Here is a 72089-nt window from a genome sequence, read left to right as displayed (position 1 = left end):
ATATGCACTAAATAAATGCTAGTTGGTGTTGCTTATCCTTTGTTTTTAAGAAGACTATTGATATCAAGAAAGAGGTGTCATGACTTGCAAATGAATTGGATTTAGGTGAGATAACACTGTGCAAAGTGAGCAGCCTCAAGTTCTCCTCCTGAGCTATCTGGGTCCAGTAGCCAGATTATAGATCAGCATACCTGGAAACAATCCTCCATAGAGTGGGAGACCCTGACCTTTTGTAGCTAAGGTTATTGACAAGTCTCAGTTTGACTGAGGCCATGCCCATGCAATGATTAGGGTAGCTAACAAAAAAAGGAAGCAAAGAATGACCTCTTTTATCTAGTCAAAAAAAATCAATATGTGAGGGGCCCTGAGGGTTTCTAGTAGACACCTGTTTATTGATTGAGCCATAGGATTTCATGTTAGAGAGGTTTCATTACACCGTAGTAAATGACATATTCTTTGGCTGCCAGCACATCATTAAGGTCTTCCATATTTGGAATTAAAGTTAACCTCTTGACTGATTTTCTCACTTTGAACCCCTCACTTTCTTAATCTATCTGTATATCTCTGCAGAATTAGTTTACTTAAAGTAAGACTGATCTATTTGCTTGCCTGCCCAAAAACCCTTGAATTAAATTCATTGTCCTCCATAATTTGACCCCCAGCATACCTTAATTTTATTTCATCCTGCACAACTGCAGATAGCCTACTCTTCAGACAAACTGTTCCATATGCTTGGAGAATGCCCACATTCCTTTCTTTTTCTGTTTTTAAATTTATTTATTTATTTTTCCAACATCATGCAAAAATAGTTTTAAATATTTTTGTAAGGTTTTGAGTTCTACATTTATTCTTCCCTCCCATCCCCCCCCCGACAGCAAGTAATATAGGTTATACATGTATAATGATGTTAAACATATTTCTATATTAACCATCATAACTTTCTAGATCCCATTTTTTCCTTTAAAGGTATGTCTAAAATTCTACTTCTTTAATGAAATCTTCTGCCTCTATCATAAAATTTTGTTTATACTTTTGAAGGCAATGACCATACTTTCCTTTATTTTATACTTGCATAATTCTTATCCCTACACTATTTGAATATTGTTGGCATTTTCTAAATTGATATTTTATTTTTACAAATACATGTTATAAAATTTTTTCAACATTCATCCATATGCATCTATTTTTAAGTTACAAAATTTCCTTTGACTCCTCTCCCCTCAGCAGCAAGCAGTCAAGTTAACATTGCACATTACTAGTTGTGATAAACAGGTTAGTCATTTCTGGTATGAGGAATTAGGATTAAGGGAAAGAAATACATAAGAGATATTTCTTATAAATTGTCCATCATATTCTCAAGGTTTTTTAAAACATTTTGTTTTACTTGGTTTGTTTTTCTTCCTCTGGTTGGGAATAGCACTGTGTATAGCTAGTATAATACAGTTGTCTAGCTCTCTGAAATGCTGGGAGGACCTGATTCCATCTAGGTTAATCATCTCACAATGTTGTTGATGTGTGCACTGTTCTCATGGTTCAGCTCCCTTCACTCAGCATCAGATCCTGTAATTCCTTCCATGCTTCTCTAGAGTCTCACCCTTTATAGTTTCCATAGAACAATAATATTCCATAGTATTTGTGTACCATAACTTGTTTAGCCATTCCCCGATTGACAGGTATCCCCTCAGTTTCTAATTCTTTGTCACTACAAAAAGAGCTGCTATGAAAATTTTGGAACATGTGGGACTTTTCCCATTTTTATTATTTCTTCCGGATATAGGCCTAGAAATGGAATTGCTGGGTCAAAGAGTATGAACAGTTTTATTGCTCTTTGGGCATAGTTCTGTATTGCTCTCCAGAAATGGTTGGATCCATTCACAACTCCACCAGCAATGCATCAATATCCCAATCCTCTCACAACCTTTTCAACATTGATCATTCCTCCTTTTTCCTCATCTTAGCCAGTCTGAAAGGTGTGAGATGATACTTCAGAATTGTTTTAATTTGCATTTCTCAAATTAAGATTTGGAGCATTTCTTCATATGATTGTAGATAGTATTTATTTCTTCATTTGAAAATTGTCTATTCATATCCTTTGACCATTTATCAAATGGGGAATGACTTATAACCTTATAAATTTGATGCAGTTCTCTATATACTTTAGAAATGAGACTTTTATCAGAACTCCTAGTTGTGAAGATTGTTTCCCAGCTTTCTGCTTTCCTTCTGATTTTGGCAGCATTAATTTTATTAATGCAAAGCCTTTTTTGTACTTAAAGATTTTATTTATTTGTTTGTTTGTTTATTTGTTTATTTGCCATTTCCCCCCTAATCTTACTTCCTTCCCCCCGCATGCCACAGAAGGAAATTTGCCAGTCTTTACATTGTTTCCATGGTATACATTGATCCAAACTGAATGTGATGAGAGAGAAATTATATCCTTAAGGAAGAAACATAAAGCATAAGAGATAGCAAGATCAGACAATAAGATATCAGGTTTTTTCCCTAAATTAAAGGTAATAAGTCCTTGGTCTTTGTTCGATCTCCACAGTTCGTTCTCTGGATACAGATGGTATTCTCCATAATGCAAAGCCTTTTTAATTTAATACAGTCAAAATCACTGATTTTCCCTTTCCACAGATCTGATAGAGTATTTCTTGGTCTATTAATTTATCTATAGTGTCACCCTTTGTGTCTAAATCCTGTACCCATTTTGACCTTATTTTGGTATAGGGTATGAGATATGGAACTATGTCTAGTTTTTGCCATGCTATTTTCCAGTTTCCCCAACAATTTTTGTCAAATGCTGAGTTCTTATCCCAGAAGCTGATGACTGAGTTTATTAAACAGTAGGTTACTGCAGTCATTTAGTACTGTTTCTTTTGAACCTATCCTAATCTACTAATCCATTACTCTATTTCTTAACCAGTACCGGGCAGTTTTGATGATTGCCATTTGATAGTATACTTTTAGATCTGGTAGAGCTAGGCTACCTTCTTTTACATTTTTTTTCAGTTCCCTTGTTATTCTTGATTTTTTGTTGCTCCAGATGAATCTTGTTACCACTTTTTCTAGCTCAGTAAAATAGTTATTTGGTAGTTTTATTCATGTGGCACTGAATAAGTAATTTTATTTAGGTGGAATTGTCATTTTTATTGTATTAGCTCAACCTAACCATGTGCAATTGTCATTTTTCCAATTATTTAGATCTGACATTATTTAGATGAGAAGTTCTTTATAATTGTGTTCATACAGTTTGTGGGTTTGTCTTGGGAGGTAGATTCCCAAGTATTTAATGTTGTCTGCAGTTACTTTAAATGGAATTTCTCTTTCTACCTCTTGCTCTTGGGCTTTGTTGTTCATATATAGAAATGCTGATGATTTATGTGAGTTCATTTTATATCCTGCTGCTTTGCTTTCAATGAGTCCTTTTGGGTGATTTTCTCTAAGTATACCATCATATCAACTTCAAAGAGTGACAAGTTTGTTTCCTCATTGCCAGTTCTGATTCCTTAAATTTAGTTTTCTTCTCTTATTGCTATAGTTAGCATTTCTAATACAATATTGAATAGTAATATTGATAATGGGCATCCTTGTTTCATCTCTGATTTTATTGGAAATGCTCCTAGTTTATTCCTATTACATATAATATTGATGGTTTTAGATAGATACTATTTATTATTTTAAGGAAAACTCCATTTGTTCCTAAACTTTCTAATGTTTTTAATGGGAATGGATGTTGTATTTTATCAAAGGCTTTTTCAGCATCTATTGAAATAATCATATGACTTCTCTTGATTTTGCTATTGATATGTTCATTTATGTTTAGTGTTTTTCTAATATTGAATCATGCCTGTCTACTTGGTATAGACCCTACTTGATCATGATGTATTATCCTAATAATAACTTGTGATAGTCTCATTGCTAAAATTTTATTTAAGATTTTTGCATCAATATTCATTAGGGAAATTGATCTATAATTTTCTTTGCCTGTTTTGGTTCCTCCTGGTTTAGGTATCAGCACTATGTTGGTGTCATTAAAAGAATTTTGTAGAACTCCTTCTATTTTTTAAATGATTTATATAGAATAGGAATTAATTGTTCCTTAAATGTTTGGCAGAATTCACTTATAAATCCATTTGAACCTGAAGACACTTTCTTAGGGAGTTTATTGATGGTTTCTTCAATTTCTTTTTCAGAAATGGAGTTATTTAAGTGTTTTATTTCCTCTTCTCTTTATCTGGGCAGTTTATATTTTTATGAATATTCATCCATTTCACTCAAGTTATCCAATTTATTGGCATACATTTCAGCAAAGTAGGTCCACATTATCTCTTTAATTTCCTCCTCATTGATGCTTAGTTCACCCTTTTCATTTTTGATATTGATAAGTTTGTTATCTTCTTTCATTTTTTAAATCAGATTAACCAAAGGTTTATCTATTTTATTGTCTTTTTCATAAAATCTACTCTTAGTTTTATTTATTAGATTGATGGTTTATTTGCTTTTGATTTTATTAATCTCTTTTGATTTTCAGAATTTCTAATTTGATATTTAACTGGGGATCTTTAATTTGTTCTTTTTCTAGCTTTTTAAATATCATATCTAATTCATTGATCTCCTTTTTCTATGTTTTATTCATATAGGTGTTTAGGAATATAAAGTTTCCCCTCAAAAGTGTCTTGGCTGCTTCCCATAAATTTTGGTATGATGTCTCACTAATATTATTTTCTTAGATATAATTATTGACTATTTCTCTTATTTGCTGTTTGACCCACAAATTATTTTAAATTAAGTTATTTAGTTCCCAATTAGTTTTTGGTTTATCTTTCCATGACCCTTTATTACATGTAATTTTTATTGCATCATGATCCAAAAAATGTGCATTTATTATTTCTGCTTTTCCACATTTGATTATATGCTTTTTATGCCCTACTATATGGTCAGTTTTGGTATAGGTGTTATGTATTGCTGAGAAAAAGGTATATTCTTTTCTAGCTCCATTAAGTTTTCTCCAGAGGTCTATCATATCTAAGTTTTCTAAGATTTCATTTACCTTCTTAACTTTCTTCTTGTTTCTTTTGTTCATAGATTTATCTAGTTCTGAGAGAGGGAGGTTGAGGTCCCCCATTATTAAAAATTTTCTGTCTATGTCTCCTTGTAATTCATCAGCTTTTCCTCCAGAAATCTGGATATTATGCTACTAGATATGTTTAGTAATGATATAGCTTCATTACCAATAATGCCTTTTAAGAAGATGTAGTTTCCTTTCTTATCCCTTTTAAGGAGATTGATTTTTGCATATCTGAAATCTTTATCTGAGATCAGGATCACTACCCCTGATTTTTTTTTTACTTCAGTTGAAGCATAATTTATTTTGCTCCATCCTTTTTACCTTTACCCCATGTGTATCTCTCTACTTCAAATATGTTTCTTGTAAACAACATATTGTAAGATTCTGATTTTTAATTCATTCTGTTAGCCACTTTCATTTTATGGAACAATTCATCCCATTCACATTTACAGTTAAGATTACTAATTCTGTATTTCAATCCATGCTTTCTCAATTTATATTTTTCTCTTTCCTTTCCTCTTATTCCTCCTCACCAAAGTTTTACTCCTTCCCCTTTAATTTTTCTTTTAAAATTTAGCTTTCAGTTCATTTTCACTTCTGCCTTTGCCTTCCCCTTTTATCAGTCCCTTCTTCCCTTAGCTTTCCCTTCCCCCATCCTTAACCTCCCTGTAGTATAGAATAGATTTTTAAACTTAAGTGGGAAAGTATTCTATTCCCTCTCTGGGCTAAATCTATTGAGAAGAATTTACGCAGTAGTCACACCCTCCTTTTTTTCCCCCTCTAAAATTATAAATCTTTGTGCCTCTATACCTAGTGTTATTTATCTCTCAAGTACTATTAACCTGGTATCATCAATCATGGTTTGATTAATTGATAACTTGATTAGCTCTAAGTGTTATCAAAATACCATCACAGATTGATTGCTTGATTGTTTGATAAGCAGCATTGTCTCAAAGTCACTAAGTACCCTCTCCATTTATGTCTCATTAGAAGTATGACTTTTCATAAGTATTGAATTACATCAAATTATAATTATTTTTTTACCTTATCCCCTTTACAAGTACCCTCCAAAGACCCACAACCATCATAAACCAAAATAATCCAAAGCCAAATAATTTCATGAACTATTTGTACCCCTCCCCTAAATCTATTCTCTCCCACACTTTACTCCTCACCACTTAATCCTTTGTTTAATAAAGTAAGGATTAATTCAATCCTGATTTAATTAACTATAAAAATCTCAAAGGGCTCTAAGTACTTAGAGGCACTGAAAGTCTCACCTGAGAACTTTACAAATGATTATGAGGGAGGCATTGCCTTAGGACCACCCAGTTGTTGATGCCCTCATCAGCAAAAGTGCTAATCTTTGTTAGCACAGCAGAATTAAAGTCTGTCAAAGGATACTAAAACACTTAAATTTAGAGTTTATACCCCTGCTTTTCATCAGGGCTTTTTGTCTCAAACAGTGATGTCATCCTGGGTCTCTTCAATGGAGATACAAGACTTTATGTGTGTGTGTGTGTGTGTGTGTGTGTGTGTGTGTGTGTGCGCGCGCGCGTGCGCGCGCATGTATTTACCTACACACAAGTGTCTAATTTCTTCAATTATATTTGACTCTTTAATTATCCTAATAGAAGTAAAACTCTCAAGAGTTGGAAGTGTTAAATCTTTCCTTTTAGGGTCATATGCAATTTGATGGTCTTGACTAGCATTTGATTTTTTATTTTGTTCTGTTTTGTTTTCCTTCCCCTTTTCATTTATCTTTTTATCCATTTCTTGAGTTATGTATTTGTCATTTGAATTCTCTGTTCAGTTCTGGTCTTTGTGTCAGGAAATTCTGGAAGTCCTCTATTTTGTTGAATATTCATCTTTTCCCCTGACAGTATATGCTGAATTTTGCAGGGTAGTAAATTCTTGGTTGTAATCTCAAGTCCTTTGGCCTCTGATATATGGTATTCCAGGTCCTCTGGTCCTTCAGTGTTGAGACTGATTGGTTTTGTGTGAATCTGATTGTATTTCCTTTGCAATTAAATTGTTTCCTTTTTGCTGCTTGCAGTATTTTCTCTTTTATTTGAAAGTTCTGGAATTTGACAATAACAGACCTTAGAGTTTTTATCCTGGTGGGGGTCTCTTTCTGGAGGGATTCTGTGCATTCTTTCAATGTTTATATTGTCTTCTTGTTCTAGCAGATTTGGACAGTTTTCCCTGTTAATTTCCTACAAGATGTTTTCTAGGTTCCTTTGTCGATCTGGGTTTTTCCTGGTAGTCTGAAGAGTAGATTATTTCTCCTGGATCTATTTTCCAGGTCATTCATTTTTCCTAAAAGGTACTTTATGCTTTCTTCAATTTTTTTCCACCTTTGTATTTTGTTTGATGGATTCATTGTTTTCTATTCATTCAATTCTAATTTTTAGGGTTTTATTTTCTTCAATTCCTTTGTTTCCTTTTAAAGGTGTTAAATTCTTTGGACAATTTTTCATAATTTTCCTGCATGACTCTTTTTCCCCATTTTTTTCTTCCTCTCTCTTTTTTGGTTTTTAAATTCTTTTTACAAGCTCTTTGATGAGCTTTTAGATACGAGTTCAATTCATAGCCTCTTTTGAAACTTCCCCTGTGAGTGATTTTTCACTGATTTCTTCCTAGGATATGGCATTGTTATCATCTTTATCTGCAATGTAGTTTTCTATACCAGGTGCTCTTTTAGCTTTTTTGCTCATCTTTGTTGTCTTAGCTCCGCTCTTGGAGTATAGGAAGAATAGATTCAAGCTTTTTGTTTTTTGCTAGGGCTGGGGTCTGATCCCTGACTTGACATTGGCCAAGATGTTGCTTATGAAGTCCAGGCCTTGCTTTTGCAGAGGTTTTCAGAGTGTTTTCTCCTTCTGGTTTTATTTTTGTTTCTTGACTAGGTAAAAGGTCATTCTTTGCCTCATTGCTCACCTAACCTTAATCATTGAATGTTGCTTCAGTCAAACTGAGATCTGTCTTAAAAAAAGGCTTAAAGAGCCCAAGGTCTCCCACTACATCCAGAATCATCTCCAGTCATCCTGTTCTATATCTTGCCATCATGACTCCAAAGGAGAAAGCAAAACTAATGACTTTTCACATACCTCCCTCCCTAAATCTAATTCAATTGCATGCTGTGGCATCATCTCCCCAATGTCATCAACCTCTTTCAAGAACAAAGCACAAACAGCAAAAAGCCAGATCATTAGAACTAAGAGAGTAATGGCAGCTAGATGGTACAGTGGATAGAGCACCAGCCCTGGAGTCAGGAGGATCTGAGTTCAAATGTGACCTCAGATAATAATTACCTAGCTGTGTGACCTTGGACAAGTCCCTTAACCCCATTGCCTTGCAAAATCCCCCCCACATACACACACAAAAGAGGGTAGTTAGGTGAAGCAGTGGATAGAGTCTCAGGTCTAGCTAGAGTCAAGATCTGAGTTCATATTTGGCCTCTGACACTTACTAGCTGTGTAACTTTGGGCAAGTTACTTAAAGTTCTTCAACTGAGTTTAATCATCTGTAAAATAAGCTGGAGAATGGACTGGCCAGCCACTCTACTGTATTTGCCATGAAAATCCCAAATGGTATCTTGAAGATCTGTACATGACTGAACAACAACAGTTAGAACTAACAGTCTAAGTGAGGGTGAATAAACTGGTGATTGAATAAACCATTGAGCCTTCCATTATGGGAGTTCCCTTTCTTGTATGGCTGAATAATACCTGATTAGTTCAGTTCAATGCTACAGAATGCTTCTTATTAGTTGTATAACCTAAACTTTTCTCAACTGAATAGTTATATGACTAAATACCATTTCCTGAGAAAGTCAAAACTATTTCCACACAGGAGCCTCCTCAGGCTCTAATGAAGCATTTCATTTTAGTTCAGTCCCTCAGGCTATTTAAAAAAATTATTGATATTTTATTTTTCCAAATACATGAAAGTTTAAGTAATGAAAGTTTTTTAAGTTATGAAAGTTTTTTCAACATTAATCCATATGCATATGTATATTTTTAAGTTATAAAATCTTCTTCCATCCTCCCTTCCCATGCCCCCTCCCCTCAACAAGGAACAGTCAGGTTAACATTGTACATACAAATTTTTGATAAACATGTTTACAGATGAATCATTTTCAGTATGAGGAATTAGGATTAAAGGAAACAGAAACATAAAATTTAATTTTTATAGTGTTCATTAGATTCTGAAGGGGATTTGGGGGATGTTTTGTTTTGTTTTTCTTCCTCTGAATGGGGATAATATTGTCCATAGATGGTCTAATATGGTTGTCCTAGCTCTCTGAACTGCTGAGAGGAGCTGCTTCCATTAAGGCTAATCATCCCACAATGCTGTTTTTAATGTGTACACTGTTCTTTTGGTTTTCAGTCAGTCATTTAGCATGTAGACCTACTAGGAGAGGACATTTTCCATCACTCTCCAGAAATCAATCTGAGAAATAACCAGAGTATCACCAATTCTTAATGAGACATTGATCTTTTATATACTACTTTAATATTTGTTAACCAATTGCAATAGGCAGCATGGCTCAGTACAGCATTAGCATAGTTTAGTAGAGAGATTATCATGCATGAATAAAGAAGAATTGGGTTCAAATCTCCCTTATATTTTAACTTTTTTAATTGAAATTAACTTCTACATATCTTGGGCAATTTCCTGAAGTTTATCTGCTAAGTCATAGATTGATTGCCATCTGATTTGGTATAAGGAGTTTCCCCCAAGCCCCCTCCCCACAGTCATAACAGTTCCCTTGCAAGCTCCTGTAGATTCTACTAACTGCTTACAGGGACACATAAAGACCTGGCCTCTTCATTTTCCTTTGAATTACTTTGGATTCTTTCCTGGAATCAAATCCACCCTCAAAAAAAGAAAATTTGTCACTACTGGGGAAGTTCCAAAGATGTGCTGCCAAATTTGAAGGTGATTCCAAGAGTGGAGTTCAAAATAGTACAGAATTACTGAAGGAAAAAAATACACAGCCTTCAAATGTGACTTTTTTTCAGGCAAAAAATTTCATTTAGATGTTTAAATTCTGTTATGCTTTTGTTAAATTATCTATCTCATTGTTATAGAATTATACATCTTAGGTTGATATATAGACAATACAAATTGGGCTAAAGGTAGCTAAAAACTGCTGCAAAAAAAACCAATTAATGAGGCCATGGAAAAAATAGGAACATAAAATTGACTAAGAACTGGAGGAACCTATTAGAACTGGAAGGAACCTTGGACTTTGAGTCCAAACTTCTCATTTTATAGGTGAGAAAACTAGGGCCAGAGAGATTAAATGACTTGCCTATGCTCAGAGAGTCATTATGTCTGAATCAGTGTCTAAGACATTTAGACACTGAGTGTCTGAGTCAGAATTTGAACTCTGAGCTTTTTGACTCCAAGTCCAGTGCTTTGTCTAATTTTTAGAGCTAGGTTGCACAGTGGATAGAGCACCAGCCTTGGAGAAAAGAGAATGGGAGTTTGTATCCCAGACACTTGACACTTACTAGCTGTGTGACCTTGGGCAAGTCACTTAACCTTGAGTGTCTTGCATCCAGAGTCATCTCTAGTCATCCTGTTTCATATCTGGCCACTGAACTCAGATGACTGCAGAAGAAACTGAGGTTGGTTACTTAGCACACACACCCTCACTCAAATCCATTTACTTGTCATGGTATCATATGATATCACGGTCTTCTTCAAGATCAAAGGACAAATATCAGGACTTACATAGCACCTTAAAGATTTCTGATTATTTTCATATATCCAGGCTTTGCATCAAACCAGATTAGAGGTTAGCATAGAGATTGGGATAAGAAAGGCAAATATGTGAATAATTAGGATAGAGATTGCAATTAAATCCATGATAATTGATGAGATCACCAAGTGAAGTAGTACAGAAGGAGAAAAGAACATGAACTGGAGGGGGATCCAGCAAATGAGACAGAGAAGAGTGGTCAGATTGGTAGGAGGAAAATCAGGAGAGAATGATGTTTTGAAAACCCAGAGAGAAGGGATTAGCTAGAAGGAGAGAGTGATCAGCAACATCAAAGACTGCAGAGTGATCAAAGAGGATGAAGATTGAGAAAAGCCATTGGATATGTTGCTGAAAAGGGTTAAGAAGAGAATGAGAGGAGATAAAATGGAGGTACCTCTTATAGATGGCCTTTTCAAAAAGTTTAGCAACAAAGAACAGGAAAGATATAAAACAACATTAAGCAGGGATGGAAAGATCAAGTAAGGACGGGGGAGGCATGGACTTCTTTGTAAACATTAGGAAATGAGCAAGTAGGGAGGGAGAGATTAAAAAGAAGTGTAATAGTGGGAATGCAAACATGTTGGGAGGAGAGGGAATGGAATAAGATCACTTGAATAAGTAGAAGGGTTAGCCTTGGTAAAGATTAACTCTAGTTCATCATGTGAAACAGGAATGAAGGAAGAAAAAGTATCAGAAGGCACCTGAATAATAAGAGATAAAGAGAAAATAAGAGAGAGTTTACATTGAATGACCTCATTTTTTTCCTGTAAACTATGAGGCAGCTCAGCTGAGATGGGAGAAGTCATGGGAAGTTTGTGGAGGAATGAAAAGATTTGGAGAGTAGAATGAGTAGATAAGGGAGGGATACTAGGATTGTCTAGCAGCAGTGAGGGCCCAATTGAGCTTATGAAACAAATTTGTAGTGGATCCAGTCGATTTTTCCCACCTTTATTCATTCAGTAGAGCATGTATAGACATATAGGCAACTAATGGTGGGAGTGATCCAAAGATGGGCCTTTCTTGGTATAATCAGCAATATGATAAGGGGGTAGGAGAGGGAAGCAGAGTGTAGAAATGAATTGAATAAGAAGAGAGAGAGGCTAGCACTAGGGAGATGACCTGGGACGGAATTGAAAGGTTGAGGACTTGAATATCACAATGAGGAAGAAGAGTAAGATTCTGTAAGGGAAGTTAGAGGGAGAAGTATAAAGCCAATAGATTATGTTTGGATAAAGGGATTTCAGAATTCTTAAAAACAGAGGTGGAACATTTCTAAGTATTGCCAAGATCATCTTTATGGGTGACTGAGATGAGGCAGCAGAATAGTTCATGAGAGCAAGAAGGCTAAAGAATGTAGTGGTTATGGTATTTGGGGTTACTCAATATGTATCCCCTTAGTATGAGTACAGGAGTTGAGGAGGAGAGAAAAATTGTAAACCAGTTATTGAATTCATTGTGGAAGGAAGGGGAATGACTTGGCGGTCATAAAATAACATAACATTAATTCATTTATATATAACAACTACCAGGATTTTGATCAGATGGTATATATAAATAGCATGAACCTCAAAAGAAGAGTTTATTGAGTGATGGAGGAAGAGGAGTGTACTAACAAAGCAGAGCAGTATAGGTCAAGTGTGGCAAGCTGATATTATCAATTATGACAATTGTGTCATACTGATGAATAATTCAAAGGTAAAAGGTCTGAGGGGAAAGGCTGTACTGATGATTAGTCTGTTGAAAGACAGATTTGGATATGTGAGCATTGTCACATTCTGATGCCAGATGTCACATGCTGGTGTTACCCATAGTTGATGAAACACATGGTGCCTGGCTGATACAGGAGGAAGTGAAACTAATTCAAGGCCAAGAGAGTCCCATAGTAGTCAAACCATCAACAAAAATCCCTGTTTCCTATTAATCAGACCATGGAGTGGAATGATTCTGGTAAAGGTGAGAAGGATTCCTTACACAGTATACACCTCACTATAATAAACATAATTGTGCAGCTCATGCCATCAATCACTTGGGTGGTTGGTATGGTCCTCTTTGATAACAAAGGACTGGTGGTAGTATCTGGATTTACCAATTCAGTTCTCCATGAATGTTACCGAGCTCAACAGAACTGAAGATTTTTTTTTCACATTCTAGGAAATGTTTATATGTATATGTATATATGCATATATCCATATCCATATCTATCTATCTGTCATTCTAAGAGTATGTATGTGGAGAGAGAGAGAGAGAGAGAGAGAGAGAGAGAGATGTATCCTCTTTGAAAAGTCAAATTTCCTTAGTTCTGATTAGCAAGTATCTAATTAAATCAAGTCTAGGAATATGGAAGAATGTGGACAAAAAACTGACCTTGGGCTTGACCCTTACACATGTTAATTAGGTCATGTTTGTCAAATTACTTATCTATGTAGTGTTCTAAGCAACTCTCTAAAATGTTAAGTGACTGACAATTGAGTCTTAGTCACAGTAGAGGGAGTTTCCATCTACCTTATAGGGATAAAATCATTTCTCTGAACCTCCTCCCCTCCCCCCATTCCTATAAAGTAGAAGGATGTGATTTTTATGAATTTTGATTATATTTTGTTTAATGTACCACACACACACACACACACACACACACACACATATATATATATACAGGCATTATTGATGCAACTTCTAAATTTCAATCAGTTCTCATAAGTTATGTTTTTATTACATTAACATAACTAATCAAAAAGGGGTAAATGCAACCAAACTACTCTGTATACATAACCCTAAAGTAATCAAAAAAAATTTTTTCCCACTGTATTGGGTAGAGAATTGGTAGGGGAAGGGAGCATATTTTTATAATAGTAACTAGATAAAATAAATTGGCCCAATGTTTTGAAATCTTGTAAACTTAGCTTCATTAATTCATTCAATAAATATTTATTGAATACCTACTAAGTTGCTTGCATTGTATTGGGAATTGTGCATTTAAAGAAAGTTAAGATATGACTATTGCCTTCAAGTAGCTTACTTTCTAGTGATGAAAGTAAAACTTTGATGTAAATTATTCTGATGTAACTAAAAGGAATATAATTTTTCTTTTATATTTATTTCAAAGGAGAACTGTTTTTATTAGATTATCTAGGAGACTTGTGGAACATGGTTGTAATAAAAAGATGTATGAACTGGATAGGGGGAAAATCAAGAGAGGCACATTCTGTAAGCCTTTTCATTTTCCTGATCTTGAAACTTGGACAATTGTTCCTAAGGGCAGTTCCCCTGATTGTAATAAAGTTACCAACAAAGATGTGACAAAGGAAGATAAATAAGGAGACAAATTCATTGGTGAGAAGATAACTGTTCTCTCTCCTTATCACATCCTCCAGCTTCTAACTGATTGCCTCTTGCAGAACACAATATTAAAAAAAGATTTCTCCACCAGGTGTGAAATTATTTTATCATTGTCTTGTAACTCTGAGAAAAAAGTGCACATTCATGATATCAAATAAATTCTTGTGTTGGAGTTCCGTATGGAGGGAAGAATTTTTATTTTTAAGAACAATGCAAGACTTTCTAAGAAAAGAAATATTGATGGCATTGTGAAGTAAGAGCCCTTTAAGGAGAAGAATGGTTCTACTTAAGCCCTAAAACTGTATTGTCTACCATTAATCATCCAAACCAATTTTCTCTATACAGAATTACTGTATTAAGAAAAATTGAACACTTATACTATTCAATGGTAGGCAAAACTTCTTTCAACTTAAAGCAAAGTCATTTCCCTCCATTTCATAATTATGAAAAAATGATAAGCTTTTCATATTTAAGAACCATTGTTAATCTGCATTAAGTAAAAACACATAAGGAAAGAAATTACTCTAGAACCTTTGAAATAATAAATATTCTAGTATTAAAACATTTTACAGAAGACAAGAGGACAGGTTCTCCAAGTTGGAGCAATAAATAGCCTTCATATGTTATCTCTCCATCTCTGTCTCTCTCTGTCTCTCTCTGTCTGTCTCTCTCTCTCTCTCTCTCTCTCTCTCTCTCTCTGTCTGTCTCTCTATCCCCCCACCTCTGCTGACAAGGGCAAGGGATAAAAACGACCAGAATACTGTGTGGGGAAGCTAGGTGTCACAATGGATAAAGCACCGGCCCTGGAGTCAGAGTCAGAAGTACCTGGGTTCAAATCAGGTCTCAGACATTTAATAATTACCTAGCTGCGTGACCTTGGGCGAGCCACTTAACCCCATTTGCCTTGCAAAAAAAAAAAAGATTAACACTAGGTTAAGCAATTTTTTGTTAAATGCCTTATATGTGCCAAACAATCCCTACTAATGACTTTATGAGAAATCAAGAAACAATCAAACAAAATGAAAAAAATGAAAAAAGAAGAAAATATGAAATATCTCATCAGGAAAACAGATTCAGGAAAGTTAATTTAAGAATTATGGGACTACCTAAAAATCATTATTAAAAGAAGCCTAGACATCATCTTTCTAGAAATTATTAAGGAAAGCTGTCCTGATATTCTAGAATCAGAGGATAAAATATACATTTAAATAATTCACCAATTATTTCCTGAAAGAGATTCTAGAGGTCTTTTTTTTTTAGGTTTTTGCAAGGCAAATGGGGTTAAGTGGCTCGCCCAAGGCCACACAGCTAGGTAATTATTAAGTGTCTGAGACCGGATTTGAACCCAGGTACTCCTGACTCCAGGGCCGGTGCTTTATCCACTACACCACCTAGCCATACCTCCTGAAAGAGATTCTAAAATGAAACCTCCCCAAATTGTTATAACCAAATTCCAGAGCTCTCACAGTAAGGAGAAAACATTGCAAGCAGCTAAAAAAAATACAAATATCATGGAATCACAGGCAGGATAACACGAGATTTAGCATGTCCTACAATAAAGAATATGAGAGCTTGGAGTATGATATTCTGAAGAACAAAGGAGGTAAGTTTACAACCAAGAATCACCCATCACTTGTGATGCAAAATACCATCTACATCCAAAGAAGCAAACTTGAGTTCTGAATGCAGACCAAAGCATACTATTTTTCAATTTTAAAACTTTGTTTTATTTTTTCTCTCATGGTTTTTCTTCCTTTTTGTTCTGATTCTTTTTTTCACAATATGATTGATATGGAAATATGTTTAATATGTTCATGTATAGCTTATATTTGGTTACTCACTGTCAAGGTGAGGGGGGAGGGAGGGGAGAGAGGGAGAAAGATGTGAACCTCAAAACTTTACCAAAAACATGATTGTTGAAAACTACCTATGTACGTGGTTGGAAAAATAAATAAACACATTTAATCAAAAAAGAAAAGAAAAGAATTACCTATCTAGAAAAACTGAGTATACTCTTTCAGGGGAAAATGGAAATTCAATGAAATAAAGGACAATTCCTCAATTGATTAATATTCCTGATTAAAATATTAGAGCTGAATAGAAAATTTGACTTTCAAATACAACACTCAAGAGAAACATAAGAAGGTAAACAGGAAAGAGAAATAATAAGGGATTCAATAAGGTAAATCTGCTTACCTTCCTACACAAGAAAATTATGTTTGTAACTCCTAAAAACTTTCTTATTATTAGGATAGTTCAAAGAAGTATACAAAGAAAGAGGCATGAGTGTGAGTTGAATATAATGGGATGCTTATTTTTAAATTAATTTAAAATTAAGGAATAAGAAAGAAGCATGCATGAGGAGAAAGGGAAAGGAAGAAATGGGGAAATAATCTGACATAAAGAAAGCAAGAAAGTTTATAGAGGAGAAGAAGATGGGGGAAGTGGAGAGTGAATAAGTGAACTTTACTCTCATCAGAACTGGCTCATAGTGGGAATAACATACCCACGCAGTTGAGTGTCTAAGTCTATTTTACCATAAAAAAAAGCAGGAAATGAAGGGGTAAGAAAAGGGACAGGGCTGATAGAAGGAAAAGTAGATTCAGGAAAGTAAAAGTCAAAAAGCAAAACACACTTGAGAATGATGGACAGGGTGAAAGGAGAGAGAGAGAGAGAGAGAGAGAGAGAGAGAGAGAGAGAGAGAGAGAGAGAGAGAGAGAGAGAGAGAGTAGGATAAATGGGGAAATTAGAATGGAGGGAAATACATAGTAGTCAGTATAATAAAAATATTTATAAGTTTCCTCTGATAAAGACCTCATTTCTCAAATTTATCTAAAATTGAGTCAAATTTATAGAAATAAAAGTCATTCCTCAATTTATACATGGGTTAAAGGATATGGACAGGTAATATTTGGATGAAATACTTAAAGCTATCTAATAGGTATTTGACAAAATGTCCTAACTCACTATTGATTAGAGCAATGCAAATTAAAACAACTCTGAGCTACCACCCTATACTTATCAGATTTACCAATATGACAGAAAAGGAAAATGACAAATTTTGGAAGGGATATGGGAAAGCAAAGATACTGACATACTATTTTGGTGCATTTGTATACTGATTCAACCATTCAGGGGAGCAATTTGGAATTATGTAGGGGTTATAAAACCATGGTATGTATCTACAAGAAATAAAAATCAAGAAGGAAAAGGACTTAACTGTAAAAAAAATTTTTAGCAGCTCTTTTAGTTGTGGAAAAGAATTGGAAATGAAGTGGATGGCCATCAACCGAGGAATGACTGAACAAGTTCTGGAGTATGATTATAGTGGAATAACTCAGAAAAACCTGAAAAGACATAAATGAATTGATGTAAAGTAAAATGAACAGAACCAGGAGAATATTGTACATAGTAATAGAAATATTGTATGATAGAAGATAGGAGAGAAAAGCTCTTCTCAGCTTCCCTCAGAAACAACATTAAATCAAGCCTCTAAATGGATTCTGGAATGACAGAATCCACAGAAAGACAGAGTGAAGCATTTTCCAACTTAATATATCTTGAAAAGACATTAAGAAGGATCTATCTTACTTAGATAGAGAGGGAACATTGCATAGTACAGGGAGCAGAGAATAGCATAGGCTGGGTTTGGAGGAAGTTAGAAGGAAGCTCTCACCCATAGCAAAGATCAGCAACCAGGGCCCCTGGATCCTGGTTTAGCTGCCCAATATCAGAGCAGGACAGCTTTGAGGGTTCCAACACTTGCAAATGGCAAATTGGAGAGCCACAGAATCCCTGAGCAGCTGGCAGGACTAGGCTGGGCAACCACAGAGCAGTGAGCAAGCTGCTAAGGTTGGAGGCCCCAGCATGGAAAGTCTGAAAGTAGGCCCCTCCCCTAGCATAAGAAGCTTGGGATAGCATCTCTCATGGTCTGGAGCAGAGTTCAAAATGAGTAAGAAAAGTCAGAAAATCCCTGACCATAGAAAGCTACTATGTCAATAAGGAAGATTACAACACCTCAGAAAAGGACAGCAAAGAAGTATTACACATGAAGCCCTGGAAAAAAAAATATGAATTGTTTACAATCCAGAAAGAACTTTTGGAGGAGCTTAAAAAAGATTTTAAAAATCAAGTAGGGGGCAGCTAGGCGGCGCAGTGGATAAAGAACCGGCCCTGGAGTCAGGAGTACCTGGGTTCAAATCTGGTCTTAGACACTTAATAATTACCTAGCTGTGTGGCCTTGGGCAAGTAACTTAACCCCATTTGCCTTACAAAAACCTAAAAAAAAAATCAAGTAGAAAAATTGGGAAAAGAAATGCAAGAGAAATTCAAAAGCTTGGAAAAGAAAGCATAAAAATTGAGTGAAGAAAACATCTCCTTTCAAAATACAATTGGGCAAATGGAAAAAAAGAAAACAGCTCTTATAAAAATAGAATTGCCCAAATGGGAAAAAAATTCACTGAAGCAAACAACTTTAAAAGTGCAAAATGAAAAATGAAAAAAGGAGATACAAAAGCTAACTGAAAGGGGTGGCTAGGTGGTGCAGTGGATAGAGCACCAGTCCTGGAGTCAGGAGTACCTGAGTTCAAATCCGGCCTCAGAACACTTAATAATTACCTAGCTGTGTGGCCTTGGGCAAGCCACTTAACCCCATTTGCCTTGCAAAAACCTAAGAAAAGAAAAAAAGCTAACTGAAGAAAATAATTCCTTAAAAACTAGAATTTGGGCATGTGGAAGCTAATGACTTTATAAGACTTCAAGAATCAGTCAAGCAAAATTTTAAACATTTAAAAAAATAGAAGAAAATGTAAAATACCTCACTGGAAAAAGCACTGACATGGAAAATAGATCTAGGAGAGATAATTTAAGAATTATTGGATTAACCAAAAGCTATGATCAAAAAAAGGACCTGGATAACATCTTTTAAGATTTTATCTTCAAAAAATTATCAAAGAAAATTGCCCTGATATCCTAGAACTAGAGGGTAAAATAGTCATTAAAAGAATCCACTGATCACCTCCTGAAAGAGACTCCAAAATAAAAACTCCAAGGAATATCATAACTAAATTCCAGAATGATCAGGCAAAGGAAAAAATACTGCAGTCAGAAAGAAACAATTCAGATACCAAGGAGTCACAGTCAGGGTGACACAGAATTTGACAGCATCAACATTAAAGGACTGAAAGTCATAGAATATGATTGTCTAGAAGACCAAGGATCTTGGATTACAATCAAGAATCAACAAAAATCAACGAATATACTCTTTCAGGGGAAAAGATGGACATTGAACAAATAGACTATTTTCATATATTCCTGAAGAAAAAAAAGAGCTGAACAAAAATCTCTATCTTCAAATAAAAGACTTGAGATACATAAAATGCAAATAGGAAAAGCAAAAAAATGCTATTTAATAAGATTAAACTGGTTGCATCCTTACACAGAAAGATGATATCTGTAAGTTTGGGGAATTATTTCATATTAGAGGAAGTATACTTAGAGGGTATGGGTATAAATTGATTTTGATGAAGTGATGAAAAATTAAGACATTCTTTCAGAAGGATTGTACTGGGAGAGGAAGAAATAGGGAAACAGAATAAAATAATTTATATCACATGAAGAGGTTCAAAGGACCTGCTACAGTGTAGAGAAAAAAGAGAGAATTGCTTGAATCTTACTTTCATTGGATTTGTCTGAAAGATTCAGTTGGGTTTAGAAATTTATCTTACTCTATAGGGATTTAGGAGGGGAAAGGGGGGAACAAAGGAAAGGAGGACTGATAGAAGGGAGGTCAGATTGAAGGAGGTGGTGGTAAGAACCAAAATAATGATGAAGAGGGATAGGGTAAATGGAGAGAGATTAGTACAAATAGGGGGAAGATAGCATGGAGACTAATATGGAGTTAATATTCATAACTGTGAATGTGAATGTAATGAACTCTCCCAGAAAATGGAAATGAATAACACAATATATTAAAAATCAGAACCTTACAATATATTATTTATATAAAAATTGTTTGAAACAGTGAGATACACACTGGGAAAAGGTAAAATACTGGAGCAGAATATATTGTGTTTCAGCTGAAGTTAAAAAGCAGGAGTTGTAATCCCAATCTCAGACAAAGCAAAAGCAAAAATAGATCCAATAAATAGGGATAAGGAAAGAAACTACACCTTCCTAAAAAATACTAAACATATATGCAGTGATCCAACAGTCTTGAAGATGAAAGGACCTGTCCTTGTCCAGAGAAAGAATAGTGGAATCTGAATGTAGATCAAAGATAATTTTTCTTTATTTTTTTTGCCTGTGTTTTCTTTCATAGCATGACTTACATAAAAATGTATTTTATATTACTATACATATGTGACCTATGTCAAATTGATTGCCTTCTTAATGAGGCAGTCAAGGGAAGGAGAGAGAGAGAGATAGAAATTGAATCTCAAAATTTGAAAAAAGTTAAAATTGTGTTTATAAGTAATAGAGGAAAATAAATATTAAATTTAAAAAGTTATTCTAGAAAGCAAAAAAAGAAAATATACAATGACAAAAGGCTTCTGTAAATTCAATAATACATTTACCTAATCTATACATTATTTGAATTTTAGTATTTTCTATATGTACAAAGACATTTTTCAGTTTCTAGAGGCTATATTTAATTATTTATTTTCTTGAGTCATTAAATGAGATGGCTAGTATTGTTTTGGAGTTTTTGGTAGATATGGATTCTCTCTCCCTACCCCTCCTTGTAGCCAAGGTCCATTCTTTATCTACTCTACAACACAATCTTTAGGCACTGGGGAGGAAGAAAGCAAAATGAAAACAGTACTTGCTCTTAAGGGGTTTCTATTCTATTGCATATATTTCTTTATGTTTAGGCCTCCTAATCCCCATATTAAGTTATCTAATGAGCTAGGTCATCTCTGATCATTTTATTTCTGGAGATGGATAGTATTTTTCATCATGGATCTTTCATAATTGTCTTGGATTATTCTATTGATCAGAGTAACTGTTTTTCATCCCTGATTGCTCTTACAATGATGCTGTTATTGTGTTCCATGTTTGTCTGGTTCTACTAACTTCATTCTACATCTGTTTATACAAATCTTCCCAAGTTTTTCTGAAACTATCCTACTCATAATTTCTTCTAACACAACAATATTGCAACACAACCATATACCACACCTTGTTCAGACATTCCCTAATTGATTGTCAACCTCTCAATTTTCTAATTCTTTTCCATCACAAAAAGTACTGCTACAAATATTTTCATACATATACATTTTTTGTTTTGTGTTGTTTTTCAGAAAACTATGTAACATTTCTTTGATAGAAAACACTTCTAAAAAGAGAAAAATAGCATCATATATAGCACTCAGAGTAGCATTTTTTTAGCAACAGAGACTTGAAAATTGAGAAGCTGTGCATCCACTTCTGAGTGATAGTTTAGTGAACTTTTGTATACCCATTACCTCAATTAATAAAAAAGGAAACTATCCTGTCTTTGTGAATGTTTTTAAGGCACATACCCCTATCCACTGTCTATGTCTTCCCTGAGACAGAATTAGTAGTCTATTTCTAGAGCAAAAGTGGCTTCTGGAAAGTCATTGTATCTCAGACCTAAGTGTGTGGGTCCCTGTGACCTACTATAACCACTGAACACTTGAACATCACTTTAATCAATCAATCAGCCAATTCAACAAAGATATTTTACAAATTTTTATTTTAAGAATAATTTATTTTTTCCAATTATATGAAAAGATAGTTTTCAACATTTATATTTGTGAAATTTTGAGTTCCAAATTTTTCTCTCTCCATAATTTCACTCCTCAGTTTTAAAGAGAGCAAGCAATATGATTGTCCTGTTATACTGTATACAGTATAGTTGACTGCTATACATGTACAATCATGTATATAAACAAATTTCCATATTAGTCATCAACAAGCATTTATTAAATGCTTATTTTGTGGTAGGACCAGTCTATGAGACCCTGAGGATATGAAAAGGAAACAGTACCTTCCCTCAAAGAGCTTATATGTTACAGCGTTGGCAATATATGAACAGATAAGTCAATCCAAAATATATCCACATCATACTAATATGTATATATACAGAAATATACACCCTGGGGTCTTCAGGAAAGGAAAAAGCCAGTAACTCAGGTACTTGCTGCCAAGCATCCTGCCCTCAAACTCAATGGCACACTCCCATGACTAATGGGCTTTGAGTATGAATCACTTGAGTGGTTCCATTTGTTTGAGACAAATCAATCTAAGAAAGCTGCCTGGGCCTGGGAGAGGACTTCAAAAGGTCTTAGGAATGATACTATTTCTTTTGGTTTCTAGGAAAATTAACCTGTCATGCCCAGCTCTACTTGAGTCTGTAATTTGATCCACTCTGGTATCATCATCCTTGTCACACAGGCAGGACTGAGAGTCCCTGCCACTTCTGGCACAGAGTCTACCATATTATTCACATCATGTGTTTCTCCATTCTGTGAGTTTATGTGTGTATGTGTGTGTGATGTGTGTGTGTGCATGCACACACATGCATATCATTGGCAGTCTCCTATATGTGCAATGTCAAAATAAATAAATAGCTCTTCTCACAAAAGGATAGATTGAACTGGTTAGAAAGCTCCTGACACTCGTGTTGTGGATCCATTAAAATCAGCTGCAGGTTAATTCTGAGTAATTTCCAGGTGATTTCAATAATTCATTAAACTGACGAAAACAAATCTTTAAAAGACCAAACCAGTGACAGAGAGAAAACTGATGATTTATTGTAGAGTAAGGAAGAAGTATCTTCCATTCTATTCTTTACTTTGTTGAATGGATTAAATTATGTGGTATATGCTTGCTGACAATAAAATTTGTGGTTTTTAAAGCATTACACATAAAATATTTCATTTTATTCTTGCAACAAGATAATGAAGGAAATGAGAGGTACCATGGTCAAGGTTATGTCTGTTCAATATGGTATAGAGAAGTTAGGTCATTGACTCACTGAAGAGGTGAAACAATTTGTTTAATCTCATATAACTGTTCTATGGGCAGAATGGATAATCAACATTAATTCTCTCTAATTTAATACAGAAGTGCTATTTTGAAATTTTAGAGGATTTCCTATCCCAGTGCAATCACAGGTCTAGTCCAAAAAAAAAAAAGCACAGCAACACACACAGTGGTAAGCCCAATAACGATAAAGGTGACCAAGATAAGCTTGCTTTATTAATATTGACTTTGAATGTATATAAAATCCAGGCCAAGTTCAAAATATTTGTAGTGGAATTTGTATTCTTGAGTATTGGACTGGTTCATTCAACTGGAGAATGCTATTATTGAGTTCATAGTGTTTCTTCTCATTTATAAGAATAAAGAGATGCATGGTAGGTATAAGTATCCCAGAATACATTATCAATGAAGAATTGTTAAAGAGAAGCATCATGAAAGATGCTAAGAGTTGAATGATTGAAAGGATTGAAAGAGGAGGTGTTTGTGAAGGGCAAGGGCTGAACTGATGGATAGTTGTGGCTACAGCAAGTTCAGAAGAACTAGAAGAAGGCTATCAGGCATCCCCAGGATTGATCCCCAGTAGGATGTTAATGGGAAGACACAGACAAGAGTTCTACAGTATTGGAAGGCATATTGTTATTTACATCCCTGGAGTGAATACCCACATTGATGAGGATTTTAGCATCTAGGATTTGCAGACTGGATCTAGAAACCAGAAGACCTGAGTTCAAATCCAACTTGAATCATTTGCTTTACAAATCTTGACAAATAATTTAATCTCAGCTTCCTCAGCTACAAAATGGAATAATAGCATCTTCTGCACAGCATTGGCGTGAAGATCTAATGAGATAATATTTGTAAAAAGCACTTAATGCTCTGCCTTGGCAGAGAGTAGGTGCTTGATAAATAAATACATATTCTGTTCTCTTTCACTTATTTTATCAATTTTTTTTTGCCCTCAAGGTCCTCTCCATTTACAGTATTTCTTCATCGAGTAGTCAGTCTATCAATTGTTTCCAAAAAGAAAAATGTTCATTTTGTATTTTTTTAAAAAAATTGTTGCTTTTTTTTGATCATGCAGTGCTTGTTCTTTGTCACTCTGACTCCCTAGTTGAGTCTTTACTTAAAATACTTAAAAACATTTAAACAAAGTCAACCAGTACAGAGACCATTTCTGAACTGTGTATTCTGCTTGCTATATATGTAGTCAGTACTTTTCTACTGAGAGTAGAAAATGTTCCCTACCAATTCTCTAGGACCTAGATAGTTCATTTCAAACCATCAGATTCCAGTGCTGTTTAGTGGGTGTTTAAAATTACTTAAGTTGTTTGTAATCATCATATACCATTGATCTCTTCATTCTGCATCTTTTAACATAAGTTTCAGATTCTTCTGAATTTCTCATATCTATGATATTTTTAGAATGCAATAATACTCAATTATATTTATATATCTTTGTCCAGTCATTCTTCAAATGATAGAAATCCATTTAATTACCTGTTTTTGTTTTTGTATTTTTGTTACTGCAAAGAAAATTTTGTTTTCAATGTAGGGGGTACTTCCTCCCTGGAAATATGCCCTTGAACATGTTTGGGTGGGATAGGAATTGAAAGCTCCATTACATACATAGGATGTTTCTTTTTGCTTTGGGAATATACCCAATAGTGGAATTTCTGGGTTAAGGGATATGAACATATGGGACATATCAGAAAAATGTTTCATTTTATCTCTGGTTTACCACCTCATTGCAAAAAAAGTAGCATGATTCATTGAGTGATCATACTTATTTTTAATTTTGTAAAGTTTTTGTTATTCTGAATTTGACAAACTCTAAAATAATGAACATTTACATTCCATATAGAAAAAAGGAGAAAAAGATGACTACATATGGATTGCCAAATTTCATTTTATATTTGGCTTGTATTTTTTAAAGTATATAATAAATTCAACATAAATTTCAAAGCTGGACTACTTGTCAGTTTTTCCCATCTGGACTTCCTTTTGTTCTCTTGTGTATTTTAAAATGCTTCAATAATTTTATTTTCTTCTTTTTTTTGCAAATCACTATCCTTGTCTTTTTTCTTTTTTATTCACTTTCCTTCATTTTAAAAATCCAGTCTCTCTTGTAACAAGCATAGACCAGCAACACAAATGTACACATGAGTCATGTCTGAAAATATATTTCTTAGCATTATTTGGGTAGTCTACCAACTAGAATGTAAATTGTTTTAAAGTAAAGGTTATTTTTGTCTTTTTTTTTATATAAATACGGGGTCTAATTCTATAAAGCATTTTCCTGGCTCTATTCACTCTAATCACATATATAATACCATATATATTTTCCAAAGTTTTTCTGAATTCTTCCATTTTATCATTCCTTATCTTCAATAATATTTTAATAAATTCATTTACAAAATTTTGTTGAGTCATTCACCAACTAATAAAGAATCATTTTATTTTCAGAAATTTGTTAAAACAAAAAGTCCTGCTATAAATATTCTCTTTTTCTTTGACATATATGAGATAGAGACCTGATACTGGAGGTAGGCACTATTTTTGAAGGTAGAATTCCAGATTGTTTTCTAGAATAAACTAGACTAGTTTCCAGCTCCATCAATAGTACATTAGTGATTTTTTTTCCTTCTATAATCTCACCAAAATAGTTTAGTTTTCCTTTTGGGGCCATCTTTGTCAATTTGGCAGGGGTGAAATAGAAGCCCCAAATTGTTCTGAATTTGCATTTTTCTTATTATTAGTGAGTTTGACTGTTTTTAGATGGTTGTTGAAAAGTTTTACTTCTTTTGAAAATATTACTTTCATATAATTTGACAATTTATTGGTTGGAGGATGGCTATTGGTATTATATGTTTGTAAAAATTCCCTATATTTCTTGAAAATCAGACCTTTTGATGAAAAGAATTTTTCCTATTTCAACTTTTCCCCTAAATTTTCTCCAAATTTTGTTTGTGCAATGTCTTTTCAATTTTTTATAACCAAATTGGTCCATTTTATCTACTCTGATCATCTCTATCACTTGTTTGGTCAATTAATTTTCCCCTAAGTATAGTCACAAAAATGTATTTCCATTCTTGCCCTTCTAATTTGTTTCATTGTATAATTTTTATACCTAATGTATGTATTTGAAACTTATCATGGTAATATAGAATGAGATGTTGATTTAGGCTCACTTTCAGCTAAGTTATAGTTTTTGATTTGAGGGTTTCTTTTAAGTGGAAATTAGTAGATTCTATTTCATAATATCATGTGTTTGTGTGTGTGTGTGTGTGTGTGTGTGTGTGTGTTTGTGTGTATAAAGGAGTAATTTTGAATAGAATTTCTTTGTCTATCCCATTAGATTTTGTTTGCAATTTTCAGAAAGGATGGTGAAATTTTTTGGGGGGGTTATATACTGCTACTTTCCAAAACTTTTTATTTCATTTAACATTTTAATTGAATCTTTAGAATTTTCTAAGTCATGTCACCTGCAACAAGAAATGCTTTTACTTTGTCATTACTTATTCTGTCAATTTCATATTTCCTATCTTATTCCTTTCTGATTTTCCTACCAGGGTTTGATTTATAATGAGTCTCCATCTAATTTGTGTTCTTAAGTGTATCCAATATTGGAACTTTGTATTTGTCCATTTCTAGGTCTTCTTTACATACTCTGTTAACTTATCTTCTTTATATTTTTTACACAGTGCCAAGAACTTTGAGTATTTCTATTTCATAATGTTGTTTGAAGCCTGGTATTGTTACACCTATTTAATTTTTACTTCTATTCCCCCTCCCCCATTATTTCTTTGAGATTCTATACCTTTTGTTCTTCCAACTGAATTCTATCACTTTTTTGTTCCATTCTGTAATGTAACTTTCCCCCAATTTGGTTGGGATAGGGAAAAAAACCCTATAAATTGGTCTTGGTAGTTATAATCATTTTTATTATATTGGCATGGACTATTGAGCTGTGGCATTCTTAATTAACCCAAGTTGTCTATTAATAATTATTATTTCATTTTCTAAGTGCTTCTCTTTTTGAAGTATTGAAAAGAGGAGGTATCTGGAATCAATTCTTACAAAATTGTGGCAAAGGAGATCAGTCACCTGAGATCAATCTGCAGCAAGAGGAGGAAAGAGATAGGAAAAGATGGGGGGGAGGATGTCTGGTAGTTGGATTTTTTGAAACCCTACAGCAAACACCCATGGCGGATACATTCTGTTTATATTAGGGCTTTGAAAAGAATATGCCAATTAATCAAACAAGGTAGCTGATAATAATCTACTGCCATATTACTATGCAGGGAAACTCACAGATTTATACTCAAGCCTTATCCAGGGGCCTCTAGATTGAATTTTGAATATGGGGGAATAGGTACAACAAGATAGAAATAGACACAACAGTTCATCACATGAACCAAAACTACTAATATTGAAATTCTTTTAGTAGGTATAGGATATAAGGATCCCAAGACCTCCTAGTTAAGGAATTAGAATGATCTACAATGCTTTTACAGGCATACATTGAAGAGATTGTGGTTTCATTCCCAGATCATGGCAATAAAGTACGTCACACAAACCTTTTGGTTTTCCACTGTATATAAAAGTTATATTTACACAATTCTGAATATATACACCATCATTATGCAATAGTATTATGTTTGAAAAATGCACATAACAATTAAAAAATTTTTATTGATAAAAATACTAACCATCATCTGAGTTTACAGTGAATCATAGTATTGATGACTGCTAACTGATCAAAATTGTGGCTGCTGAAGGAAGGGTAATTTCTTCTCTCTGCTAACTTGGCCAGAAGTAGTAGAGTAATTTCTTAAAATAAGACAATAATGAAGTTTGTCACATAGATTAACTCAACCTTTCACTTGAATACATAGAGTCCATTGTAGGGTTATTAAGTGGCCTAATTTCAATATCATGTTTTAGGGAATGGGGAAGCCTGAGGAGAGAGAGAGAGAGAGAGAGAGAGAGAGAGAGAGAGAGAGAGAGAGAGAGATAGAGAGAGAGAGAAGAGAGAGAGAGAGAGGAATATTAGACCAGTGAAACAATAAGAACATATACACTATTTATTGGGTAGGTTTGCGGTGCTATATGGTCTCCATTTGGGGTGCCCCCAAACAATTATAATAGTAACATCAAAGATCACTGATCACAAATAATTATAGCAGATATAATATCAATAATAAAATAGTTTGGAATACTGTAAAAATTACCAAAATATTACCAAGAGACATGATACGAACACATGCTGCTAGAAAAAATGGTACCCATAGGCTTGTTCCACACAGAATTGCCACAAACCTTCAATTTGTAAAAAAATAAAAAATAAAATGCAATATCTGTGGAGCCCAATAAAGTAAGGAATAATTTATTATAATTTTATTTATAATTTGTAATTATATTTATTTATTATAATTTATATTTATTATTTATTATTGTTTTAACAAGGCATGCCTATATTTTACAGATGAGGAAATTGAGTCACATAGGCAGTTGCAAATCTGTGATTCTAATTCAGTTCCTCAGCCTCCAAACCCAGTAATTTGTAACTATAATTTTATAATGATAAGTAGAAAGTGTGTTCACATTTTTTATGAGTTCCCAATTATAAATAAATATACTCAGGGATTACTGTGTATTTATTGTATGTATGAAGTCCAAGGGGATTTTTGCTAGGAGGAAAGATGACAAAGGTCATCAGATTTATCAGTTCTACCCATTTTCACCCTTTTTCAGTTTGAAAAAAAAATCTTCCTTTATCACCTATCTTCTTTGAAGATTTGTTAAATAGTGCCTTAGGATGATTTGAAGATACAGAGATACAGAGGTAAAGTAGGAATGAAAAGAAAAGTTGGGCCATAACTCAAAGAGAATTTGAACTGATAAAATATAAGTAGCAGTAGGAAAGAGTTCAAAAGAATAATTTAAAAATGTTTAAGAGATAACTAGAAATCTAGGTGCATCTCATAGAAATTTATGCCATACATACTAATAGCTACAATAACCTCTGGTACTATAAATTAAAAAGTGAGTAGACCACTCCCCCTGTGCAGAGGAAACCTGATGGCAACAGGAGCAGTGTATCAGTGGCAGTACCCAAACATGAAGTGGACTCCCCCAGCTGATTGATGGATAAGCAAGTGAAAAGTCATCTAACCTATAATATCTAGCTGGATTTAGATAGTGCTCCACATTTTAGTCAGTCATCTTCTAGGGAACACAAAGTATATCCACAACTAACATCTCTTTCCCTCTTCTCCTAATACTTTCTTTTTTGTCTTTGCCAATAGTAATTTAAATAATTTTTTCATTGGTATTAGAAAAAGCATGAAACTCTATAGCCCTGTGAGACCATTCACAATCCCTTTGACTTCCAAGGCTAAAATTCTTTTATCTGATGGATACCCATTTTTTCCTCTATTGTATTATATATATTCCATTAGAATGTTGTCTTTTTTTCTTCCTTTCAAAATGACATCCTGACTCATGAGTGAAATTGATTTTTAAGTGATGCAAAATTTCCGAAGTCTTCAAGTGTCGCTCTATTTCTGAGTCTTTGAAATCCAATGATAGGACAAAAGTCGAGATGACAAATGACGGCATGGGATACCATGGATGACTTTGGCATCTCGTGTCTGACCAAGCTATAAGCACTCCACAGAGCCTGCTTTAGCCACCTTCTGAGCCACTTAAATTGTTCTCATCCTCTCATTCCCATGGGGCAAATCTTTACATGCTTGGGGGTGAGGGAACCTATGGGAATCTCACCTATGGGTTTGTGGTTTGTTGGTTACTCTTAACCTGGTTTAGCCCATCTGTTGAAACAGTTTGCTGGAATGTGACAACTGCACATACTACAATTTCTTGGAGCAACAGGAGAGAGTTGGGTGAAATTTATTGAAGTTGATGGATGTCTCACCTTTATATTTGTACCCCTGTGCAGTAAGGATCTGACATGTAGAAAGTGCTTGATAGATGCTTATTTATTCATTAATCCCCATAGTAGAGAGTAGTGTAATGGCATTCTAGGAGAATATTGGTAGCTCATAATATTAAAGGCATGACATATCTCAGTTAGTTGTGTTCCCTAAATGTAAGGCCTTTTGTATATCCTTTCATATACATTTCCTAAAGATACTCATACCTCACTAGTAGTGAATATATGTTTGTGTTCATCTTTATATATCACATATTTTGTTTGGATAAATGTCATTTACTTTGAACTAATATATCCTCTGGTCTATGGTAGATGGGTTGTTATGAGTTTTGGTTTTGATTAGATGCTGAGCCATAAAATGCATTGCCCTGAAGGTAGTTTTCTGGAAATTCTGTTCTAAGGGGAACCGTGAGTGTGTGTGTGTGGTTCAGAATTGTCCAATCTACAATAAAATAAACTGAGGCAGAGCTCTGACTCAATAGCACTTTCTAAAAGGGTTCTTGGCCTCCTCTAATGAAGTAGTCCTCGAATCTTCCTTACAATCTGAAATGCCCCTTCTTCTAGCGCTTTAGTTTTATAGTGCTTGATTCCTAGATGATATAGAAGAAGCATACTAAATTGCAATGTCTCATTTATTGACAAATCTCCATCTTGACCTTTGTTCCGCACAAATTACATAATCTTATTGGTTGACAAAGGAACAATGAGCAGACCTTTACAGACCTATCTTGACCATTTTCTAGCAAGCTGATGAACTGACCCATGGACTGGGCTGATAAACAGCTTTTAAGATTTCTTAATATGGGCCAATAGAACAGTAGTCAGAAAGGCTACAGGCCAGCAAACAGAGTCACTCAATCAGTCCTGTGCTCATGACTGTCTCTCCATATTAGGAAATAGAGGAATGATGAGGGATAGAAGGGCAACAAAAATAGTTGAGAGACTTTCCATGTCATTAAGTCACCCCTGCCATTCTGGGCATGGTCACCATAATAAGGCAAAAACTTAGGTGGGGTTTCTTTAGTTAGTTTCCTATGATTAAACAAGTGAACTTACAATCTATAGTTCACAATTCTGGGGCCTAATAAACAGAACTTGTGATCACAAACCCTATCAAATCATATCACATTGATTAAAATTTATTAGAATAAAATAACGGTCCAATTAGTTATCTATCACAAGTGCTACTTTTAGAAAACTTCTTTAGGAGCTTATTCATCTAAGAAATGACAGGGAAAAGCTAAGTATCCCTCTAACCTAATCTATGATAATGACAACATTTTTGATGGTATGAAGCAACTCTTCCAACCAGATTTTATATCTTTGAGAAGTCACATCACTCTTTGTAATTAGAGATAAGAATTGGAAAAACTAGGAATAATGCAAAATATATTTCCTGAATAGTTCCCAAAGTGAAGGTGTAAAGAATTATGGTTGGTAACCTAGGTGATGATCACAGAGCATTAAGGAAGAGACTTGAAAGCTGCATTTAAACATGTAGCTCAGGGGAACATGGTCATGCCATATTTTGGTTCTGTTCTGATTTAACTTGATTTAGTAGAATAAAGATATTTGACTATTATCTCTAAGTATTTGAGCATGTATAAATATGTGTGTAAAAGTGTGTGTGTGTGTGTGTGTGTGTGTGTGTGTGTGTGTGTATAAGTTACATTGGAGTTGCAAAGATAGTTCTCAATAGAGAAATGTTGAAGCAGAAAAAAATTTTTCAAAGATAGTATAAGCTTTTTCTTTAGCTACAATCAAACTCAAAGCAACATGTAGCCAAAGTGTCACTAGTTTTCAGATATTTATGGGCTAATTTCTCAGTAAGTGAAATATTCAAGATATTCACTTATCTTCATTTGTTCAAGTTCCTTCTTGTTCATTAGATGATAATTTCCTGTTCCTATTTCTGTTGAGGGTACAATCATTCTTCCAGTCACTTAGGAATAGTCTTCAATTCATCCCTGTTACTTTCTCCCTCTCTTTCTGTGTTGTCAAGTTTTGTTGATTTTACCTAAGCAATCTCTCTGCTTTCTTGCCCACCACCACCCTAGTTCACGCCTATATCACCTCTTGCCTGTACTAATAACTAATGTTTGGCCATCTCTAGTCATAGTGATTTGCATCTTGCCAGATGACTCTGGAAGAGAGAATGAGGCTGGTTCTACCTCACTTAAATCCAATTCACTTGAAATTCAAGACACCATCTTCCTAATGTCTTTGATCCTCTTTGAGAAGGAAGGATAAATAAAAATCTATGAATAGTAGTAACTGCCCCACTGGGGACCCAACTGGCTAGTTCCAGTTTAACAAAACTGCTCCTATCTTCCTTCCTTTTCCTCTCTCCCTCTGTCCCTCCTTTCCCTCTGACCACAAAGGGAATCAGACCTGTGGGTGTTTTGCCCAAAGGAATATAAATTTGATCATCAAAGCCTCACAAGATACTTGGAGTTTACAAGGATTGGTTTTGATGGTTCGAAGTGAGTGTAAATAGCAATTATTTCTATTTTTCCCAGAAAACCTGATTGATATTTTTTTTGACATGGAAAAAGAGGCCATTTTTTTGGTCTTATCTCTTATCTAACCTTAATCACTGAATGTTGTCTCAGTCAAACTGAGACCTGTTAAAGACCTTAGTTTAAAAAGCCCAAGTTCTCCCACTGCCATTTCTAGTCATCCTAATCCATATTTTGCCACTGACCCCAAATGGCTCTGGAGGAGAGAGTGATGCTGGTGACTTAGTACATATCTGCCTCATTTAAATCCAATTCACTTGCAAGTCAAGACACCTCTTTGAGAATGACAGGCAACTAACAACAAACACCCAACATTTATTTAGTGCTTTACACATATTATCTCATTTTATCCTCACAACAATTCTGTGTGATAGGTATAATTATCATTCCCACTTTACAGATGAGATCACATACCTTATAAGTTTCTTGGGCTTAATTTAAACTGGGGTCTTCTTGACTTGAGTTCAATACCAGATCCACCAGATGTCCCCACCTCTCCAAGTGTCTCCTAATTAGTCTCCTGCCTCAAATCACTCTCTTATATAAAGTATTTTTTTATATAACTACCAAAGTTACATTCACAGAACACTGGATCTGGCCAGGTTTCTCCCCTCACTCACAAAGATCTCTGACTTCCTCTTCCTTCAGGATAGAATATAAATTATTCTACTTGGCATTTATCAATTGTACTCAGCCATCTTGCTTCAGCCCACCTTCTCATAGTTATTATACACCACTCCCTTTCAGATACTCTGAAGTCTAGTTAAATCAACTAATGCAAAATATTTTGCTAATTCATCTCTGTGTTTTTCATAGACTATCAGCCATTCCTGAAAACATTCTCTCCTCACCTATGCTCTTTAGACCATTTTTTTTCAAAGCTTAGCCAAGGGACACCTTCCAGATAGCCTTTGTTTCCTCAGAACATAGTATTGGACCTGACAGTTTAATAAATGCTTGTGGATCAATTCAATAACATATCCATTGTGCATGGTGGAAAGAATTTTGGATTTGAAGAAGATATAACTTTAAATTGTTCCTATGACACTTGGAGCAGTCAAGTGGTTGGGTGAATAGAATGGACCTGGAGTCAGGAAGATTCATTTTCCTGAGTTCAAATCTGGCCTCAGCTACTTACTGCCTGCGTAACCCTGGACAAGTCACAACTCTATTTGTCTTAGTTTCCTTATCTGTTATTGGATAGACCAGATTACCTCAGAGTGAATATAAATAGCAATTGTTTCCATTTTGGGCAGAAACCTAGAGGGTCTTTCCCTCCCAGATTGATTTTTTTTTGACTATACGAAATAGACTTACTTGCTTAGTTTCTTTCTTACCTGCATTAATCACTGAGAAACCCTGAAATTCTTGTCTTCTCATTTTAATTTTTTTTTTTGAAGGAGGGAGAACTAAGTAAAAGTGGTTATTCTTGGCCTCATTGCCTTATCTCTCTTACTAAGCCTTAATCATGGAATGGTTGTTGCCTTAGTCAAACAGGAAAAATCTTGGCTTAAAAAAGATCTCCTACTACATCCAGGGTCATCTTCAGCTTGAGGCAAGGAATTATGAACATAGGAACTTGGAAACAGATTTTGTAATTCTTTGTACTATTAAATTTTGTAAAAATGTAAAATGTCATCTGCTCCCGGGATGTAACTTGACTCCAATTGTTCTATTGTTAAATGTAAAGTTTGTACTGACTTCTTGATGGATCAAGCTTATACTGTCATGACAGGAAATAACATGTTGGACTTAGAGGTCACATACCTTGGGAAGGAAGGACCATCATGTAGCTTGCCTATTAGAGAATATCTGAACCAGGTGCTAGATCACTCCCCACATCCAACCCACTCCCTTTTTTCCAACCCACTACTGAAGTGCATTCAAGTCTGAAAGAGAAGTGCTGGGCCCCTTTTTACTTCTTGACCCCCCTACCTTCCCCTTGCAAGGATGACTATCTTTCTGTCTCTTTCTTAGGCCACGTGTTCCTGGTCTAGGCCCACTGGAGATCCCTGGGTCCCTATGCCATGTGGCCCAACTAAGCCAGCCCTTATGACTATTCTCTCTCTCTCTCTCTCTCCCTCTCTCTCTCTCTCTCAATGTGTATACCTTGCAGCTATCTATATAATAAATTCTGGGTAGTTTTAAAGGAATGTACATGAATTTCATTTACTACTTAAGGTCTCTCAATCTTTGACAACCCCAATCCCTCATCAACAACAAGTTGTCCTTATTTATATGTGGCCACTGGACCCAGATGATCTGAAAGTAAGATTGGTGACTTTGCACAGCCTTTCCTTCCTCACTTAAATCCAATTCACCTGCTTGTCATCATGGCATCGCTTTTCTAGTAATGGTCTTATTAGAGAACGAAGAATAAACAACAGCCTCATCTGTAAAATGAATTGGAGAAGGAAATGACAAGCCACTCTAGTATCTTTGTCAAGAAAACCTGAAATAGAGTTATGAAGTGTCAGCTACAACTGAAAAAAAAACCGAACAACAACAAATGACACAAATATTTAACCATGGAGAAATCAGTAACCCCTTTTGGCCTCAATTTGCTCATCTCTAAATGAGGAGTTTGGACTTATTGTTGTTATTCAGTCATTTCTATCATGTCCCCACCTCTTTATGACTCCATTTGAGTTTGTTTTGTTTTGTTTTGTTTTGACAAAGATACTTTGGACTACATAACTTCTAGAGTTCCTTCTTACATATAAATCTATAATCCTTTAATTTGGTGGCCTCAGATATCCTTTCCATTTTAAGTTTATTTTGATCCTTTGATTTTATGATCTCCCTTCAAAGGGATTTCCACACCTGAAGTTTCCACAGTCATAGGTACTTAACACTGAACAAAGAACTTCTCCACTAGGGGGCAAGAAGAGGCAAAGAGATAAGAAATTCAGCTTTAAAGTATTTGTAATTTGGACCAAGGTAGCTGAAGGAGGAGATTGGAGCTATTGATTGAATTGGGTGTTTTCAGTTAACCAGGAAGTTAATTTATGCATGTTTTTCCTGTCTGCAATCATCGGACAATTGGGTTAACTGAAGAAACATTGCTACTAATAGGAAACAGCATCTGCCTTCCATGTAGAAATATTGAACAATTTGCTCATCTCCTTCTTCATAATATGTTGGTTTTAAGAGTTCCAGTTGTTTATTATGATGGGAAATTGAAGCCAAGGGGTAAAGTAACATGACTGAAATCACTTAGAGAGGGAATGAGAGAAGCCAAAATTAAATACTGGTCTTGCTGAACCAACACAAATGTAATAAAAATGTCCATAATATGAGCTTGAGTCTGTGAAGATTCAATGCTGTTTGAACCCATAGGCTATATAAAAGTACCAGTTTCCCTCAGATCATGTAATATTAGTGAGAATTCTGGAGCCTTAAAGGTCATAAATAGTTCAATTCCCTCATTTTGTAGGTAAAGAAACGAGGTCTCAAGAGGATACATTGCTGCATCTATAAAATTAGGAGATTAGATATCTATGGCTAGGAGAAGAGTTTTTGACCAAATAGGAGAGAGAGAGAGATGGGACTATAAAAAATAAGATGGATAATTTCAATTTATTTGAAATTGAAAAGCTTTTGCATGGAGAAAATAAATATAGCTAGACTAAGAAGGGAAAGAGACAATTGAGAAAAAATAATTTTGTATCAATATCTCTGATAATTGTCTGATAGGTCAAAGAATATGAACAAATAATTCAGTTACTATCAAAAGAAGATCCTATCAAAAACACTTGTATGTTAATGCTCCAAATCACAGAGAAATGCAATTCAAAACAACTTTGAAATGTCAGCTCCTATCCAGCAAATTGGCAAAGATGACTAAAGATGAGGATAGTTAATATTTCAGGATTTGTGGGAAAACAGGCACACATTTACTGCTTGTGGAACTGTTCAACCATTTGGGAATGCAGTTTTAGAATTATGCTAACAAAGTTACTTAAATATTCTTTGACAAAGAGAGATCACTTCTAGGTATATACAAGGGGATCAATGAGAGAAGAAAAAGCTGCAATATTCACCAGGCATTTATTGTGGTCTTTTTTTTTATGTAAAAAAGAACTGGGGCAGCTAGGTGGTGCAGTGGATAGAGCACTGGCCCTGGAGTCAGGAGTACCTGAATTCAAATCTTAACTCAGACACTTAATAATTACCTAGCTGTATGGCCTTGGGCAAGCCACTTAACCCCATTGCCTTGCAAAAACCTAAAAATAAAATAAAATAAAGTAGAAAAGAACTAGAAACAAAGTAGATTCTTGCTAACTGAAGAATGGCTGAACAAATTATAATGTATGAACACATGAATAAGAGTGTAAGAAACAAAGAATATCAATACTACAGAGAAACATGGAGAAATATATGAATTAAAGAAAAGTAAAGTAAGTACAACCAGGAAAATTATACAGAATTATTACAACAATGCAAAGAATGAAAAAAGCAAATAAAAATTGAAACTGAATGCTATAAAATTATAATGTCCTAGATTGATTCTAAAGAAGATATATAGAAATGGACCCTTTCTTTTTTTTTAATTCCAGAGGTAAGTCAGACTTGGTTGATGTTTTGAATGGTTTTATTAAACTGTTTTTCTCCTTGTTTTTCTTTTTTATAATAAGAGATGACTGTCTTGGTAAGGGAAGAACATACTGGAAAATAAAAGTGATGTAAAACCAAAAATGTCAAGTAGATATTTTATAAATATGTTGATATTGAAAATAAAATTAGGAGGTAGAATTGTAATATTTTAGTGTAATTATTTAATTATTTCTTCTCTTCAGATTGTTGTTGCCTTTATATGTTGTGGTTTTGGATAGGTTTTTTAAATAATATTTTCCCCAACTACATGTTAAAATAAATTTTAAACAATTTAAAAAAAAATCCCCCTTTCCTTTCCTTACCCTTTCTTGAAACAGCAGGCAATCAGATAAAGGTTACACATGTGCAATCAGGTAAAAAAAAAGTTCCCTATTAGTCATTTTGTTCAAGAAACCTCAAACAAACAAACAAAAAAGAATGAAAGAAAGAAAGAAGAAAAGGAAAGAAGGAAGGAGAAAGGGAAGAAATAGTGAAAAATAGTATGTTTCTGGCTATTCAGACAATTTTCTTATTTAGACAGTATCATTTTCTTCTCTGGTGGAAGATAGAATGCTTCATCGTGAGTTTGCAGCAGAGGAAATATTAGAGATATATGTTCTGTGACTGATCTCTTCCCTCTGTGCTGACCATGTCAAGTAGTTAACCTATTTGACTTTTTTTCTGAGCTGACCTTATATTAAGTATGGCCTGCATTCCGTTGTTCAAAGTTATTTCACAGAAACTAACAGTCTGCCCATATCTCCATTCTTTGTTCAAAGTTATCTTACAACAATTCAATTATCTTACCATAAAGAGGCTGGGGACTCCCATCTGGTGTATCTTGCCCAACCTTATAGGCTGCCCTGTCCACCCAAGGTGGGATACTGAAACCCCTGAACCCACTCCTGACTCCTCCCTTACCTATTTCCCAGCACATTCACCTAAACATGGCCATTTCCTTTGCTGTCTGTTGATTTTCCCCATACTTCTCACCTCATCAGGTTATCAATCCTGTTGCAATCACCTTACAACTATCTTTAATTTCTCCTTTTATGCTGCCCCTTCTTAGTATTGCTTATTCCCTGCTAATGGCTATTGTTGCTGATCGGTCAACTGTTTTAATATCCCTCTTACTTCACTAAATTTCTATCACTATTTAATCCCTTTGATTTGTTACCTTAACAAAATAAACTGGTTTGTCCCTAAATATATCTAGATCAAATCATCTTTTGTGAATTTGTCCACATATTCTCAAATCTGAAAGTAGACCACCCCAACATTTTTCCTTCATAAAGTCTTTTGGAATTGTCTTGGATCATTGTATTGCTGAGAATAGCTAAGTCATTCACACCTCTTCATCATACATTATTGCTGTTACTGTATACAACATTTCCTTAGTTCTGCTCATTTCACTTTGCCTCAGTAAGTGTTTCCAGGTTTTTTCTGAAATCATCCTGCTTCCCAATTCTTAAAGTATAATATTCCACCATAATTATATATCACAACTTTTTCAATCATTCCCCAGTTAATGGAATTCCCAATTCTTAACCACAACAAAAAGAATTGTTATAAATATTTTTATACAATATGTCCTTCCCCTACCCCACCTTTTTTATGTCTGGGGTGTAGACCTATATTTTTAAAATGCTTTTCCTATCTAAATCTTTTAATTCCAGTTTTACTTTGTCCAAGTCACATAGCTGGACAATAAAGAGTGAGTCATGTTCAGGGCTTAAGTCACCCAATTTGTAGTATTATAGATAAAGAACTGGAAGGAATTTCAGAGGTCTAGTCCAATGTCTCATTTTATAGATGAGCAAACTAAGGCTCAGGGAGGTTGTGACTTATTCAAGAAAGCTCAAGAATGGAAACAGCATTTAAACCTAGATTCATCCAGGCATCTAAAAGTCAATCCTCTTGTCACCATCTTGGCTAACTTTCCACTTCCTCTAAGTTGTTACTTAAAATAAAGCACACTGGGAAAAAAAAGTAAATGGGGAAGGATAGAAGGCATTTTTTCCATTTCAGCTTCTTTCTGAAGTGAAGACCAGTCAAGCAAAAAAAGCAACAAGTTTTGTTTGAGATCTAAACAAAAAATTTTTTCTCTTACTTTGTCCAAGGCATAACTAGAAGGTATGCTGTATAATCTGAAAACACAGAATATTTTCCTCACCATTCTTATTAGGAATTTAGCAGCAGCATTTATCTCATTGAATTTGAACATCCCTCACTAATACATTTTTGGTGGAGCTGTGAACTCATCCAACCTTTCTGGAGAACAATTTAGAATTATGCCCAAAGGGCAACAAAAATGTGCATACACTTTGATGCATCAATACCACTACTGAAGAGATGATGAAAAAGGGTAAAAACATCATTTGTACAAAAATATTCACAGCAGCCCTGTTTGTGGTGGCAGAGAATTGGAAATTAAGTGAATGTTCTTCAATTGGGGAATGGCTTAACAAACTGTACAAGGATGTCTATTATCACTACCATTCAATATTGTATTGGAAATGTTAGCCTCAGCAATAAGAGAAGAAAAAGAAATTGAAGGAATTAGAATTGGGAAGGAAGAGACAAAACTCTTACTCTTTGCAGATGACATGATGGTATACCTAGAGAATCCCAAAAAATCATCTAAAAAACTACTAGAAATAATTAGCAACTTTAGCATAGTTGCAGGATATAAAATAAACTCTCATAAATCCTCAACATTTCTATATATGACTAGCAAGATACAGAAGAAAGAGCTATAAAGAAAAATCCCATTCAAAGTAACCTCAGAAAATATAAAATACCTGGGAGTCTACCTGCCAAGACAGAATCAGAAAACTTTTTGAAAACAATTCCAAAACACTTCTCATACAAATAAAATCAGATTTAATTAACTGGGCAAACATCAACTGCTCATGGATAGGTCGAGCTAATATAATAAAAATGACAATTCTACCAAAACTAAACTACTTGTTTAGTGCCCTACCAATCAAAATTCCAAAAAATTACTTTAATGAATTAGAAAAAATTATAAGTAAATTCATATAGAGAAATAAGAAGTCAAGAATTTCCAGTGATTTAATGAAAAACAAAATGCAAAAGAAGGTGGCTTAGCCTTACCAGATCTAAAATTATATTATAAAGCATCAATCATCAAAACTGGTATTGTTTAAGAAATAGAGTGGTAGATAAGTGGAATAGACTAGGTGCAATAGCAGGAAATGATTATAGTAATCTGCTGTTTGTTAAACTCAATGAGTCCAACTATTGGGATAAAAACTCTCTCTTTGATAAAAACTGTTGGAAAAATTTGAAGTTAGTGTGGACTGAGATTAGATCAGCACCTCACACCCTATTCCATGATAAGATCCAAATGGATACCGGATTTAGACATAAACAAACAACACTATAAGCAAACTAGAAGATCAAGGAGTAGTTTATCTATCAGATCTATGGAAAGGGAAGCAGTTTATGACTAAGGAAGAGATGGAGAAGATCGCTAAAAACAAACTAGATGATTTTTATTACATTAAATTAAAAAGCTTTTGCACAGATAAAACCACTGTAACTAAGATCAAAAGAAATGTAGTAAACTGGGAAACAATCTTTACAACTAATGTTTCTGGCAAAGGACTCATTTCTAAAATATACAGAGAACTGAGTCAAATTAGAAAAAAAACAAAGCTGTTCCCTATTTGACAAATGGTCAAAGGATATGCAAAGGCAATTTACAGATGAGGAGATCAAAGCGATCCATAGTCATATGAAAAATTGCTCTAAATCATTACTTATTAGAGAAATGCAAATTAAAGCATCTCTGAGGTATCACCTCACACCTCTCAGAGTGGCCACTATGACCAGAAAGGACAATGATCAATGTTGGAAGGGATGTGGGAAATCTAGGACACTAATACCTTGTTGGTGGAACTGTGAACTTATCTAACCTTACTGGAGAGCAATTTGGAATTACACCCAAAGGGCAACAAAAATATGCATACCCTTTGACCCAGCAATACCACTACTGGATCTGTACCCTGAAGTGATGATGAAAAAGGGTAAAATATTCCTAGCAGCCCTATTTGTGGTGGCAAAGAATTGGAAATAAGTGAATGTCCTTCATTTGGGGAATCACTTAAAAAACTGTGGTATATGTATGTCATAGAACACTATTGTTCCATTAGAAACCAGGAGGAATATGATTCAGGGAAGCATGGAAGGGTTCGCATGAACTGATACTGAGCGAGATGAGCAGAACCAGAAAAACATTGTACACCCTAACAGCAACATGGGGGGGGATGACCAATCTTGATGAACTTGCTCATTCCATCAGTGCAATGATCAGGGACAATTTGGGGCTATCTGCAATGGAAAAATACCATCTCTATCCAGAGAAAGAATTGTGGAGTTTGAACAAAGATCAAAGACTATTACCTTTAGTTTAGAAAGAAAAAAACCCATTATCTTATTATGTAGTTTTTCTATCTCTTATACTTTATTTTTCTTCCTTAAGGATATGATTTCTCTCTCATCACATTCAATTTAGATCAATGCATACCATGGAAACAATGTAAAGACTAACAGACTGCCTTCTCTGGGGTTGGGGGAAGGGAAGCAAGATTGGGGGAAATTGTAAAACTCAAAGTAAATAAAATCTTTAAAAAAAAAAGAATTTGAGCATCCCTCACTGGGAATCTTTCTTGACTGCAAAGTTTGAGCTGCTACAATTATGGCCAAAAAATAGTTCAGAAAATCTTGGGATTTTACACTAGTAGTATTAAAACCGTAATTCTGGGAATTTTAATGATTATCTAATTCAACTCCCTCTTTTTATAGGGAAAGGAACAGAGGGAGAAAGGGGAAATAATTTACTTAAGATCCTAAAGCTACCTGCAAACATGAATTAAGAGAGGCAGGGTTTACAAATTCAGTTAATAGTGGTCACAATGTTTTCTGCCACATTCTGGAGTTTGCATTTAGTGTGGGATATTTTGGAAATAAATAAAATCTCATTTAGTTCAAATCATTATTTTAGATCTTGTTCAACTGTCATGTCTGATTCTTTGTGATCCCATTTTGCACTTTTCTTGATAAAATTGATTTTACAGATGAGGAAACTGAGGCAAACAGGATTAAGTAATTTGTCCAGGTTATATAATCTAGTGTCTGAAGCCAAATGACACTTTATACAAAAAAACTACCTAGTTGCCCCTTTTTAGAACTGGAAACAATCAAATTATCAGAGCTCTGTACCAAGTTAGCAAACCACAAAAGAGTATACATTTTAAAGCAAAGCATTTAATCATAGTTAAAACAATTAGCAAAAAAGTGTACAGACACTAAGTAGATTCAGATCTCTCCATTCAAATAGCTGAGAAAGAATACATGCTAGGGAAGACCTTTGCTTTAGGTGGAAATGTTGTCTCTTGTATTTTCAGACAATGAAGGAAAGACTCAACTATACACCTTCTGATTTTCTGACCACTGGTAATCCATCATGCAATCATAGTAGTAAATCATCTTGGTCTCTTAACTCTTTTAATTTATTCTTGTGACTAGGAAACAGATTTGGAATGGGTATGTGGTGGAATTTGACTTTTCTCCCCCAAATATCGTTGATACTATCATGAATGCTTCCTCAATGTGGTTCTCCTTTTTTTGTAGAAGTCTCTTGCCCTGGATCAGAGTAGTACTTCTTGCAATTATCCTTCTGCATTTAGGTATACAGTCCCTTAAAAAATGGGGTCCTCATGCTAAAAGAGTCAAGATTTTCATACTTAACTTGCTGGGTTCAGGCATTGTGGGACATCTACTAAGGCAGAAACATTACTATTACAATTGTAATCCCAGTTCTAATAATCCTACCCACTATCAATATGATTGCAATGTCTTTAAGAGGGGATAAAACTGGCATGTCTTAACATGGCTTACGTACCTAATTATATTATCTATAGGTAATATTTTTATTCTGTGTCTGCAGCAATATTGGGTTTGCATTCAAAATGATGGAAATACTGGCTATTATTTTTCTGGCATTATTAAGATATGTTCTAAAAATACAATTAAAAAAAGAGGAGATAGAATTTTGTTAGGGTGTACGTTTAAATATCAGTCTGGAGCTTGTTAATTAATGTGGAAAGGCTGTTAAATCTAAAGAGAAAGGACTAAAAGAACTTCTTTCCTGCATGACTAAGTTAAATATCAAGGCTAAAGAAGTCTGAAAAAACTTGCTGGAAAAATTGAGTTTCTTATCCTATGATAAAATAATATGAAGAGAATTCTTGAGAGACATTGAAAACAGAAGGAGAGAGAGAGAGAGAGAGAAAGAGAGAGAGAGAGAGAGAGAGAGAGAGAGAGAGAGAGAGAGAGAGATTGTGAACTGAAGCTGTTTCTGTAGTTAAGAAAGCAGCAGTTATAGCTGAAGAATTGAAAGTTAGATGTATTATTTCTGGCACATTTTTTTTTTTTTATTGTGATCAGTGGTGGGATTCAGCCAGTTCACAGCAGTTCAGTTGAACTGTTACCTAATTTTATGTTGAGTTCCATTAATCCGTTGTTAAAATGTCACTTGTAATCAGGGTTCTCTCTAAGATGGGCTCCTGGGCAACTACTATTGTCCAGGAAAATTCTTACTATTTTTTTTTAAATGTTCATCTGCACAACAGTGTTTTCTAAGCACTTGTAAAAATTTGCATTCTGTCCCATAGGTGAAAAAAATTGACAAACTATGATTGGAATATTTATTTATTCATTTCTTAAAGCTCATTATACCTTTGATGAAATACTACGTTTTAATTTCATATTTGTTACCTCAATAAACAAACATATAACATAAAGAGAAAAAGTATCAAACAACCAGGGGGTGACAAGCTGTCCTTTATTTCTGTTTTGTGTTATACCCCAAATCCCTCCAAGATATTATAAGTGTGCTGGTGTTCCCTGAATGATGTAACTAATAGAAATCTGGGACACAATGAACCAATAGAAATATAGATTTCAGGAGTTATATTATCATCCATTTGTGAAGCCATGGAAGTAGAAGGAAAAAAATTTAGAATAGGTAGATTGAGTTTTGGTTCTGCCTATGTTCTAACATGGGTTGCTCTGGTCATGTTGCTATTTTCACTCCAAAAGGATATGTTTGCTTATTGTTAGTAATATAACATAACCTTGTTTTGTGTACTTCTTTTATCATTCTTATTTGAGTATTAAATGCATGAAATATTAAACTACCTTTTGTATATATTTTTGCATACTTAAAATGGTCATTAGGGTAGAGAACTTGTTAATTTATTTGAATCCCACCACTGACTATGATACTTTATTCTAATATTTAAATGTATTTGTGTTGTTGGTTGCACTGTTTAAAAATTAGTAACATTTATTTAAGTTTCTGAAAGAAGGCATGAAAAGGTATGTATTACTATGTATAAGGCACTGTGTTAAGTTATATAACACAAATTCAAAAGATAAAGTAGTTTCTGCCCTCAAAAAAACATATTCTAAGGGAAGACCAAAAAAAACATGAAAGTGGTAACTGGAGAGGGAGCATTGTGGTTAGGGAATGGTGAGTAGAATCACAAAGTAATTGATGGACATGTACTTTCTAGGAATGATAACATGGATGATTACCATTGCTAAATGTGAAAATTTTAGGTTGAGTATCATGAAGATGACCAGAGAACAACTGCACCTAGGCTGAGCTAGTATGGTGAACACTTACAATCTTGGTCTGAGGCCAAGTGAAAGAGTATGATATTAGAGATGAAAGCTGATCTATATTAGAATGACATGAAGTGGGTAAATGAATAGCATTAGTGTGAGATATATGAACTGAGCTAGTCATGATGAATAACTACAAAGATTGATGTTGAGAGATGTGCCAAAGATAATGGCAAAATAAATGTCTTTAGTTTATTAAATAAAGTGGAGTAGATACTTAAAGATAATTGAGAAAGATCTTGCATTTCTACTACCTTATTTAAGGAAAATAATATTGGTAGGAAACTGAATTTTTGTGATTCTTCAGTCATGTCTGACTCTTTGTGATCTCATTTGGGTTTTCTTGGCAAAGTTCCTGGAGTAGTTCTCCATTTCCTTCTCCAGCTCATTTTACAGACAAGGAAACTGAGGCAAACAGGACAAAAGTAGCTTGACCAAGGTCACATAGATAGCAGGTATCCAAAACCAGATTTGAACTTTGGAAAACAAATCTTCCAGACTCTAGGTCTGGCACCCTAGCTAGGTACACCTAGCTGCCCTAATTTGACTTTTTATCTGGTTCCTTTTCCCATCATTAATATACTCATCTTATTCCCATCATGTCAATGGTATAATTTTCAAAGAAATACAAATTCAAATTCAGACAATGTTCCTTTTTCCTTTGTAATTTGGTAAATGAATATATGACTATGTCTATTTGGGGGAAGTAACATCTTTCCTGAGGGTAAGCATCAATATCCTAGAATAGCTCAGTGGAATTCTGCCAAGTAACGGTATAAAAAGTAAATATTCCAACCCCAGTGAACTCTGAGTGGGTACTTGAAGCAGATTCCATTTGTTTACTTTGTAGGTAGAGTAGCTGTTACTAACTTGATACAAAGAAATCTTTCTTGTTAAAAAGTTCTTTCTATCTCTCTCTAATACCCAAATTCAAGACAATTCAGATTAAGTAGGATAGTAGTGGTAGAAGTTGTGGTAGTGGCAGTAAGTGATAGTAGTAGTTGTAGAAGCCTTTTCTCTATGAAGTCTTTCTAATCCACCCCATCATAAAACATCTCCCTCTTTTGAATTTCTTATCAGTTGGCCTTGTATGACCTTTAAGCATTTCTTATGTTGCTGCATTCCAAAGTTATTTCACTTTTTTATTAATATATTATTTTTTATACTAAACAGATACATGGATATGGCATCTGGTTTGGACTTAGGAAGACCCAAATTCAAATTTGTCCTTAGATATTTATTGGGGATGTAAACCTGAACAGGCCATTTAACTTCTGCTTGTCTCAATTTCCTTAGTCTATAAAATGGAAAAAACCCTAATAATAATAATAATACCTACCTCTCAGGTTTGTTTGAGAAGTAAATGAGTTAATACCTGTAAAATGCTTGGCACAATGCCTGGCACAGTAAGTGCTATATAAGAATTAGTAGTAGTGATAATAGAAGTAGTAGTAGCAGCAGTGGTAGTAGTAGAAATAGTGGTAGAAGGAGTGGTAGTAGAAGTGGTAGTAGTAGTAGTAGTAGTAGTAGTAGTAGTAGTAGTAGTAAATGTATTAGAAATAGTAATAGTAGTGGTGGTAGTAGTAGTAATAGTAGTACTAGAAATAGAAATAGTAGTAGTAGTAGTGGCAGAAATGGTAGTAGTGGCAGTAAGTGGCAGTAGAAATAGTAGTAGTAGTAGTAGTAGTAGTAATAGTAGTAGTAGTATTAGTAGTAGTGGTAGTAGTAGTGGTAGAAGTGGTTGTAATGGTAGTGGTGATTGTGGTAGTAGAAATAGCAGTAGCAGTGGTGGAGGTAGTAGTAGTAATAGTAGAAATGGTAGAAGTTGTAGTAACTGATAGTTTTGGTAGTAGTAGTAGTAGCAAAAGTAGTAGAAGTAACAGTAGTAGTAGTAGTAGTAATAATAATGGTAGTAGAATAGTAGTGTAGCAGTAAAGTAGCAGTAAAGTGATAGAAGCAGAAATAGTAATAGAAGTGTCAATATGTGGTAGTAGTAGTAGAAATACTAGTAGAAGTAGTAGTAGTAGAAGTGGTAGTAGTAGTAGTGGTGGTAGTAATAGTAATAGTAGTAGAAGTAGCAGTAGCAGCAGTACTGGTAGTAGTCATAGTAATAGAGGTCATAGTAGTAGTATTACACTACATTAATACTGGTATTTAAGTTGCTCAAATTTCTATCTACTTCACCTCATTTATTTCAATGCTTCTTTGAATCTGTCTATTCATCTATATGGGTATTCTTTCCAGTGATACAAAATATAATTCATATGTGTCTTCTTACCCTCTTAACAATAGGGTCAAGGTACTCTATGTGTCCACATGCACTAAAATCCAAAGCTTAAATATTGTCATTAACTTATTTACCTTTATTAATCAGCCAAAACTAGAATCACTTCAAAGCAGTCATTCAATAAAAATGAGTTATAAATAATAGTACTACTAGAACATTTCTCCCTTAAACTTAGAGCATTACATTATTCTCTCTGGGTCTTTATACTTTTTTTTCTTGCAAGGCAATAGAGTTAAGTAACTTGCCCAAGGTCACACAGCTAGGTAATTATTAAGTGTCTGAGTATGGATTCGAACTCAGGTTCTCCTGACTCCAGGGCTAGTGCTCTATCCACTGCACCACCTAGATGCTCCTTATACTTTTTTGCTGCAATTTATTATGCCTTTTTCCCAATGGGTACTTGTACTGTTGTTTCCAGATGGGTGGCATATCTCTGCTGTTTGCTTCCTTCTCCTTCTCTGTCTGTCTCTCTATATATACTTCTGTTGCCTCTCTGCCTTTTCCTGACACGCATCTCTTCCCTAATTGTTCAACTGACAATAATGTTCAACCCAGAGAGCTGTTTGGCTAAGCCAACTGAAAACCTTCAAGGAATATTGCTGAAAATCCATTCAATTTTCTCAATTTATAAACAAATTGAAGTTCTATCCTCTCTCCTTCTGGGATAGGAAGCTTAAATGTAGTTTCTTAGTCCAGAAGATCATAGATTTAGAGCTCACCTAGTCTAACACCTTCATTTTACAGATGAGAAGACTGAGATATAGAGAAGTTAATTGGTCTTGCCAAGATTCTATTAACTGGTACAGTCAGAATTCAAACTCCATCTCCAACACTTTTTTTTATTATGTTATGTTGAATCTTTTATCAACCCAATATTCTTCCCATCCTTGGAACAGATCCTTTTTTTAAAAAAAAATGATTTCTAAAGGTCTTTCATTTTGGAAGCTTTTAATAAAGTCATTCCCCTTCCTTCATTCTTGATCCCACCAATCTAGCTAATAAGCATAACCCATAAAAATACTCAGTGAAAGAAAGTCCTTTGAGGAAAAGTCCTCCAAAATTAAGTTTTGAGTTTTGGCCTTAAAAATAATAATTAGATTAAAAATGCTTTAACCCTTAGATTTTCTCCTAAACCTTAAGAAAGAACAAAACAGAATTAGGTGAACATACAAATTTATTAATATTTCTCTAAGTTTATAGATTATGTAGGCATGTGTGGGGGGTGGGGTGGGTCCTGACTAGAGAAACAAATCCCAAAAGAGAGATCAGAGAACTGTGATCATTTCCAATATCAGAAGGTAAGGGCATGGCTTTCCAACCTAGAATGGGGATTGAAAATCAGACATACACACTAGGAGATTTGTCCAGGATAATGGGCCAGGATAGATGACTCCTCCCAAAGGGAAGTTTCCTCCCAAACCCAGGATCTTTATGCTTTAACAGTTTTGCCAGGAGACCCATAAATGTGAATCTTCCTTTCAGGATGTGGACACATACCCAATGAGCTTTGATGCAATGATAATAGATATTAGAGGTCAACATCTCTAACCTATGAAATATAGACTTGATATAAAATGATTTCAAAACAGCCTATCACTCCAGCAGGTTCCAAAATGAAAGGGAGAATGTACTTCAACAGAAGCTTTTCATTTTGAAACTTTGGGCTGGAGTTCCCTGGAGATTACTAGGATCTGGGGGTTAAATAGGAGGCTGGGGGAGCCAGTGCTGAAGAGTTCCACAGGGAGTTATTATTCAGATATGGTATTCATTTGAGTGCAAATCAGAAACCCACAGCTACATTTTGCATTGATCTTTCCCTTCCCCAGAATTATTATCTCACCAAGTCCTGGTGTTTAATAGGCTGGTTCTTCAAAAAGAAAAGATCTGAATGAAACTGGCTGCTAATCAACACCCTGTCCCCAAGCTTCCTTCAATAACATGGAATTTAGATAGAAAGGAGATCTGATGGCTTGATCAGTGCAGGGAGTGCTTCTTGGTTTTTTTGTTTGTTTTGAGTTGTATTTTTTTTCCTTTTCTTTTTGTTTTGTTTTCTGGAGATATGAGGCAGAACAATTTTGATGGAAAAAAAGGTTAATTTAATTTATTAACTCATTAACAAATTCATCAATTTATTCACTCATCCATTTATTCATTTGTCTATTTGTTAGCTCATTTATTTATTTATTGTTCATTATTATTTGTTCATTTAACTATCTATCCTTTTTTTGCTTGGTTATGGTCTGGACTATAATTTTATTCCTATCAGAAACTCTCAGTGTGGAAATTCCCTCCATAGAAGCATATTGGCAGTTCATTTGTACTTCACAGTCTTAAATAATTGCCTGTGGAAATGAGAAGTTAAGTAATTTGACCAAAGTCAAACCACAGGTTTTTCTGACCTTAAGGTTAGACATCTATTCACTATATTAAGCTGCTTCTCAAAGAACAGTCATCAGTTCTAAGTAAAATCACAGCTAGAAAGTCTGGTGCTTAAGACACTAAGACATGAGATTTAAACTGATATAGATTAGTTAACTTTTGCATTCCATGGAAAGAGAATGCATCGGTAACCCTAGTTTCATCTTCTAAACAATGCATGTCCTTAGTTGTTGGGGCAACTAAGAAGAGGATCTTTATCTCTGTCATACTCATTAAATATAGATATATCCCAAAGTCCTGATTCAGTTCCTCCCTTTTTTCCCCCTCCCTCTATTTTTTCATTTGGTTATCTCATGAACTTCTCTCTCATGAACTTCTTTCAATTACTATCTCAATGAAATGATTTCCTAGAATTCTGTTATCCAGCCCAGTCTCTCTTCTGAGTTCTATTATCACATCTCAAACTGCTAATTGGCAGTTTTGACTAGATGTCCTGAACATGTCCACCACAGAATTAATTTTCTTTCTTCAAAAAGAGAAGTTGCCTCTTTCTAACTTCCATATGCTGGTCTTGGTTGCCAAACCTCAAGCCTCTTGCCATCCTAATCTACCCTTTATTTAACTGCTAAGTGCCTTAAGTATTGGTCTGATGATATAACCCCTTTTCTATTTAATAAACTCTAATAGATATCCAATACCCCTAGAATTTAATATAAACTCAACTGATTAGAATTAAAAAAAAATTTTGCTCCTTTCTATAGTTTCAGAATTCTTACACATTGCTTCTCTATATAGGGTTAGGGTTAGAGTTAGGGTTAGGGTTAGGGTTAGGGTTAGGGTTAGGGTTAGGGTTAGGGTTAGGGTTAGTAGTCCTACTGGTTTACTTGCTATTTCTTATCAATGATGAGGATGATTTTTCATTTCTATGCTTTTGCCCAGGTCATTCTTCAGGCATGGAGTTCTTGCTCTTCACCTGCTTCCTAACCTTTGAATTCATCTATTACTTCTAGTCTTGCCTTTTTGCTGGCAATATTTCCTGGTCCTATTCAGTTGTTAGTAGTGCCTTCCTCTACAAGTTTACTTTGAAGGATTATAGAATATTCTTATTTCTCCATGTTTTTTTCACACATTAAAACAAGCTCTATGAGACCTGAGATTGTTTTTTTGTTGTTGTTATTTCTTTGAATCTCTAGAACTCAATCTTGTTTGGCATGTAGAATTCTGGACTTAGAGTTAGGAAGACTCTAGCTCAAATTCAAAATCAGTTTTAAAATGCAAAATCAGGGTGGCTAGGTGGCACAGTGGATAGAGCGCCGGCCCTGGAGTCAGGAGTACCTGAACTCAAATCTGGCCTCAGACACATAATTACCTAGCTGTGTGGCCTAGGGCAAGCCACTTAACCCCATTGCCTTGCAAAAAAAAATAACCCAACATGATCAATATGGATCTATTGTTTAGCATGGTTATAAATAGAAAGGCTATATCAGATTGCTTTCTGTTGGGATGGGGGGTGAGGGGAGGGAGGAGAAAAATTTAAAACTCAAAATCTTGCAAAAAATTGATTGGTTAAGAAAACTTAATTTAATCAGTCATATATTTTGATTATAATAATAGGACAAGAATAATTTAAAAAAAGAAATCATGTGAGTGACTGGACTTCAGAAAAACCTGGAAAGACTTGTAGGAACTAATGCTGAGTAAAGTATGCAGGACCAAAAGAACATTGTAAACATTAACAGCCATATTATGTGATGATCAACTATAATGAATTTTCTCTTTTCAGAAATACAATAAAACAATTCTAGAAGATTTATGATGTAAATTACCAGAGAAATAGCCATGAGGTCTGAATGTAGACAAAGGTTGCTATTTTCAATTTTTAAAATTTGTTTTATGTTTTATGGACTTTTTTCCCACCTCATGGTTTTCCTTTTTGTTCTGATTTTTCTTATCATAACATGATTAATATGAAAATATGTTTAACATAGTTATATATGTGTAATCTATATTAGATTACGCTGTCAAGGGGAGAGGGGAAGGGAAGGCAAGGAGAGAGAAAAATGTAGAACTCAAAACCTTAGCAAAAAAAAATGATTCTTAAAAACTATCTTTACATGTAGTTGGAAAAATAAGTTAATAATAATAATAGTGAGTTTATAAAAATAATAAGCCACTCCATCCAGTCTTGGGCTTCCCTAAACACTGTCAGAAATCTCTCTAAGTATTCTGAGAAGAGACAAGGCATTAGAGAAACTGGAGCCTAATATCAGTAAGATCTTGGCTTTGACCTGTCGAGGTAACAGTGGTCAGAAGGTATTCACTCACGTGGACTTTCCCAGAAGTCTGAAGCCAAATTCAGGCAGATCACAATGAAGTCACATCTGGAGACAGGGTCACTTGAGGATACAGACTCTGGAATTACATTAGGAGAAAATGCTACACCAGTGTCTTAGCAATAACAGGAGATGGGACCAGTAGGAAACAAGATTAGTTAGCACAGTGTCCCAATTACTTGGACTAGAGCCACAGAAAGATATAGAGGCAGCATCAACAGCCCAAGGGTACCCTAGAAGAGACTTGAAATCTGGGTACCTATCAGAGCCACTATGAAAGACAGGCCCATCCCAAGAGCACCAGAGATATTCTAGGAAATCTGTAAACCAGTAATGTTCAACTTCTGAATGGCACTGTCAGAAACATAGAAAAGGAACAAGATGACAAAATTAAAACAAGAAGAATCTGTAGATCACATCCTGAAAGAAACCCCAAATTGAAACCATCCAGGGTTGTGAGAGTAAATTATGAAATCCCCAAGGCAAAGAAAAATACTATAAGCAGATGGAAATAAAGTAAAAAAGAAATATTAGAAGAAAATAAAAATGGAAAAAAATAAGAGAAAGTAGAATATCAAAAATAAGTGACCTGGGGGCAGTTAGGTGGCACAGTGGACAGAGCACCAGCCCTGGAGTCAGGAGTACCTGACTTCAAATCTGGCTTCAGACACTTAATAATTACCTGTGTGTCATTGGGCAAGCCACTTAACCCCATTGCCTTGAAAAAAAAAACCTAAAAAAAGTGACCTAAAAATAGTTTGAGAGAATTTAAGAATAAGTGAACTTTATAAATGCTACAAACAGACAAAAACCCTAGATACCATATTTCAAGAATTCATGCAAGAAAACTGCCCAGTTCTATTAGAACAAGATGGCAAAATGAAAATAGAAAGAATTTATGAATCACATGCTGAAAGAAATTCCAAATTAAAAGCATCCAGGGTTTTCATAGCAAAAATATGGGGTTTCTAAAACAAAGAAAAATACCACAAGCACATGAAAAGAAAGAGTGTAAGTTAAATCATAGAGAACTTTGTGGGAGCTATTATAAGAGAAAGAATATCTTTCCAAAAGATAAAAATGAAAAAGGCTTACAACCAAGAATAACATGCTTAAAAACTGACAATGCTCCCAAGGTGTTAAATAGAAGCTTTAACAGATTTGAGGACTTTGAAGAATTCTTGATGAAATTATCAGAAGTTGATATAATCTGTGAAATTTAATGACAAGGGACAAAAGAAACAGAAATGTAAATATTTTTGAGCAACTTGAAGAAGGTAAATGATGACAAAACACATATTCTAGTTGATAAAAAAAGGAAGAAGTTTTTTTTCACAATTATTACTCAGTGAATTCAGTGCTAGACTTGGAATTAAAAAGATCTGTATTAAAATTTGACCTCAGATACTTAGGAGCTGTGTCACCATAGTCAAGTAATTGCCTGTCTCTGTTTCCTCATCTTTTAAAAAATAAACGTACTTACTTCCAAGAGCTGTTGTGACGTTAAAATGAGATCATATAAAAAGTGTTAGATTAATTTTAGACTATTATTATCTTGCTGGATTTAAGAGAGAAAAGAAAGCAAAGAAAAACAGGAATAAATTAGGAAAATGGGAAAGAAGGAGGGCAGCATTTTATTTTTTCCACACAAAGGGGTGAATGTGAAGAGGAATAATGAAGTTAACAGAGAAGGCATCTCATGAAAGATGCTCTGTTATGAACTGGGCCTAGGAGACTTGAATGTTCTAACATAGTTTGATATTGAAACATATTTAATTTAACAGGAAAGCAAAAAGCAATTGGGAGAGAGGAGAGAGGGATTTAAAATGGAGAGAAGAGTCTGAAAGGAAAATAAATTTTAATCTTGGAAGAGAATAGAGAATAGAATGGATCAAAAGGGGAGGAAGTGAAAGGAGATGATGTTATTTGTTCATTATATTTATTATAGTGAGGGGAATGTTATGCAAAGACATCTTTCTCACTTGCCTTTTCCAGAACTTTCACCCCCTGGCTTGATTTTATAGGAAGCAGGTCTTTGGGTGAAGGTCTGGAAACAGTTCTTGACCTTGTGGATGTAGCTTCCTTCCCACATAATTCAGCCACCTTGACTCTGTAGTAGCACTGGGTAAAACACCTCAATATATGATATTTGCTGACAAAAGAGTGACACACAAGTTTTTCTTATATATCAATGAGGCGCCACAGCATTTCATCAGCACTGGCCTGTAACAACATAGTTCATCCAAACATGTCTCTTGATGGATTCATCATCAGTATATATGACCAAGAAAAGAAAAGAGTGTGAAAAATAAGTTTCATTCAAAATAATAAAAATACCTAAGATATCTGGGAGTCCAACTTCCAAGACATGCATATATATATATATATATATATATATATATATATGTGTGTGTGTGTGTGTGTGTGTGTGTGTGTGTGTGTGTGTGTGTGTGTAGTGATTTTATTAATTTTAGTAATTATTATAATAATTACAGGACTTTTTTCCAGGAAAAATTGTAAGACAATTTATTATTGGGCTAAACTAATATTAAAATAATAACACTACTAAAATTATAGTACTGTAAAAGATATCTATAGAAATGCAAAAATCTCAACATCTCTGTGAAAAAATACTGCAATGAGACACTAATAAAGACACAATTTGTAGTTAACATTAACTAGGCAAAGATGATTAAAAAGGAAAATGACAATTATTGGCATCACTATGAAAGGGCAGGCATGCTAATTTTCCATAAGTTTCTAGAATTTTGATTCTATAAAGAAAAATGGAGCTATAATTTCAAGAGTCACTGTTTATACCCTTTGATCTAGTAATTCTACTACTGGGCATAAATCACAAACATATCAAGAAAAGAGGGAAATGACTCATGAATGCAAATATGGGTGCGGCAGGGTTAAGTGTAGGAGAAAATAGGCTTAGGGTTGGGGTACAAATAGTTCATGAAATGATTGGGCTTTGGATGATATTTTGACTCATGAGGATTGTGTGTCCTTGGAGAGTATTTGAAAAGGGGTAAGGTAAAAAAATGATTATAATTTGATGTAATTCAAAACTCTTGAAAGTATACTATTAATGAGACAGAAGAGGGGAAGGTACTTGTGACTTTGAGACAATCCTGCTTATCAAACAATCAGTAATCAATCTGTGATGGTACTTTGAAAACTCTTTGAGCCCCTCAAGCAATCAATTAATAAAGCTGTGATTGTTGATACTCAATTAATATTACTTGAGTGATAAATAACACCACGTTAAGAGGCACAAACATTTATAACTTTAGAGTGAAAGAAGGGAGGGTATGAACACTGAATAAATTCTTTTCAATAGATCTGGCCCAGAGAAGGAGTAAGCTACATTCCTACTTGGGTTTAAAAATCTATCCTACTCTACAGAGAAGGGGGGGAATGGGGGAAAGGAAAGATAAGGGAAGAAGAGACTGATGAAAGGAAGGCAAAGGTAAAAGTGAAAATAAATTTTAAAAGAAAAGTTAAAAGGGAAAGGGAGTAAAACTTTGGTGAGGAGGAACAAGATGAAAAGAAAGAGAAAAATTTAAAGGGGAAAGATTTCAGGGAGGGAAATACAGAATTAGTCATCTTAATTATAAATGTGAATGGGATAAACTGTCCTATAAAATGGAAATGGATAGCAGAATGGATTAAAAATCAAAATCCTACAATATGTTGTTTACAAGAAACACATTTGAAGTAGAGAGAGACATACAGGGTAAAGGTAAAAGGATGGAGCAAAATATACCATGCTTTAGCTGAGGTAAAAAAATTAGGGGTAGTGATCTTGATCTCAAATAAAGCAAAATCAAAAATAAGTCATATTAAAAGGGATATAAAGATTTAAAATCAGGGACAGGAGACTTCTGGCCAAGATGGAGGAGAGAAGACAGGCACAGTTCTAAAGTCTCCTGATCTTTCTCCATCTATCATATGAAACAAACCTCTTAAAAGAAATCTGACCCACAAAACCCAGAAAGAAAAGCCAGGAGAAAGAACTTCTACCTCAGGATTTGTCTCCCCCAGCTGTGCTGGATGAATTCGGGGGGTAAGTCTGGGCTCAGAGGGAGGATCAGCCCCAGATCAACCAGATTAACAGCTGAATTGGAGCGGGAGCCTGAGGGCCCAAGAGCCGGACCTGCTGGATCAATGGTGAGGCTAGACAGCAAGGGCTTGAGTCAACTAGGGAGTAGAAGCACTGGTGTTGGTGCTGTCCCCCAGGAGCTCTTGGACAGGGCTGGGGGGAGAGTTCCAGAGCAGGAGAGCTGCAGACACCATCCCTGGGCTCCTCTGGTCTGAGGAATGCTGTGTCCATGCCTCCATTACCGCTCAGACCTCTTCCTGTAACAAATGCAGACTACTTCTTCCTCAGGCCCAGGTGTGTGAGCAGAAGAACCAGCCCAGTTGAGGAATGACTTCAGGCCAGGGTAAAGAGCACCATTGATTGAAAGCAAAAGAATTCAATAGTTCCAACTCCTCCTTTCAAGCAAAGGGAGAAGGCCTCAATCAAGGTCAGAGACACTTCAGAGAAAGCAACCAACACCTCCTACTGGTCAGCCAGGGAAATTGCACTCAGTGAGTAAAGCCTTTAGGGATCCCAAGCCCCTGTGAACCAGCCCCTCCCCAACTCAACGTCTTAGCAAAATGAAGAAGGGTCAGTGGAAAGGTAGATCCATAGAAAAATTATTGGAAGGGAAAGACCCTAACTCAGAAAGACCTAGAACCTCTGAGGAGAATATGATCTGGTCTTCAGCACAGAAAAACTTCCTTGAAGAAATAAGGAAGGAGTTTAAAAATTTGGGAGAGACAATACCTTGCAACAAGAAAACAAATCCTTAGAAAGTACAATTGGACAAATACAAAAGGAGAATAAATCTCTCAGATCATCAATTGGACAAATACAAAATGAGAATAATTCTCTCAGATCCTCAATTGTGCAAATGCAAAAAGAAAATAATTCTCTCAAAACCTCAATTGGTCAAATGGAAAGCTCTTTCAAAAGTAGAATTGACCAATTGGAAAAGGAGTTGCAAAAGGTTAATGAAGAAAATTCCTCCCCCCAAAAAAAGAATGGAGTCTATAGAAACTAATGACTCCATGAGACAGCAAGAGTCAGTTAAACAAAATCAAAAAATAGAAGAAAATGTAAAATACCTCATCACAAAACCACTGGCCTCGATAATAGATGGAAGAGGGGCAACCTGAAAATTATAGAACTTCCTGAAAACATTGAAGAGGAAAAAAACCTGGACTTAATATTACAGGATCTAGTGATGGAAAACTGCTCTGATATCATGGAATTGGGGGAAGAAGTAGTTATTGAAAGAATACATTGATCCCTTCCAGAAAAAGATCCTAAAATGAAAACAGCAAGGAATGTTGTGGCCAAATTCCAGAACTATCAGATAAAAGAAAAATCCTACAATCAACCAGAAAGAAACAATTTAAATATCAAGGAGCCACAGTAAAGATCACACAGCACCTGGTTGCATCAACATTAAGGGACTGAAGGGCCTGGAATGAGATATTTCGAAGAGCATGGGAGCTTGGAATGCAGCCAAGAATCTACTTTCCCACAAAGCTGAGCCTTTGCTTCTAGGGAAAAAGATGGACATTTAATGAAATGGAAGAATTCCAAAAATACCTGATGAGAAGACCAGAGCTAAATAGAAAATTTGGACCAAACAGGAGGTTCAAGAGACACATGAAAAGGTAAAAAAAAAAGGGGGGGTGGTAAAAGGAAAAAAAAACTGCTATCCAGTAAGTTGAAACTGGGTATATCCCAGCATGGGGAAAAAGATTCTCATAAATCATGATAATTGTAACTCTAACAGAGAGAATATACCTAACCAGAAATGATGGACATTCATTATCTCTCTATGAGAATGCTATCTAAAGAGATATAACTGGCTTTAACCCTATTTGGGAGAAAGACTCTAATAACTCTCAAGAATCTTAATTCTATTCAATAGAATATACTGAACTAGAAGTGACAGACACTCATAATTTTCTATGACTTAGAATGATCTAAAAAACACTACCTCCTTAAAAAGGGGGACAGGAAAGAGATGGGAGGAGGGAGGGGATTGAATGGGGTAAATCTCATAACGCTAAGAGGTACAAAAAAACTATGGTAGTAGAGGGGAAGAAGGGAGCAGATGAGAAACACCTGAATCTTCTTCTCATCAGACTTGGCTTAAAGTCAACCTACACATACTCAGTTAAATTATAAAACATTTAACCTTTCGAGTATTAAGAGGGGGAAAGTGGAGGGGGGACAGAGAAAGTGAAGGGGAGTGGGGGGAAAAAGGGTAAATAACAAAAGGAAGGGAAGGGAAAAGGGACAAAGGGAAAGGGGAAAGAAAGGGGAGGGGTGATATAGGAGGACAAACACACTGAAGGGGGTGGTATTCAGAAACAAAATACTGGGGAATATGGATAAAGGGGGGAAAGGGGGGAAATACAAACAGTGGGAAGATAGCAAGGAGGGCAATAAAAAATTAGTAATCATAACTTTGAATGTGAATGGGATGAACTCTCCCTTAAAACATAACCAAATAGCAGAGGGGATTAAAAAACAGAATCCTACAACATACTGCTTATGAGAAACTCATTTGAAACAGAGAGATAAATATAGAGTAAAGGTAAAGGGTTGGAGCAAAATATATTTTGCTTCACCTGAAATAAAAAAAAGCAGGAGTAGCAATCCTTATCTCAGACAAAGCAGCAGCAAAAATAGATAGCATTAAAAGAGATAAGGAAGGAAACTTTATCCTCCTAAAAGGTACCGTAGACAATAAAGTCATTTCAATACTGAATATATATGCACCCAGTGGGACAGCACCCAAATTCTTAGAGGAGAAGTTGAAAGAACTACAGGAAGACATAGGCAGCAAAACTCTACTAGTAGGAAACCTCAACCTCCCACTCTCAGATCTAGATATATCAAATCATAAAATAAACAAGAAAGAAGCTAATGAGGTAAATAGATTGTTAGAAAAATTAGATGTGGTAGACTTATGGAGGAAACTGAACAGGGATAGAAAGGAATATACCTTTTTCTCTGCAATACATGGAACTTATACAAAAATTGACCATGTACTAGGACATAAAAACCAAATGATCAACTGCAGAAAGGCAGAAATAGTGAATACATCTTTCTCAGATCACAATGCAATAAAAGTCATATGCAATATTGGGCCAAGGAGATAAAGACCCAGAACAAATTGGAAACTGAATAACCTCATTTTAAAAAATGAGTGGGCCAAAAAACAAATTATAGAAAGAATTAACCATTTTGTCCTAGATAATGATAATAATGAAACAACATACCAAAACCTATGGGATTCATTCAAAGCGACTCTCAGGGGATATATTATAGCTCTAAATGCTTACATGAATAAATTGGAGAAAGAGGAAATCAATGAACTAAACATGCAAATAAAAAAATTAGAGAAAGAACAAATCAAAAATCCCCAATTAAACACCAAATTAGAAATTCTAAAAATTAAAGGAGAAATTAATAAAATTGAAAGCAAAAAAACTATTGAATTAAAAATAAAACCAAAAGTTGGTATTATGAGAAAAACAATAAAATGATAAACCTCTGCTCAAATTGATTGAAGAAATTCAACAAGCCATCATTGAACTCCTTAAGAAAAAATCTCCAGGGCCTGATGGATTCACAAGTGAATTCTACCAAACATTTAAGGACCAATTTGTTCCAATTCTATATAAACTCTTTGGAAAAAAATAGGGAAAGATGGAACTCTGCCTAACTCTTTCTATGAAACCAATATGGTACTGTTACCTAAACCAGGAAGATTTAAAACAGAGAAAGAAAATTATAGACTTATTTCCCTGATGAATATAGATGCAAAAATCCTAAATAAAATCTTAAGAAAACGATTACAAGTTATTACTAGGATAATACATTATAATCAAGTAGGATTTATTCCAGGAATGCAGGGTTGGTTCAATATTAGGAAAACTGTTTGTATACTCAATTATATCAACAACAAACCTATCAGAAATCATAAAATCATATCAATAGATGCTGAAAAAGCTTTTGACAAAATACAGCATCCATTCCTATTAAAAATACTAGAAAGTGTAGGAATAAATGGACTGTTCCTTAAAATAATTAGTAGTATCTATCTGAAACCATCCACAAGCATTATACTCAATGGGGAGAGGCTAGAGGCATTCCCAATAAGATCAGGGGTGAAACAAGGGTGCCCATTATCACCACTACTATTCAATATTATATTAGAAATGTTAGCATCAGCAATTAGAGAAGAAAAAGAAATTGAAGGAATTAGAATTAGGAAGGAAGAGACAAAACTCTCACTCTTTGCAGATGACATGATGGTCTACCTAGAGAATCCCAAGAAATCATCCAAAAAACTACTGGAAACAATTAGCAATTTTAGCAAAGTTGCAGGTTATAAAATAAACCCTCATAAATCCTCAGCTTTTCTATATATGTCTAGCAAGATACAGCAGGAAGAGCTAGAAAGTGAAATCCCATTCAAAGTAACCTCAGACAATATAAAATATTTGGGAGTCTATTTGCCAAGACAGACTCAGAATATTTTTGAAAACAATTATAAAACACTTCTCACACAAATTAAATCAGATTTAAATAACTGGGCAAATATCAACTGCTCATGGAGAGGTAGAGCTAATATAATAAAAATGACAATTATACCAAAACTAAACTTTCTGTTTAGTGCCCTACCAATCAAAATTCCAAAAAAATTACTTTAATGAGTTAGAAAAAATTGTAAGTAAATTCATATGGAGAAATAAAAAGTCAAGAATTGTCAGGAGCTTAATGAAAAAAAGTGTAAAAGAAGGTGGCTTAGCCCTACCTGATCTAAAATTATATTATAAAGCATCAGTCATCAAACCTTTTTGGTATTGGCTAAGAAATAGAGTGGTGGACCAGATATATCTTCTTTAGCTTGTGGTTACTTAAGAAATCTTATCTGGACACTTTCAAATCTTTGTAAGAACAAGAATCCTGCTCCCCCAATAGAAGCTATTTAGCAAATTCTTCCTACCTTAGTTATCCTTTTATATCATGAAGATCCAGAAGTTTTGGCAGATACTTGTGGGCTATTTTCTACCTCACAGATGGCTCATATGACAGAATTGAAGTAGTTGTGAAAACTGGAGTTGTCCCATAGCTAGTTAAACTGCTATCATCTGGTGAATTGCCAATTGTGACTCCTTCCTTACAGGCTATAGTAAACATTGTCACTGGGACAGATGAACAAACTCAGATTGTAATAGATTTTGGAGCCCTTGCTGTTTTTCCTAGTCTGCTTACTCACCCCAAAACTGATAATCAAAAGGAGGCTGAATGGATCATGTCAAACATCACAGCTGTCCGCCAGGATCAAATACAGCAAGTTGTGCATCATGGACTAGTTCCTTACTTGGTTGTAATTCAGTCAAAGGGAGACTTTAAGTCACAGAAAGAAGCTGTATGGGCTGTCACAAACTATACAAGTGGTGGAACAAGTGAACAGTTTGTATATCTTGTCCAAAATGGAATTCTGGAACCCTTAATCAACCTCTTATCTGCAAAAGACAGTAAAAATTGTCCTGGCTATTTTGGATGCCATTTCAAATGTTTTTTCTGACTGCTGAAAAACTAAATGAAACTGAAAAATTGTGTATCTTAATTGAAAAATGTGGAGGACTAGACAGAATTGAAGCACTTCAGTCCCATGAAAATGAAACAGTATATAAGGCATCTTAAAGCTTAATTGAAAAGCATTTCTCTGCTGAGGAAGAAGATCAAAATGTTGTATCAGAATCTATCTCTGATGGCTATACCTTCCAGATTCAAGATGGCACACCTGGGACTTAACTTTTAGCTTTTCTTAATCAAACCTTCTAAGTTTTTGTATGCCTTGTACTTGGTATAATTTTGTCTTACTATCTCTCCGCTAAGATCTTTTTTTTGAATGTGACTTTTAATGTAGCTCTAATGCATACTTGAACAGTTTGAACTGTGTACATACTGTATGAAACCTCTATCCTCAATTATTTCTTATTTCTATGTGGAATTTCCTGTCTTGCAGTGTCTTATAAATAAAAACTTAATTCAACACTTTAAAAAAAATAATTATATCCAAGAAAAGAATAATGATGAGACATCATACCAAAATTTATGGGGTGCAGCCAAGGCAATTTTGAGAGTGAATTTTGCATCTCAAAAGCTTATATGAATAAAATAGAGAAAGAGGAGATCAATGAGTTGGGCATTCAATTAAAAAAGCTAGAAAAAGAACAAATTGAAGACCCCCAATTAAATACCAAATTAGAAATTCTGAAAATCAAAGGAGAGATTAATAAAACTGAAAGCAAGAAAACCATTGATCTAATAAATAAAACTAAGAGTTGGTTTTATGAAAAAGCCAATAAAATAGATAAACTTTTGGTTAATCTGAATTAAAAAAGAAAGAAGACAACCAAATTACCAGTTTCAGAAATGAAAAGGGCGAACTAATCACCAACGAAGAGAAAATTAAAGAAATAATTTGGAGCTACTTTGCCCAACTGTATGCCAATATTTAATAAACTGAATGAAATAGATAAATATTTACAAAAATACAAACTACCAAGATTAACAGAAGAGGAAATAGCATACTTAAATAACCCCATTTCAAAAAAAGAAATTGAAGAAAGCATCAGTAAATTCCCTAAGAAAATGTCTGCAGGTCCAGATGGATTTACAAGTGAATTCTACCAAACATTTAAGGAACAATTAATTCCTATTCTACATAAACTTTTTTAAAAATAGGACAAGTAGTTCTATCAAATTCCTTTTATGACACCAACATGGTGCTGATACTTAATCCAGGAGGTACCAAAACAGATATAGAAAATTATAGACCCATCTACCTAATGAACATTGATAGGAATGAGATTGCAGAAAAGTTATTACTAGGATAATACACCATGATCAGATAGGATTTATGCCAGGTAGGCAGAGGATGGTTCGATATTAGGAAAAACTCAACATAATTAAACATATCAATAGTAAAATCAATGGAAATCATATGATTATCTCAATAGATGTCAAAAAAAAACCTTTGCCAAGATACAACATCCATTCCTATTAAAAAGACTAGAAAGCTTAGGAATAAATGGAGTTTTTCCTTAAAACAGCAAGTGGTATCTATCTAAAACCATCAACAAATATTGTATATAATGGGGTTAAACTCAGAGCTTTTCCAATAAGATCAGGGGTAAAACAAGGATGCCCTTTATCATCATTACTATTCAATATAGTTTTAGAAATGTTAGCTCTAGCATTAAGAGAAGAAAAAGAATTTGAAGGAATCAGATTTCACAATGAGTAAGCAAAACTGAAGATGATATGATGATATACTTAGAGAACCCAAGCAAATCATCTACAAAAACTCCTTGAAACAAATTAATTCAGTAAAGTAGCAGGATGTAAAATAAATCCCCATAAATCATCAGCATGTCAATATATGAATAACAAAACTCAAGAGCAAGAGGTAGAAAGAGAAATTCCATTTAAATTAACTATAGATAACATTAAATATTTGGGAATCCACCTTCCAAGACAAACCCAGAAACTGTATGAACACAATTATAAAGCACTTCTCACTCAAATATAGTCAAATGTAAATAAATGGAAAAATGTCAATTGCTCATGGATAGGTCAAGCTAATATAATAAAAATGACAATTCTACCCAAATTAAATTGCTTATTCAGTGTCATACCAATGAAACTACCAAATAACTATTTTTAAAAATAGTAACAAAAATTCTTCCAGAGCAACAAAATGTCAAGAATAGCAAGATGAAAAAAAAATGTAAAGAAAGGTGGCCTAGTTCTACCAGATCTAAAATTATACTCTAAAGCAACAGTCATCAAAACTGCCTTGTCCCTGTTAAGAAATGTAGTAATAGGGGCAGCTAGGTGGCACAGTGGATAGAGCACCGGCCCTGGAGTCAGGAGTACCTGAATTCAAATCTTAACTCAGACACTTAATAATTACCTAGCTGTGTGGCCTTGGGCAAGCGACTTAACCCCATTGCCTTGCAAAAACTAAAAAAAAATGTAGTAATAGATAAGTGGATTAGGATAGGTTCAAAAGAAACAGTAGTAAACAACTATAGTAATATACTGTTTGATAAACCCAAAGACATTAGTGTCTGGGATAACTAGGCATGGACCTCCATCTCACTCCCTATAAGGTCAAAATGGGTACGGGATTTAGACATAAAGGCTGACACCATAGATAAACTAATAGATCAAGAAATATACTATCTGTCAGATCCATGGAAAGAGGACAAATTTATGATCAAAGAAGAAATAGAATACATTATAAACTGCAAAACGAATGATTTTAACTATATTAAATTAAAAAATTTTGCACTAACAAAATCAATGCTGCCAAAATTAGAAGGAAAGTAGAAAGCTGGCAAACAATCTTCACAACTGAGAGTTCTGATAAAGGTCTCATTTCAAAAATATATAGAGAATTACATCAAATTTATAAGGTTGTAAGTTATTCCCCAATTAACAAATTTTCAAAGCATATGAACAGGCTGTTTTCAAATGAAGAAATTAAAGTTAAATATAAAATCTTATAAAAATGCTTCAAATAATTATTGATTAGACAAATTCAAATTAAAATAACTCTGAGGTATCCCCTCATACCTGTCAGATTGGATAAGATGAAAAGAAGGAAAAATGATCCCTGTTGGAGAGGATTGGGACATTAATGTATTGGTGATGGAGTTGTGAAGAAATCCAACCATTATGGACAGGAATATGGAACTATGCCCAAAGAGCAATAAAAATGTTCATACATTTGACTAGCAATTCCAATTCTAGATCTATACACAGAAGAAATCATAAAAAATGGGAAAGTTCCACATCTTCCAAAATATTCACAACTCTTTTTGTAGTGACAAAGAATTGGAAATTGAGAGGATGCCCATCAATTGCAGAATGGTTAAACAAATTATGGTACATGAATATTATGTTCTATAAGAAATGATAAATGGTTGGACTCTAGAGAAGCATGGAAGGTATTACAGGATCTGAAGCTGAGGGAAGGGAGCAGAACTAAGAGAACAATGTACACATTAAAAACATTGTGAGATGATCAACCTTGATGGATGCAGCTGCTCTCATCAGTTCAGAGAGCTAGGACAACCCTATTAGACTGACAATGGACAATGCCTTCACTATCCAGAGGAAGAAAAACAAAACTAAATAAAACAAAATTAAACAAAACAAAATAAAACCAAACTCTTTCAGAATCTGAGGAACACTATATTTACTTTTAAAAAAATCTCATGTATTTCTTTCCCTTAATCCTAAATCCTCATACCAAAAATGGCTAACATAGAGATATGCTTAACACAAATGTGTAAGTAAAATATTAACCTGACTGTTCACCACTGAGGGGAGTAGGATGGGAAGGGAGGGTATAAGAAAATTTTTTAACTAAGAAATATGCATGGGCATATGGAAGAATGTTAAAAAAGAGTTTTATAACATGTATTTGGAAAAGTAAAACATCAATAAAGAATAAAAAATAATTTTTTAAAAAATTACAATTTGCTCATCACTTTGAGATATAATCATTTATACTGACACTAATTATAGGAACAAGCAATTAATTGATTTTTTACAAATAAAATGGTTCTTTTTAATGTCAAGTTCCTAGAAAAATTGCTGAATTTGGAGTCATGTCAGTAATAGCAATAATAGCTAAACTTATATAGCACTTATTATGTGTCAGGCATATAGTAAGAAGTTTATAATTATATCATTTGATCTTTGCAACAATCTTTGAAGGTAGGTCTTATTATTATCTTCATTTTACAGATGATGAAACTGAGGCAAATAGAAGTTGAGTGTCTTGTCCAAGGTCACACATTTCGTGAATGTCTGAGAATAGATTTGATTTCAGGTCTGTCATATGATGACATGATATAATATATAATTAATAATTATAACCTAATATAATATATCATGTGATATTGCATCATATAACATACAATAGAATATAATATAACAACATATTATAATATATAATATTATACAACATAATATCATATGACATGTAACATAGTAGAAAAATATAACATGAACCAATATATAACTATATATATCATATACTAATCAGTATTTTAATAATTGATGATGATGACATAATTTTCCTTATTTCCAGTCATTTCCTATAAATGATAACAAATTTAGAATTTGAGAGGGGTTTTTTTCCCTATGTTCATCTAGGCTTTTAAACTTTTCATTTTAAGCTTTTGCTTCTGATGAAGCAGACTGTTTCTCAGAAATGCTCTTGCCCACCTGGCTGTTGCTTCAAGACAGTAGATGTGTACCAAGAATATATTTTCAGCTATTCATTAAATTACATCAGTGAAATGGTGTCACTGAGCCAGAAAGCCCCAGACTGAGCTACCCAAATGCATATTTGGGCATACTTAGGTGTCTGTTTTAAAGTATGCTATGAAATAGAAAGCCCCCACAGGATTTCAAATAGAAATTTCTGCAGAATTCTCTCCTCTCCTTCCCAAATTACTGAGAGGGATAAGAATAAATTGGATTAGTAACTTAGGCAATGGTGAGCTCACCTTAAGAGAACCATGACAGCCTACAAGTTCTTTCAGGAGTACTATCCCTTGTCATGAAATCCACACAAGGCAGACCACCTAGCTCTCCAAGGGCTAGATACTTGAAAAGACAACAAGCAACCTTGAATGATTTCTGAAGATGACTCCATCCTGCTTTGTGGTTCAGTGGAAAACTCATTGGATTTGGAGTCAGAGAACCTGCATTCCCATACTGGACTACCTAATATGCCTTTTATCTCTCTGGGTTTGAGCTTCCTCAATTATAAAATGAGGAATTTGGATGTTGCCCTCTAAGACCAATCTCTGATCATAAGACTTAACATCTCAAATTTCTTGGACATTGTAGGAACTTTATTAACATTTGTTGGAGGGGAGGGGTATTAGGAAAGATATGACAGCAAATTCTTCTAACATTAGCTAAAAAATCTATGGGCATGCCATTTAAAATCTTCCTAAATCTGTTATCTCCACTCTAAAAAGGAAATAATAATAATAATAATAATAATATATAGCTCACAACTGAGAAGATCTAGCTAAATATAACTTGGTTCAGGGGATACCCTCTCTCCAAAAGAGAATCTGGTTCTAAACTATTGTGGACTAGACTCAGTCTTGGACAAGGTCAGGAGGAAATGATCCCCCAAAATAGGTGAGGAAACTTGTTTTGGACCTCTCAGGTACATCATATTCCAGTCCTAAAATTCCAGAGGGAAATCTCTTCAACAAAGTTTATGTCTATATTCTCTCAAAAGAGAGTTAAGTAGTAAAAGAGATATTTATTTCCTTCACTTCAAGGGAAATGCCTAAAAGATGAAAACCTTGAGGTCATATATAAATAAATCCTAAAAACATGAAACAATGTACCTATCTCTTATATTTAGCAAGGAGGCAAAGACAAACCTGTTGGACAAAGATTCTTTTTTTTCTTTTATTCAAATCTGCATTTTCCAACAATGTTATTTATTTTTTTTTACAGAAGTAGAATCTTCCTGGTAGTAGTACCCTTCTCTTAAAAAGTCATTGTAGAAATCTCTCTATGACCAATTTGCCTCTATTCATAAGCCCTCAAACTTATGAGATAATCAACAAAGCTGGAAACATCCATCTTCTTTACCTGCTGCTCAGGTCAGTAGCCTATGATTAGGGATGAAAAAAAACACAAAATGGAAGAGCAGAACTAGGAATTTGAAGTCAAGTCTCAGATTCTCCTAGATGAACATTTATTTTCACTAACATGTGTGGTTAGCTGCTGTAGGTTTGTGAGTGAGGACAGAATTGTTTTCTACCTTCCTTGTTGCAAATTCAAAGAAAATTTGGCATTGTTATGTCCCAACAAAAAAGGTTGTGTTAAAAGAAAGCTAGATTTTCTTGATTTCTGAGGATCAAACTAGGAATAGTAGGTAGAAAATACAGATAGGCAAATTTAGCCTTGATATGAAGAAAAACTTTCAAGTTGTCCAAATGGGAAAGGGCTAATTCATGCTATTCATTTGATCATAGTCTTAAAGTATAAAAACAAACTTTAGAGGACATTTAATCCAACCTCCTCATTTTACATATGAAGAAACTGAGGCTCAGATAAAATAAGGGTTATGAAGAATCAAATGAAAGAACTGAATCCAGTTTTTTCTGAATATATAAGGTCAAACTTTATCATATCAAACTAAGTAATGAATTCCTCCTCGATGAAATTCTACAAGAAAAGACTAAAAGACCTCTGACTGGTAATATTATACAATAGATTTGGGTCCTATTATGGCTTGAACTACATGACTATCAAAGTCACTCCAAATTCTGAAATCTTGCAATTCTGTGAAAGTATTTTTGTTCATTCACTGAGGTCCCATCGGTAATTATAGTCACTTTACAACAGCCTTGCTGTTGTCTAACAAGGACCAAACTCATTTTCTTCATGACCAAAAATGGGTCTGCTTCTTGGTGGAGTCTAAAAAGGTCCCTGACTTTTAGGACTTTTCTTTCTCCATCCAACAAGCCAGCTAAGTCCTAAGCCTTGTCCCCTCCCAATTCCATTTTCTTTGTACTGGCTGCTCCCCATGCCTAAAATGGAAACCCTATTTGACTTTGCCTCCTATCATTTCTCTCTTCCTTTAATATACAGCTCAGGTACCATCTTTTAATTTCCCTCCAAATGCTAGTATTCTGTCTTCCAACCTACCTAGCACAGTGAATAAAGCACAAGCCCTGAAATCAGGAGGATCTGAGTTCAGATCTGACCTCAGTCACTTGATACTTAATTAGCAGTATGACCTTGGGTAAGTCATTTAACCAACTGCCTTATAAAAACTAGAAAACAAAACAAACTACCTTATATTTACTACTTGATATATATATATTCATTTATTTACTCAAATTCATTTGTTTACTCAAAACAAACTACCTTATATTTAACTACTTGGTATATATATTCATTTATTTACTCAAATTTATATTTATACCTACTTTTATCCTTTATATGTACTTGTTTCCTCCATTAGGGGATGTCACTTTCTTGTGAATAAGGATCTTTTCATTCTTTGTACTTGTATCCCCAGTGTCTAGCAGAATGTCTGACACATAGTACTCACATAATAAATAATTGCTGATTATTTGCTATATAGATGGAGAAAACTGGGAAGGGAGGGAGATTTTTTCATGTAACAGACTAGTTTATTGCCTTATTTCCCCATTTAGGGGTGTGTGTGCTGCATCTTCATATGTCATTATTTGATTCAAAGGGAGGTAAAATAGACATCTCTAGCCTCTTCTCTCCTTATCCTTCTAGAAAATGAAGACTTGAATTCATCAGGAGTTGGAGCATTACTCACTTTTTTCCCCAAAGAGAAGTAATAATGGGTTATAATTATATCTATCTGCTTCCTTTAATATTATTAGTCTAGGGCATAAGAGTTTCAGGTTAAATCTAACTTCTGATTGTTGTTTCAATATTGGAGATGAAGGAGCATCATAAGGTCTATATCCAATACTTGATGCCTTTCCATCAAATGCCAGTGCCATAGGGACCTAGCAAATAGTAAAGAAAATCACTTATACTAATAGCAAAAAAAAAATCATAGAAAGTATACATAGGAGAATATATAACAGACAATAAGACAACTAGGTGTTCAGATAGAGCACCAACACTGGAGTCAGGAGAATCTGAGTTCAAATACAACCTTCCTAGCTATGGGACTTTGGGCAAGTCAGTTAACTCTGATTATCTTGCATCCAGTCATTCTGATCCAGATGTGGCCATTGGACCCAGGTGCTTCTAGAGGAGAAAGTGAAGCTAGTAATTTAGCACAACACCCCCTCACTCAAATATAATTCACTTGCTTGTCATGACATATTTACCTAATGTCATGGTCTTATTTGCGAATAAAGGGCAAATATTATCACCATACAATATACAGTGAAAGAATGCTCCCACTGAGAGTGAGATATTAAGCTGGGGATAGAGACTGCTAATTCTTGTGTCTTCCCAGAATCATTTTTTCATTTAAAATTTTGAAATATTTTGAGAAACATTTTATTTATAATTTATGGAATAAAACAAACATTTCCACAACATAGTATAATAACAAACACTGTACATGAAACTGCCAATATATTATGTACAACTTACTCTTCCTTTTAAATATATAATAAAGTTATGTAAATTTTTTCTTTTTTTTTCCTCCCACTACCCTATCTTCTCCTTTGAATCTACAGATGCCCAATGCTATTGAAATTTGAAGAGAACTTGAAAAAAGGCTAAAGCTCTCTGTCTCTTGCTCTCAACAACTCTGCTTTGACCTCTCCCTAGGCAGTTTATTTACCTTCACAATATCAGTGCCTTTAGGATCCCTTTCTCTCTTTCTCTCTCTCTCTCTCTCTCTCTCTCTCTCTCTCTCTCTCTCTCTCTCTCTCTCTCTCTCACTCTCACTCTCTCTCTCTCTCAATCTCTCTCTCCCTCCCCCTATACATATGTATAAATTGTGATTATATATGCAAGTATGCAAATATACATACACACATATATACCATCATATACATATACATAGCACATGTAAACCATATATAGTATATATATGTATGCATATGTATATATACATATCTATGTACACAAATATTAATATATAAATATATAAATACAAACACACCTTTTAATGTGGTGGAAAGAATGGAAGTAGATGGTGGCAACAACAGTAGGTGGCAACAACAGTCCCAGGACTTCAGTTCCTTTTTCTACAAGTCAAATAATTCTCTTGTCCACTGTATTTTTTTCTTGCAGAGACAACTCAGAATCTCCACTTCAAGCACTAAGAATGAATAGAAAGCCATTTTCTTTAAGAGCAACATTTCTCCCAAGTGCATTATGCCTCATAATCCTAAACAGCACAACATCTAAAGAGTTAAAACTGGAGTGAATGAACAAATACAAACCTTGCAAACCTCTAACTCTTGGGTTTATGGGAATGGGACATCTTCCAAAATAGACACAGACATTGGGGGATTAGGGAACCATTCACAGTTCTTTCTAGTCCTAAAAAGTAAGCAGAACAGTGCAATAGAAACAAAAACTGACTCTAATGTCAGATGACTCAAATTTGAATCCTAGTTCTACCATTTGGGACCTAGGTAATCTTGGGCAAATCATTTAACCTACCTAGTCTTCAGTTTCCTCATCTATAAACTGAAAGGCAGTATACTCAATGACCTCTAAGGACCCTGCTGACTATAAGTCTGAGATTGAAGATTGAATCTTTTGGAGTAACCACACAATCCTTTTGGCCAATCTAGGTACAGGAAAAGCAATCTAGGGCAATGTAATTATTATTATTTCTCTGGGTATATGAGTTTCATTGATTTTTTTCAAGAGAAAAGTTGTGTCACTAACCTTCTTTAACACAAAGGGCTTGCAAAGGGCAAGGCATCTGGCAGCAATTCAAATATTATCTGGCCCTGAGCCTGGTAACCCCTGATGGAACAGGAGAGCAATCAGGCAGAAGCTAAGACTGGGTAGTGGCAGGAAGCCAGAACTTCCTGGAATGCTATATTCACTTTCTGCTACAATGGAAAAACTGGGCCCTGAACCAGTGTTTCTCTTTAAGCAGGACTATGTGGCATGGATGGGGAAAGGAAAAGTGGGAGACATGAAAAAACCGAGTTTTATTGAAATTTTTCTCTTTTACTGTGGGTGACCCCACAATTATGATCTAGGTCATTGTAAGAAACTCCTACCTTTCAGGTTGGTTGTGAAGATTAAATGAGATATTATTTTTTATACCTTAAAGTTCTGGTTATTATTAGTACTATTAGTAGTAGTAGTCCTTGTACCACTACTACTTTTAGCACTACTGCTACTACTACTACATCTTTTCTACAAGAATGAATTTCTAGTCATCCTTCCCCATGTTCTCCATGCTGTATCTCTGATATTGATTGATTTTAATAAAA

At 34.6% G+C, this 72089-nt stretch overlaps 1 pseudogene; it reads left to right on the top strand.

Annotated features, from left to right (window-relative positions):
- The first annotated feature begins 15722 nt into the window (after window positions 1-15722).
- On the top strand, window positions 15723-61875 carry LOC141498827 (importin subunit alpha-1 pseudogene; annotated as a pseudogene).
- Window positions 61876-72089: the final 10214 nt, after the last annotated feature.

Source organism: Macrotis lagotis, chromosome X (assembly GCF_037893015.1).
Source record: "Macrotis lagotis isolate mMagLag1 chromosome X, bilby.v1.9.chrom.fasta, whole genome shotgun sequence".
NCBI classification, from domain to species: domain Eukaryota; kingdom Metazoa; phylum Chordata; class Mammalia; order Peramelemorphia; family Peramelidae; genus Macrotis; species Macrotis lagotis.
The sequence above is the reverse complement of the archived record's forward strand: the minus strand, read 5'-3'. Positions and strand labels throughout refer to the sequence as shown.